Below are 60,948 nucleotides of genomic sequence, written 5' to 3'. Positions count from 1 at the left end.
TCTTTTGTTTTTTTTTTTTTCTGAAGGCCTATTTTGCTTTGAAAACAACATCAAAATACAATATTAGAAGTATTAAAAGTAGCAAAAGTTTAAGTGGCAAGAATGGGAAGAGGAATGTGGGCACGCCAACAACAGCAAACATGTTATGTTATATGTTGTATTATTATTTATTTTTTATTTATAAAAGTTGAGAAGGTACCGGGAGAGAGGATTGGGGTGGATGTTGCAGAGAGTGAAACTGTGAAAAAGAAAATGGGGAGGTATTGTTTTTGTTTATTTATTTATTTTTCAAAGTGGGGGTTGGGCTTGTTTCATTTTAAATTTTTTTTAAAGATAATTGTAGTCTCTATACATTATAATTTTATTCTTTATATAAAAATGATATTCTCTTTTAGATGAGACATTAACAAAAGTTCTTAAAATTATTAAAAAATAAATGATTTATGAAGCTATAATGCAATGTTTTTAAAAGAAAACTTGTTACAATTGAAAGTTTGGACGGAAAGTACTATTTTTATGTTTTTCTAGTGTTATTTTCTTCTAAATTTTTTTTGAAGCTTTTAAATTGTGACCCCTTAGCCCGAGAATCCTGGATCCGCCACTGCATACTTTCTACCTATAATTAGAAAAAAAGGAGCTACATGTGGGTCACAAATTCTACTAATTTGATATGAACTTCATCAATTTGTTCTTCGGTGTATGAGTTAGCTCTGCCTTCTTGCACATTTTCCAAGTTGTTGTTTGCAAGACTTGCAAGATTAACATCAAACTCCACATACACAAATCTTATCCAAATATATTTCATTGATTCTAATCACTATGCCATTAATGTAGATAAAAACAAGTTCTAAATTACCAAATTGTCTAACCTTCTCCAAAGATGTGCATGGTCCAATGAACCCCTGAATTTTGATATCCTTTGAACATTTGATCTCAAGTGTACCACTAACACAATGAATTTTCAATAATGAGATTGACATATATAATTAGGGTTTTAAAGAGAATTCTTCAATGGAATAAGTCTAAGCATAATAAACAAGAGTTGACAAAGGTCCAAGGTTCTATACATGATGCACATGAACAAGGCATTGAATATTATAAATGCCTAACCTAAGTGCTGAGAAGCTAACGAAACAATGAACCTGAATCAAGTTCATGTTCATAAGCCAAATTTAGTCACCAAGGAGGATCTTGACATGTAAGAACAAATTTAGTCATCGAAAATGATCACATATTGCTTAATTAGAAAGTTAAGGAGGGTGAAGATTCAAATGATCCAGAAAAATACCAAGGTCTGAGTATTGCCAGCACTTTTTCCATCCGAAAATAAAAGAGCCAGTTCTCTCGCAGCGACATCCTCCCCTTGCACATAAGGAGTTCCAATTGCTAAAAGTGTTTCATTCTCTTTTGTTGTTGTATTCTGCAATGAAGTACCATATCACTTCTTTTGAAAAACAAAAGACAATGAGATTATGCATACACCAGCGTACCTCCTATGATACATACTTTATTCCATCCAACACACCTCTCTGAGAAAACAGAGAGGTGAGGTGGAACAAAAGGATATAGAAATCAACAAAACAACAAACTTACAAAAAAGTGTAACCACTCGAACAGTTAGAGCATTTTTCAGAAGTTTGCATTGGAATGGTAGCTTTAGTTTGCCAAGGGCCACCAGATTTGTCCAGCTCTATAATCCGAACCTCAAATTCATCAAACAGGTGCGTAAGAGTTTAAACGATCAAATAGGTTAATTAGACTTGAGATTATTTATTCCTGAGTGCATTTTGATTCATCACACAACTCACTAAAGCCACTTAAAGCAGAGAGAGAACATATCACAGCTTTGACACAAGTTTAGCCTCCCAAAATCATGGTTAGGATTTCAAGCCAAACAAGAAACTCATTTAATTGCATAATCTTAAAACCAGGGCCACTTTCCAGGCTCTGCAACTCAACAACAAAACGCTAAAAGGTACAAAGGAACATATGAACTAGAATTTCTGAACAAAATAAAAGCAAAAAGGGTAAAAATGCAACCACGAAACAATATACAGTTTAAATCAAGTCAAATCCAAACACAAAAACATACATCAATAAGCACCCATATAAAAGAACAAACAAATCGTAACCCTAGATCTCAGACAAACAATCGACATAAAAAATAAAAAATAAAAAATGAATTCAAATAAGAAGAACCCTAAGCTAACCCTAGAAAATTAGCTTTGTACCTTTTTGGTCTACAAGTAAGAAGATCTAATCTAAAGCTCGTAAAATGGAAGATGGGAATCCAGTTGGGGGCTTCAAAATGGTTGCTATGAGGAAGGGTAGCTGCCATGTGAAATAAAAATGGTTGCTATGAGGAAGGGTAGCTGCCATGTGAAGGAAGTTGAGGTTCCACCCCAAAACCAATTGGCAATGGGGGGAGTAGCCCAACTCCTTAGAAACCCAGGCTAGGTCCCTTAACATTTCAATGTGGGACAAACACTCTCAACATGCCCCCGCACGTGTGGCAAACTTCAAGCCTAACACGTGGACAACACATATTGGGTGACGTGGGAGTACGTGTGGCCATTGAGCCCAACACGTGAAGCCTTGCTCTGATACCATGAAGGAAGTTGAGGTTCCACCCCAAAACCAATTGGCGATTGGGGGAGTAACCCAACTCCTTATAAGCCCTTGCCAGGTTTCTCAACTTTCCAATGTGGGACTCTTTACCTTCACATTATCACACACCCCCGCACGTGTGGCGAATTTTCAAGCCTAACACGTAAACAACACATATTGGGTGACGTGAAGCACATGTGGCCGTTGGGCTTTCACACGTGGGCTAACCTGCTCTGATACCATGAAGGAAGTTGAGGTTCCACCCCAAAACCAATTGGCAATGAGGGGAGTAGCCCAACTCCTTATAAACCCAGGCTAGGTCCCTTAACATTTCAATGTGGGACAAACACTCTCAACAACATGGGCAGCGCGAGGGAGATGGCGAATGCGGTGAGCTTGGTGGACTGAACCGCGCAATGGAGATGGCGATCTTGGAGAGCTCGGTGACCTGAATGGCGCGACAGAGATGACGATATCGGCGAGTTCGGTGGACGGCGTGAGGGAGATGTGCTTCATAGATGTGAGAGAGTTGAGAGAGAGAGAAGGGGTTTTCTGAAAGGTTGTGAGAGAATTTGAGATAGTACAATGTTTGAGAGAGCAAGGGTTTTCTAAAAACCTCTGTGCTTGCAAACTCAAAGTGAATTTTTGTTTAGCACCTCCTCAAAACACGGCGGTCCTAATAAGGTATTCGTCGTAATTTTAAAAATCAACCCAACACATCGGTGTATTAGGTACCTTACCACGACGGTGTTATAACACTCGTTGTCTTTTAAAACACCACAACAATTTTTATATTTGGCTTTTATGTATTTGATGTTTGTTTGACTTGAACTTACAAATTTACCCTATCAGGAATTCACCACTTGTTTCGTGAGTTGTCCTTATATGATGGTGGGAAGTTTATTTAGCTTTGAGAGTAGTTCCAAAATTCCTATACTCTAATTTGAGGAGACTCACACCACGATGTTCAACCATGTTGACTCAAGAAAATCACAATATGGATAATGAAGTTGATTTTAGCTTTCTAGAATAAGAGATCCAAAATCATTGATATATTTGATATATATAAGGATGACTAAATTGTCTTCATTTTGATTGATTACTTTTTTCCACATAGATGATCTTCAGTTAGTGATATAGAAAAATGGTTCCAATTATGAGATGTGTGAGCCCCTAAAAATTTTTAAAATATTATTACGCTCATAATATTAATTACACCGTCCTAGTTGAGTTAAGTGGAATTTTTTCCACAATTAAATACCACTATTATATTGGAGAATAAATTATTTCCAATATTTGAAGTTAGAATTTTGGTGTTTTGACTTCATAGAAAAATAGTAGACATCTATACAAATTGTGTCGAATTTTTGGGAAGTCGGAAGCATTTTTGGTGAATTTTCAAAGTTGGAAAATAGGAAAATAAAATAGCATTGACACGTGGCTATCTCTAATTGATTGGAACACATCACACCACCACATGTCATCATATGATTAGCTAGTCGTTCCTATTCCGTGAGCCTGTTTAATCTAGACCGTTGATCTATTCTAGGATTCGATCGGGGACCGCAAATCAAAGAGTTCTAATTTGATCTCGGTCATTAGATAGGTAATTGGGCATCACCTTGTTGCTGTTTCCGAACCTGTCAACAACTTGTTCATGCTCCTTGTCCATCTTTGACACGTCATGATTTCGTCTCCTTGGAGCCGAGTGTGCTTGTAGTTCATCATGTCCCTTCTTTGTCTATAAATAAAGGATGGGTTGGCATGTATTTTAATTTCTGGTTTGTAAAATAATTTTTGAGGTTTCTAGCACTGTTCACAACCTCTGGTGTTGGTTTCTCTTTAATAAAGTTTCTTTAATAGTTTTCATTTACCGCTCTTATTAAAGACTCTGATCCAACCCATTTTAATTAAATAAAGGGCTTAACGTATTTTGGGAATCTTGGGATTATAACTCCAGGGATTTGGATGTTATATTTTCAGGATTCTCAAAGTACGTGCCGCTGTCACGTGTCCTGATTTTGGGGTGTGACAACATGTGTATAGTAAAGATTCATTAATCACAATGGGGTGAACAAAGAGGTGGACCCCTAAGATTGTCCATATAGTATTCCTCATTAAAGTTACTATATATGATTGTAACGGAATATATAAATAAAAAAAGTTACTGTAGCCAACAAGGTCTTGTAAGGACTATCGTGCTTTTGTAACCCAAATACTAACTTTGATCCGACATGGGGCTATAAAGAATCTTCTTCTCCTCTTGCGGCTCTCTAAACTCTTTCTCTAGATGGGCTAAGATTTTGCATGAGTGTGTGTTTTAACCGAGAAGGGAAGTGACCTCTATTTATATGCAATCAACCCTAGTGTCTTGCCCATCAAGAAACACTCAAGTAGTCCTTATTGCATTAGGTTAGATTAAGTTAATTTCAATCCATATGAAATGGGGAAGTATCACAACACTTGCTTAACTTGTAATACATGGCTACAAGGATATCTAATAGTTTTAGTTAATTTCCTGATTTATACAAGTCTTGAGATCCCTAAAGTAATTAAGAGACCGTACTTGACGTGCAAGAAAATTAGTTGTCTTACAATCTCCCACTTGGTCGACTAATCACAATGAGAACCTGTATTCATCACTTTAAAACCTTGTGGAACTTAACTAAACCAAAACTCCCTCCAAGCCAGTGTTAATGACGAAGTATGATCAGAAATTATCAAAATTGATTGAATATCCAATACTTTAAGGTCTTTATATTTACACTTACCGCACTCCAAAATCACATAAAGCTTCGATCAAGATTGAAACAACATAATGAGCATGACAAACTAAAAATGTTTAGTAAATTACATGTCTATTCTATGTTCCTCAAGGTGACTGCCAAGGTATTTTCTTTGTTAAACAAAGAAGCTCACTATCATGAATAAAATTTCATCACAGCCTCTTTAATTGCTAGCTATGCTACTGACATGTTGATGAAGGTAAAAAAAATCGCTCCAATTCGGCGCTTCACTCCATGTTCCCTTGAAGCAAAGAAGTGGGTACCAGGTCCTGAAAAAACTTCCCAGACTCTAAGAAGGTGACATACATGGTAGGAGGGTGATAACATCGGTGTCCTTTCTGACGTGTGGCATATCCGAGAAAATACGGCGTAATGAACAAGGATCAAGTTTGGTACGCTGGTTTTTATGGAGATGAACAAATGTCTCACAACCGAAGATTCAAGGAGTGAGTATCAAAATGGAGGGCAAGAGTCTGTGCTAGGAGAGCACTTGTTAAGGTCTGGAAGTCTAAGATATTGAAAGGCATGCGGTTCAACAAGTATACGGTGGTGACAACTGCATAATGCCAATGGCTTCAAGGCACATGGGCTCCAAGAAGAAGAGCTCGTGCTGTTTCTAGAATATGTATGTTGTTGCATTCAGCCACACCATTATGTTCATGTGTATGAGGACATATCTTTTCATGCAGAATTATTCCATGGGTCTGGAAGTAACTTCGAAAGTCAAGATTCACATATTCTCTACCATTGCGAGAGCAAATAATCTGTAGTCTAGCTAAGAATTGGGTCTGAATCATCTTATTGAATGCTTGGAAGATGCTAAACACGTCGTGTTTATTTTTCATCAAATAAAGTCAAGTCATACGGATACATTCATCTACAAAAGTCACAAACCATTGAATGACAGAAGAAGCCGTTATAGGTCAGGGTCCCAGACATCAGATTGAATTAAAGTAAACAGAGCATTACTTTTACTCGAACTAAAAGGATAGGGCACACTGTGACTCTTGGCCAAGATGCAAGTGTCACATTTGAAGTCCAAGTCCTTAAAATCTAAGAATAAATCCGATAACGTATGTTTCATATAACTAAAAGATGAATATCTCAAACGAAGATGCCATAGCCAGATTTGCTTTGTTTGCCATCAGATGGATGCTTCACATTGTTAGCCCTGCATGTACTAAAGTCGTCCACATAATATAGATCCATCTCGTAGTACCACGACCAATGATATCCTTGGTTATAATATCCTAAAGAAAACAAAAACTCGGGTAGATTAGTGCACAACAATTCAATTGTTCAGTAACCTGACCAATTGACATCAACTTATTTGATAGAGATGGAACAAGTAAAGTATTAGACCATGAGGGAGAAGGTGATAAAGTAACTGTACCAACCACTTTCACAAGATAAGTAACTCTATTGGCATTAGCAATACTAGTTCGTATGGGTTCGGTGGTACGTAGAAAATCATCATTGGGATCAAATGTCATATGATCAGTTTTACCCGAATCAATTATCAAGCCCATGGAATCACTATTATCCGAAGTATGGAATGCATATACCAGAGTTACTGAGTGTAGAGTCATCTAGCAAGTGTCGGAGCACTAAATGATCATACCCAAGGAATAACAGATAACTGGGGTTCGACAGTTACAAGGGTGGCATGACCAGAACCATTACTTGCAGCTTCACGTTGTTTTTGGGCTTTGAGTTCATCCCACTATTCTAGATAGCCATTCAATTTGAAACAAGTTTCACGAGTGTGTTTTGGATTGCCACAGTGTGTGCAACCTACTCCATTTGTTTGGGTCTTTGGTTGGGAAGTCGTAATCTATGCAATGGAAAGATTCAGAGGTTATAGTCTGAGTCGAAATCTGGGTACAGATCTAAGTGTGGGTTTGGGTCTGGGTCAAAATCAAGGTATGAATCTGAGTCTTGGTTTGGGTCTTGGTCTGGATCTGGGTCTAATTCAGTAACTAAATTATTCTTCAAGTCCATTCTTCTAAGATCTAGGTTTGAGTCTGGGTCTGATTAAGTAACTGGGTCATTCTTGAACTCAATTCTTCTAAGATCTGGGTATGGGTGGTAGAGGAGTCAACGGTGTTGCCTCCATGGGGGGTGATCTGGTCTTCATCGCTCATGGCGGCGACGACTAGGGTTTGGCTAGGGTTTAATAGCAATCCCAATATCACTACTCTTATACCATGCTAAAATATGGGAGAGTAATTGTAGGAATTTTCTATATATTCTTCTCCTTGTCTGATGTCATATTTATAATACAATCAAGCCTTGAAGGCCAAGTAAAGCTATAACTCCTAATTCTGTTTACAATAAGAAATCAGAAATAGAAAAGGAAATAAATTACAATCAATATAGGAATCAATATGGGTATGGAGCAGTATAATATTGACGGCGATATCGATATGGAGGGGCATGAGGAGCTGGAGAATAAACCACATTTGATGCGGAACTGGTGCCGGAGGATAACCTGGATAAGGATATGGTAGTCCAGGATTAGTTGTACTAACCTGGATAAGTATATGTGAGATATTTACCAAATAGAACCCAAAAAAAAAGAGCACAAATCGTACCCAAGAAACGTTATGTTGCTTAGAAATACCACATTTTGTACTTAGCCAAAACCAACAAAATGCTTGGAGTTTTTGTTTTTGGACATAATTACTTTAATACTATTATTTAAAAGACCTTTCATTAACTTGTTTTAAGAACTTTTGACTTAATTATTTTTCTTGATGCACAATTAATATGTTCATGGTTAGCCCCAATGGGAGAAGCTTTCCAACTCCATCATCAGTATATGGGCATATGTTATGTGTTACCCATTGGTCCATGATATATTAATGGGAGAGATGATTTGGTGGGTTCTTATTATTCGGCTTGGATTACTATTCCACACAATATTATATAAATAAAGTCCCTGCTAGACTGATAGGATTTCTAGTACCTGCGCAAACGGAGTTAAAATCACTGAAAATACTTGCAAGAATACAAGGTAATTGTAGTATAAATGCTCATGCAAAGTCGTTGTCCCCAAGGATTGTTTGACTAATTTTTAATTAAACTAACTCTTAGTTAATAGTTAAAATAGATTTTATCAAAGATCTGAAATTTATGAATTTGAAAAGATTAAATTAACAATAAAAGAAATCGGAAAGTTGGGAAATAATAACAGCAAAGAAGAAAAATGTTTTTAAAAATAACAATTTAGAGAAAACTAGGGTTTAGCCTTCGCCGTCACAATCCTATGCAATTCTATCAATTACTTATGAATTTCCACATATATGCTTTGAAGGTTAGGTTTTCCTAATGAATATTTTCCTTGTGATGTTCAAGCGAAAACATATATCTAACTTGCAATCCGTCCGTGATGTTCAGATCAAATATAAACATGCAAGACTCATTAAGCTTTGTGAAAACCCTTTGAAAAACCATGCAACCCTTAAGAGCATGATATTTGCCTTAAGTGATGAACTTACAACTACTAATCACAAGAAGCCCTCCTCAATTTTAGGGTGATGTTCTAACAGAAATTGCACCAAATTACTTGTCTAAATATCCTAATGGTGATCAGTCATTAAAATAAATAGATAATTTTAACCGCGGTGATTAATAATTCAAAGCAAGCATGCATCCATTCATAAGCAAATTAATATAATTACATAGTCATGCTAAGGTTTATGGCCTCGCCCTAGCAATTTGAATTAGTTACGCATATTCATAATTAAAATCAAAGAAAATATCATTCGAATGAATAAGAAAAAAAACACCTTGAAGTAGAAGCTCTTCAAAAACCCTAGCAAAAGTCTCTGTCTTCCCCAAGATTGCATAAAAGAAAAGTCCTAAACATTGCTGTGAAAAAGAACTTAAATACCTCCTAAAACCCAGCTCCCCAATCCCCACAAGGAAACTAGGTTAAAATAAAATAATACTAGGATATAAAGTCCAAATTGGATTAGGAGAATCTGCCCACAATCTACCCAGCCACGTTTTGGCTTCAAATCTCCTCCAAATCTGGCCCAAGATAACTTGTTTTAAAGATAAAAACGTTATGAACACTTCTCCAGAAGGTCATGAACCCATCTGAGGTCATCTTGGGCTCCAAAAACGCAATAAAGGCCCAAAACGTCACTACTCCAGCACCGCGCACTGCTCCTTTATTTTATTGCCAGAAAATAACAGCTTTGTAGAAAAATCTGAAATTTTGATACGATCAAGCTAAGTGACTCACGAACGTCCTCCAACTGGAATTACTCCAAAATTCGTCCATTTGATCATGTTTTGCTCTAGAGGAAGTCGAAAGTCCTATATTGGAAATATAATTCAAAGTATCAAAATTCTTCCAAAATATTAACAAAATATACTAAGAATGTGGTTAAATATATAATATAAAATATACGCATCAGGGACCAAACCCAAATTTTGGAATATTTGTCCTAAAACCTTCTCCCACCATGTATAGGAATGGGTAATTTGGCACTGCTTTTCTGGGCGGAATATAGGACTAGGGAAGCTTCTATAATGAGGGGGATTTTGGGGAAGGGGTTGAAAAAGGGGTTCAATCCCACCATTCAATCATTTTAAAAAGTTACTCCAATATTTTCTCACTCTTGTTGGATAATGGGATTGACTCCCTCACCTCACAACCCCCTCATTATAGCCTTTCCGTAGGAGCAGAGACAATGCCGGATTCAGGATTGTTACATCAAGGGATCATAGTGTAAAAGTTTTGAAATTTTTTTTAAATGAAAAAAATAGAAATGAGGTTGATGTAAATTGGTTGGACTAACACTGAGTAAGAGTCTTTACATCCGTATTGATTCTCGAAGTCATTTTGGCCACACTTAAAAAACGAAAAGGGAAACCCTTGTAGCTAGCAGTGCAAAGTCCTTCACATAGTTGCCTGGTATGTGGAACTGGAACGACTTCAGGGTACGCTAGTTTCCATAGTACGAAATTCGAAAGGTAGGCATAGTCAGTAGGATATTTGGGATCACAATTCTTGTATTATTTTAATCCAATACTATATTTAGTTTCTATATCCTTATATTTGTATAGTATGTATACTATAGAAAAGAGAAAATGTATAAATATATGTCCGTAGACAGAAAAAGCATATGAAGTTTTAAAAACATACACAACATTTGCACTCTCCTTTTGTCCATTTACACTCCCTTTTGTTTTTTAATAGTTTTTACTATAACAAAAAAGGGAGTGTAAGTGGACAAAAGAGGAGTGGGAACATACAATTTCTAACAAAGGGAGTGTAAGTGTATAAAAGAGGAGTGGGAAAATCAGCTCCAAAAAAAAAAAAAAACACAACATTAAGTATAGTCAACTTGAAACTAGTTATTTTTAAAAAAGTTAATGTAATTTAAATTTTTTTATTAGTTTAACATTATAATTACTTTCAAATACCCGTTCCTTATTTGAAAGACCAAATTTTTTTTAAAAAAAAAATTTAAAACCTGGCTCATTTATTAGCCAACCCAACCTTCTTTTTTTTTTGGTAAATACCAAGATGTGTCCCCACACCCAAAGGGTGGGATTAATCCCCACTCAGTGTTCGGCTTGCCCCTAGCCACAAAGTGCTTTCAACCTTAGAGCAACTACAATCTCCCTTATTTTTAGTTAAGATTTAACTAAAAACAATAGAAAGCTATTTTAGGAGCTCTCTACAAAATTTCAACTCCAACCATACTCCCTAGTTTAGGGAGTCATAAATTCTCTTAATTTTTTTAAAATTCCATTTTTAAATAAAGTGTAGATGCAAAAATAAAAATAAAAAATAGTTAGCACTAAATAAATATGTTAAAATACTATTAAAATGATGCAACATTAAATTATAGAGAGTTACTAGGAGTCATTTCTCTCTTCTCAGATTTACGTGCTCTTAAATCATTTAGATATTTTATAATAAGCTCCCATTAATTTATTAGGATAATATTAATAACACATACATGATAAGGAGGCCTAGCCAAGGAAGGAGCCTCGGATACTGTATCAGCTCTTATTTTAGTACAATATACATATATTTTTATGGCCTTCTTCAATTGCATGCATGCATGCAACGAGAGATTGCCATTAGTTGATCAGAACCTTCTTTTCACGGTTTGCCTGCGCTGGACGCGCCCATCACCGCTGTTGCCGAAGTTGGTAAATCCGTCCATGTTGCCCTTGTTCCCCTTCATGTTAATACTGTCGGCTTCGATGTCAGTGCCGCCCGCTTGGCCCCCATCATAGCTGTTGTTGAAGTTGGAAAATCCCGTCGAGTTGCCTTCGTTGCCGCTCATATCAATTGTCCCTTTAATTCTAATAACGCTGCGGTTGGCTTGACCTTGACTCGACATTCTCTGGCTCTCACTGATTAGTTTTTCGTTGCGACCTGGGATCTGTGTCTTGTTTGCTTTGATGATCAACTTATTGCCTCATGGTTTCCTTTTATAGTTGTTGACATGCGCATTTGGGAGCAGAGGATATTAATACAGATTTTAATAATTATAATTAACATAATGAATTCGACGAAACTAATCCAGAATAAATTCACTAAGGATAATAGGGTTGCTTTTAGAATTTTCAAACGATAGATACTCTCTCTGCCTGTCTTCACTACAACCTGAAATTGACAAGGCAAGTGTTCTCTCAAGGATGCTAGAGTGATTGAAAATGTGTGTCTATTCCACTAAATTTATTCAAAGTATAAAGTATTCGCTCTATTAATTCAGGTAACATCACACTTCCAACTTTTTTTAAATGATTCCATTTTCAACATAGATGATTGCATTATCACAATGAATGCCTTGCATCATGCATATATACATGGTGTATAGGATTCGAAATTTATCAAGTTCAAGCTTGGTTTTGTTTGTTTCTTTTACAAACCAATCCCAAACGACCTGAAAATAGTCGAGCTTTGTGTCAAGTCAATTTACAGTCTAAGATGGTCCATTTTTACAACTAATCTTTGAGGTAATCATAAATAGAGATTTAAAATTATAAGTGTGAAAAATAACAATTAAGAATTAAAAAGATAGATCTTTAACATTTAAAAAGTACTGCAATATATAACTTCAAATATAAAGAGAAGCATGATACTTAGCCAAAACCAACAAAATGCTTGGAGTTTTTGTTTTTGGACATAATTACTTTGAAACTATTATTTAAAAGACCTTTCATTTACTTATTTTAAGAACTTTTGACTTAATTATTTTTCTTATGCACAATTAATATGTTCATGGTTAGCCCCAATGGGAGAAGCTTTCCAACTCCCTCATCACTATATGGGCATATGTTATTATGTGCTACCCATTGGTCCATGATATATTAATGGGAGAGATGATGTGGTGGGTTCTTATTATTGGGTTTGGATTACTATTCCTACTTGTGTTGGGATTAGGTTTTTTCTTGATGGTTGAAAGACCTAATTGACACAATATATAAATAAAGTCCCATCAGTAGCTGGGGGACCAAACCCAAATTTTGGAATATTTGTCCTAAAACCTTCTCCAACCATGTATAGGAATGGATAATTTGGCACTGCTTTCACTACAAGAAAAACGTTTATTAGTGGCAAGCAAGCTGGTCACAAAAAGTACCAATTTTGGTCATTGAACACAATTAGTGTCCAAATATTGGTGGTCACTGGGTGGTCACTAGAAGCTCGTCACAAATTCTATTTAGTGGCCATAATTATTGGCCACTACAACCCAAAGAATTAGTGACTTCATGTGTGTGGTCACTAATAAAATCACTCTCAGTGACCACAACTTTGGTCATTAAAGGGCGACAATTTGGTCACCAAAACATGCATTTTAGTCACTAAAACAAGGTCACGTGCCCATATTGCTGACCAAACTGGTTGGTCACTAAATGTCTATAGAACAATTGCTGACTAATTAGATTCATTTACTTTGTTCTTTATTAAAACTATAAAATCACATCATATAATCTACTAAAGATAAAATTTTGATACCTAAAAAAAAGTAAAAAATAACAAAATGGACATCATATATCATTTATAAAAAAAACTATATATGTATCAACATTCCTCCAACAAATTCACAACACACGTATCTCTCAAAAACAAAATCTAAAAATAAATTGATAAATGTATTCCGCATCCTGAATTTGTAGGAAGTTTCTCCATTATTGAGATGGCCCCTCTTGATGCTTTTGCTGTGTAATGCTTATGAGCCCATTCCTACAAACACAACCAAATACAATGAACCTACTGCTCGAAAAACCCTCTCGATTGTCTACCACACACATATTTCAGCTAAACAAGCAACAAGGAGAAACAAAAAGGAAAAAACAAAACATCAACAAGACAAACTAATAAGACTGGATCATCATCTTAACAAATAGAAAGAGAGACCCATTAAACTAAAAGAAAAATTCATGAGTGAGACACAGAGAGAGAGAGAGAGCAACTAAAAGATAATATTGAAGATAAAGTCAGCCAAAAGAAAAACCTGGAAACTTGAACCATAGAAAACAATTGTAGTAAGATAATATTGAAGATAAACTTTGCTGATATACTAGAAACTTAAAAATGAAGCTAGCCAAATTAAATCTGATGGGTTTATATTACCATAGAAAACAATTGTAGTAAGACGAGAGTTGTAAGCTAACCTCATTGACGATGAAGTCGAGGATAACTGATCCAGGATGACCAAGCCTGCATACCCAAATAAAACATTGTTTTACTTCCTTGAACTAATAATATATATGCAAAACTATAACTAATTATGTCCAAATGACATACCCATTGTAGGCTATGAATGCCATGTTCTGATAGCCAGTTGAACTCAAAGTCTGCAAAGATTTCTCACCAAACTTAAGGAACCACATCATAACCTGTAATAAATCATATCAATAAATATCTTCAACAGACAAACATGTATAGGTTAGGTTATAAATTTCACAGCAGAACCTTCTAAAATTTCACACCCATAAAATTTTATGGGTGGACTATAGGACTAGGGAAGCTTCTATAATGAGGGGGATTTTGGTGAGGGGATTGAACAAGGGGTTCAATCCCACCATTCATTCATTTTAAAGGGTTACTCCAATATTTTCTCACTCTTGTTGGATAATGGGATTGACTCCCTCACCTCACAACCCCCTCATTATAGCCTTTCCGTAAGAGCAGAGACAATGCCGGATTCAGGATTGTTACATCAAGGGATCATAGTGTAAAAGTTCTGAAATTTTTTTAAAATGAAAAAAGATAGAAATGAGATTGATGTAAATTGGTTGGACTAACACTGAGTAAGAGTCTTTACATCCGTATTGATTCGCAAGGTCCTTCACATAGTTACCTGGTATGTGGAACTCGAACAACTTCGGGGTACGCTAGTTTCCTAAACCCTTCAAGCTTTTTGTCGAACGCCTTGTGGTGTGCGCCTTGGGGTCACCTAAGCACCTCCAGAGCCAACTTTACGGCCGTCATGAAGACCCTTTTTGTCCCTTTGTGCGTCCGCCCTTAAGCAGAGAGCAGTTCAAGCATAAATGTGGTGGAGCTCAAACCCTACACCTGATGCCCCCCAAGTGAAGGAAAGAACGGTGTGGGCCAGACTTTGTCAGCAACTTTTGCTTTAAAGAAGGGAAGTTCAATTTTCCTGTCACCCTTTTTCATGTGCCTCCCTATTACCCTTCTAATTTATTGACACATGTCCCTACACTTAACTTCTAACATAACAATGTTAACTCTTTTAATAAACATAAAACAAAATCAAAGGTAATTATTAAAAAGTGAAAAAAACAACAGCCACCACCACAACCCCACCCACCCACCGGCCCGCCACCCAATTTGGACAGCCAACCTACCCATAACCTGGTCAGCCACCCCACCTCGCCGGCAGCAACCCCTCTCTCCTAGCCGTCGCCAGCAACAACCCTCCTCTTTGTCCTCCCTTTTTATCAAGCAACATCAAACTCATGAATATGATATCTTTTTCTCTGTCCTTAACCTAACAACACTAGAGGGAAAAAAAAAAAACAAAACAAAAAAAAGGGGTGGGGGTGGGGGTGGTGGGGGAACATGGCAACACCATGAATAGTTGTATTTTAGAGAGTTAAAATTTAAGTTTAACCCTAATATTATTGGAGATAGTCTCAGTTGTGTTACGTAAGTTGGAATCATTTTAATTAAGATGATGAATTGAACAAAAGTAATGGGGTTGCTTTTAGCTTTTTCAAAAGAGAGATATTTCCAGAATAAATTACGTAAGTCTGTTACTGTTGTAGAGCCATAGACTATTCATTCATAGCCATAGACTCTTCATTTATGTCAAGCTCCCATTAATTTATTAGAATAATATTATTAACACATAAAAAGGAGGCCAGGCCAAAGAAGGAGCCTGCATGTGCATCAGTTCTTATTTTAGTGTAGATATTTTAATACACACATATGATTTTGGCCTTCTTCAATTGCATGCATGCATTCGACGAGAGATTGCCATTACTTCCCTGGCGTACATTCTTTAATTTAGTACCCTTCTTCTTCTCCCTGATGTCATGAGTAATCCCTCTGATGTCATGAGTATTTGCCTGCCTCCCCCTGATGTCATGAGTAGTTGCCCGTCTTTCATGAGTATTTGCCTGCCCGTTTTGCCCACATCACCGGTGTTGGCGAAGTCGGTAAAGTCGGTAAATCCTTTGAGCTTGCCTTTGTTTCCCTTCATGTTAATATTCTCAGCTTCGATTTCACAACTGCCCGAGTCGCCCCTATTACGAGTGTTGGCGAAGTTGGCAAATTCCATCGTGATGCCGCTATTATCAGCCCCTTTAATTTTAATAAATTTGCGGTTTGGGGGATTTCCAGCATACCCTTGCCTTGAGTTGGATTCATCTTGACTCGTCATTGTCTCACTGACTAGTTTTTAGGTTTGATCTGTGTTTGCTTTGATGATCAACTTATAGTATCATGGTCTCCTTTAGTAGGTGGCGGCATGCGCAAATGCAGAGGATATTTTATGATGGCCACCCTGATCATAATGCAGAATATATTCTATATTATTGATCATAAGATTCTTCGCATATATAGTATACATTTATCTTCTTCTTTTTTTTGTGGTCAAAATATATTTATCTTCTTGGAATAATATACTACACTACTCTCGTAGTGGCCTTTCTTTTTTCTTTTTAGCTAGCTAGGTTTGATGCTCAATTGCATACGTAAGCTGGAATAATTCAACACAACTATGTGAACAACAGGGCAGCACCAAATGTGAGATATAGTAGATCCAAATATGGATCTCAAGATCTCTCTTATAATTACATAGGCTTGGTTGCATCAGAGGTTTGAAGGTGAAGAATACTAAGAATATGTGTGTTCCTTGTTTTCTTGACTTGAGATGCAGTGAAGATGAAGGGGTTGTGAAATTGGTACTTAGGTGACGAGGGGTAAATTTAACGACACAAACAAAACACAACAACACAACAATCTACACACACTTTAGATCTTGACCATATACACATATGACTAGTCAACTGCTAGTCATGAACAACCACAATCAAGAGAACACACAGAGCATGCCACAAAGTACCTGCAACCCTAGAAGATTACTAGTGACAACCTAAGCACTCAGAAGGACCCGTCAATATAGGCATCCCCTGTGCTAGCAACAACTATGGTGAAAGTGTGTGAAATCATCATTATCAAGTAAACAGCAAACAGCAGATAAAGATGACTAGTCAACCACCAAGAACACAAACCCAGAAAAATTTACAGATATGCAAAACAGAATTTGTTTACCCATAAACCCACCATTAGGAAAAACTGGGAGTCATCAACCGACCAGGCAATCCACTAAGTAGAAAAAGATTCTTACAAAGGAAACACAACCAAGTTCAAGAAACACCTAGATCTATTTAGGAAGATGAGCTATACCTCCTTCGTGCAATCTTCTTCTTCAACTTAGCAAAACTTGAAGCTCAGTTCTTCATGGCAATGGCAGCTCCTTCTCCGGCTCGTTCATCCCATGGCACTAGCTTGCAAGTTCCAACTCAGACCGAAACCAAAATTTGGATTCAAAGGAGAATGACCAATTTATTCAAGAAACCATACTCTTGAAGAAATCAATCTTGAATCTGACCTAAATATAAATGAGAGAATGATTTAAGTAGCTAGATGAAAATTCGTGTTTCAAATGCAGTTTTTCAAAATGAAATCAATTGGAACAACTCATAGATGAAGTATACGGTTCTCTCTTGAGGAAGAAGAAGAGAAAGATGTCAAACCAATCTTTCCAAAACTTCCGCCCAAAAGAGACCCCTGCCAAAAGAGGAATTCACACTAGCCTTTACAAACAAAAGAATCCCTTAGGTCAGAATGACACATGGCAACAGAGAGAGAAAAGAGAATAGGACAAAACAGTTGGTTAACCAGCTGGAAATCCTATAGAGCAAGGATGACTAGTCATCATTTATGAAAACAGTTTAATGCATGATATGCAATGCATGATTTACCTTTGTCAATTTGCTTGAACCTCCATAGAATAGATGATAGTTAAGAACACCTAGAGATGCTATTCTTAATCTAAACTTTGAGCTTGATAAATACAATAAAAATCATATTACAAAATTGTCAAGGGAAGCCAAAAGAATTAATCAAAATTCATACATTAACAGGCTGTTGAGGCCACAACACAATATGGTTCATTGCACAAAACATAGTACAATTTGAAGCCCTTTAATGTCATTCTTGTTTGAGGCTTTAACATATGAGATTGACTATGTTGTTGGGGTTTTGAGTTTGGGGAAGAAAATGGTAAAGTTGGAAAAAAGAGAGAGAAAAGGATATTGAGATAATGAGGTGTTTCCAGTGGCAAGGAGGATAGGGGTTGTTGCTGGCGGGATGGGGTGGCTGACCAGGTTGGATGGGTGGGGGAGTTGGTTGAGGTTGTGTGGGTGGATGGGCCTGTAGGCTGTTGGTTTTTGTTTTTAACTTAATAATTAGCTTTGTTTTTGTTTTATTTTTATTAAAAAAAATTAGCAGCATTATGTTAGAAGTAAAGGCCCCGTTTGGTGGGCTGGCTTGGACTGGTTAGGATGGGCTTCGAAGCATTGGATTGGTTTGGCTTGGACTGGCTAGGCTTCGAGTCCAATCCTGTTCATTTTTGCACCAAACAACATACTCGAATTAACTTCTTCTTTTTTTAATAAATCAGATTTTTATTTTATTTTTTATTAACAATTCAAAATACAATTTTTTTGCCTCAGATTGAAGAAAAGCCCTAGAACCATACGCAAAATCCTAAACAAATCAAGAAGAGAACTCATAACATCAATAATCAAACCCAAAATCAAACTCATATCAAGATTTTATAAATAAAAAATCAGAAAAAATCAAACTCATATCAAGATTTAAGAGAACAGAAAAAAATAATAAATCAAACTCATATCAAGTTTAGAAAAATAGAAAAGAAAAAAAAAAAAAATCTATTGCTAGTTGTTTTCCTTCTTTGTCTCTGTTTTCTTTGATTCCTGTAGCTATTGGGCTTTGTTTGATTTTGTTTTCGAAGTGGATTTAATCATAGGAACCAGGTTAGTCAACATGATAGACGACTGAGATTTCTTCAATCTTTAGATTGCTCCGGTGATGCCTCGCACAGGAGAGAGCATACCGCGGAGGCGATGGGTCAAAGGTGGTGGGGAGAGAGAGAGAGAGAGAGAGAGAGAGAGAGAGAGAGAGAATATAAAAGAGGAGAATACAGAAGAAGGCAACGAGATGGATGGGAAGGAGAGAGACAGCGACTGAGGTTTCATTGTAAACCCACATATGGGGTTGGGTTTCATAACCCTAGTTATTTAGGACATGGATCTGAAGGTCCATATCCAGCCTGAGATACATTTAAGTCCACCAAACAATGGTTAGGATCCATGTCCATTTTAATTGGAAATATCCCATCCAGTCCAGCCCACCAAAACAAGGCCTAAGTGTCATGAAAATTGGACTCAAAAAAGGGACCCATGTTGCATCCTGGGAAATGGCCATTGCAATACCGATTCAAATTCAAGTTGCCTTTGTTTTGAATTTTTTTTTAGCATGACTTGGCTCATTAAAATTGAGGAGTTGCTCCTTAAAATTAATGGGTTTTTGATACTTGTAAAATTCCATAAATATTGACAAAGTTTCAACAAAAAATAAAAAAGAATATTAAAATAATTTGACACGTGTCAAAATCACATTGGTTGTAAGGAGGAGCTCCTCCTCAATCTTAAGGAGACAAGTTTTTTCATTAAAACCCAACAACTAATAGATCAACGGTTGTTATTAGAAATAGGCAATTTCAACGGGAATTTTTTTTATCCAACTCCTAAAACAAATATTTTTCATTTCTCACTTTGTTAATTGCTTTTCGTTTTAAGTGAAATTATATTATGCTTTACACTTTGATTTTTTTTAGGTCAAAATATTTAGAAAATCAAATCATGAAAACAAAAATCATTGTCAAGAAAAATTAACAACAAAGGTTAACCATTATTAAACAATTTCTTAAAGCGCTAGACTCTTAGAGTCCGTAGGGTTGGAGGACAGAAGTGTTTAAATCCGGATAATACATGAATAGTTGTATTTTAGAGAGTTAAAATTTAAGTTTAACCCTAACATTATTGGAGATAGTCTCAGCTGTGTTACGTAAGTTGGAATCATTTTAATTAAGATGATGAATTGAACAAAACTAATCGAGAATAAATTCACTTAATGATAATGGGGCTGCTTTTAGCTTTTTCAAAAGAGAGATATTTCCAGAATAAATTACGTAAGTCTGTTGCTGTTGTAGAGCCATATATAGACTCTTCATTTAGCTATAGACTCTTCATTAATGTCAAGCTCCCATTAATTTATTAGAATAATATTAATAACACATAAAAAGGAGGCCAGGTCAAAGAAGGAGCCTGCATCAGTTCTTATTTTAGTGTAGATATTTTAGTACACACATATGATTATGGCCTTCTTCAATCGCATGCATGCATGCGACGAGAGATTGCCATTACTTCCCTGGCGTACATTCTTTAATTTAGCACCCTTCTTCTTCTCCCCGATGTCATGAGTACTTGCCTGCCCGTTTTGCCCACATCACCGGTGTTGGCGAAGTCGGTAAATCCTTTGAGGTTGCCTTTGTTTCCCTTCATGCTAATATTCTCAGCTTCGATTTCACAACTGCCCGAGTCGGCCCCATTACGAGTGTTGGCGAAGTTGGTAAATCCCATCGTGTTGCCGCTGTTGTCGCTCATATCAACCCCTTTAATTTTAATAACTTTGCGGTTGGGGGGATTTCCAGCATACCCTTGCCTTGAGTTGGTTTCATCTTGACTCGTCATTGTCTCACTGACTAGTTTTTAGGTTTGATCTGTGTTTGCTTTGATGATCAACTTTTTGTATCATGGTCTCCTTTAATAGTTGGTGGCATGCGCAAATGCAGAGGATATTTTATGATGGCCACCCTTATCATAATACAGAATATATTCTATATTATTGATCATAAGATTCTTCGCATGTATAGTATACATTTATCTTCTTCTTTTTTTTTTTTTTCTGGGTCAAAATAAATTTATCTTCTTGGAATAATATACTACACTACTCTCGTAGTGGCCTTTCTTTTTTCTTTTTAGCTAGCTAGGTTTGATGCTCAATTGCATACGTAAGCTGGAATAATTCAACACAACTAATCCAGAACAAAATTCACTAAGGATAATGAAGGATATTTTTGCTTTTTTCAAAAGAAGAGAGAGACATCCATCATCCATGTGCAATATTCCTCACTCAATTTATTAGTGCGCATCGATTCTCAATCCTAATCAATAATGGGTCGGTTCACGTTTAACAAAGAAATCAGGGGCTTGTTTCTTAAGTTGCTTTTGTTTTCTTTCTTTCCATCAAGGGAGGAGGATGTTAAAGTATCAACACCAAGCCAATAATTCAACAGCCCAAGGAAGATAAACAACCCATGCCCAGCCCAATGTTAAAGAGAAAATATCTACACAATTCTAAAGTTGCATGTCGGTTAGTATAGTCTAGCAAAGTTAGATATCCTATATTATTGTAGTAAAAATAAGAAAGAAGAGAAGTAGAAGTGAGAAGTCAAGAAGAAGAGTGACCAATAAGCTATAGAGCTAAGTAGTTCTTGTGAGGAGTGTGAGTGTTAGAGTTTGTCTCTAGAAAGTTAGAAAGAGTGCTTGTAAGAGTTGGTTTCTTCTTTGAGAGTTGTCTTATTGTAGTATTTTGTGAGTCTAATACAAGTAATTTGTTTACTTGTTTTGTCTCCAACCATTCTATATTAGAGTTCTGTACTCTAATTTTAATTCTCAATAATTGGTATCAGAGCGGGACAATTAGAGACTGATTCTGCTAGAGCTTCCTTGAGTCGTGAGGAGTTTATCTCTACAAGTTTGTATATTTAGATCAAACTTGTTCGGTACTGCCGAAATTCTACCAACACGATAGTTGATCTTCACGTAGTTAGAGGAATCAAGAAGCTCAACAACAAAAATTACAACACGTGGGCGACATGTATGGAGTCTTATTTACAAGGTTAAGATCTTTGGGATGTTGTTGGGAGTAACAAAGTTACATAGTCGCCAGAAGACAACAGTGAGACTTTTCGTAAGTGGAAGATCAAAACAGGTAAAGCCACGTTTGCCCTAATGACAACAATTGTAGAAGAAATATTGGAGCATATAAGAAAAGCCAAAACACCGAAAGAAGCATGATACACCTTTACAACACTCTTTTCAAGGAAGAATGACACAAGATTGCAGCTTCTTGAGAACGAGTTGTTATCAGTTGCGCAACGTGACATGACGATTGCTCAGTACTTCCACAAGGTAAAGTCAATATGCCGTACAATTTTTGAATTAGATCTTACTGCTGCTATTGTGGAATCTAGGATAAAAAGTGACAGGACCCGCCCCAAATTTCCTCGGAAATCGGGACAGATCCCGTCTAATATCCGACATCCTACAGATGTCGGGCCCACTTACTAAGAACCGAGACTTCTACCAAAAATTTTGGCAGAGTCTCCCCTGTAAACAAGACATATCCCAACAATTTCAACCTGTCAAAAACACAGATATTTACAACCCAACAACCAGCATGCATTACACAAGGTATAGTGTTACAAACCATGGCCTCCGGCCTCAGAAATCACATCCTAACAGGGCGATAACAGAGCAAGTCTAACAGAATTCAACAAACCAGCAAAAATGAAGTTTTACGATTTTACAGAGTATAGAACTCTACGAAGGCTCAGTGTACTGAAGCTCGCGATTCGGGAGCACACGACACAGCTCGGCTGCTCGTTCCAGTCAACTACTGGCTGTGGGGCGCAAAACAGAAAATTGTGAGTGGACAAAACAAAGTTTAGTTCCAATTAAATCAAAATAATATAACCCCACCGTTAGAAAATCATGCATAAAACCAATGTATTAAAAACCATCATATTCATATATATATATATATAGTTTGCTCAAACCCGAGCTAAATACGAAATCCAGTGAAACTTACAAATCAACCCATCCAAACCTTTCCTTATAAATCTCAAATCAAACTCTCGAAACACGTGCCCACTGGCACGAAGAGCAGGGGAAGTATCCTCACTCAGAAACAAGAACAAATGAATAGCTATATAATATAAGAGATATTCTATATATATATATATATATATATATATATATATATATATATATATATATATATATATATGTGTAAATATGACACACCTAATTGTACCGGGGAAACAATCCAATAGGGGATTGGTGACTAGCTCACAATTATCAGCCCTCAAACGGACTATGGGGCTAGGGACGAGCCGTCCAACTGGGGGACTAACTCTCAGCCAGCACGTACGGACGAAGAATCAAGACCCGTACGCCTGTAAACAGTCCTATGCGCGCAGACTACCCAATTAAGGGTCTACAGCGACACTCCGTTAAGGTATGCCCCGGGTTCCGACATTTCCAAGTATCTCACAATTCCATATCCACAATCCAAATCAGGGGAGGTACACAGGGTAGTGCTTATAGCACTCCAAATTGACTTTCTACTCTTGCATCTTTCCATGCCTTACAACCAATCCCAAGTACCCCCACATAAACTCAACATAAAGTACTTTCCCAAATAGTTTGCATATATAATTCAAGATACTTGAATATGTCTAAAACCCAAACATAACACCCATACTTTATAAAAATATTAGCTTCGAATAATAAGTATAAAGTAAATTTCCATAAACCCTTAAATTCTTATGCATAGAAATTTCATCATAAAATTCATGCAATTTATTTGAAAACAAAGTCCACTCACAAGTAGTCCCAAGCTGCGTGACCCTGAGAGGGTCCTGCTTGCTGTGAAGGAGGTGTCGGATTACTTATTTCAGAATACGAGCATGATATTAAAATCCAATGCTTCAAAAGAAGACTTTAAATTAAAATCCTAATTTCCCGGGTTTCCCTTAAACACGAGGAACGAGACGTCCCTAAGGTCCAACTAAAGGTTTCAAGCGCTGGAAAAGTCTCGGAAGACACTCGGTCAACCGGACGGTCAAAACTTTAAGTTGATGAACCGGAACATCCGGGGCTCCGATTCACGATCTGCGAATTCCTATACAATCCTAGGAATACCAGGAACAACATACGTGAAATTGGGTTTGATCCAACGGTCCAAACACATCAAACCCGAAAATCACAGAATATGTCAAATTCGTTCGAGGCCCAAACGATATCCAAATTGAGATCCGTAAACTCCTACGCGCTCGTGACAACACAAGGATCATTTTAGGATAAAATGTGACCTCTGCCAGACTGCCCACGCGCCGCCCCACGCGCTGCCGCGCGTGGGTGGCTTGATCACTGTTCAGGTGACCGGAAAAACTTAGAATCTTGGCTCCAAACTCCTACCCTAGGTAAAAACCCCTAATTTAGAGTCACTTTTGTTCTTGGGTAATGGCCAAAAAGTGGCCGAAAGTGACCGGAAATTCAAATTGAAAACCGGCAGATTCTAGGGTTCAAAATTGAGTTGCTAAACTTAGAAATCAGCCAAAACCTACCCAACAGCCAGTTAGAGCACGAAGAGTAGATGAGAAACCATACCTCACTCATCGGAAACGGTGGCCAGACGGCGGAGATCGAAGGCCGTGAAGTGTCGCGATTTTTCGGCGAGTTTTCTGCGTTTTCCGGCGAGTCTCAACAGTTCCAGGAGCTGTGCTGGCCGGGGAAGAGAGAGGATGAGGTGGCGGTTCGATCTTGACTGGTCTCGCGGCCGGTGGTGCAGCGTGGCGGCGACCGTGGCTGCTGGAAGTGGCGGCTGAAGCAAAAGTCGGGGAGGGGGGTGTCGCACGCGAGAGAGGGAGAGAGAGAGAGAGAAATAGAAAATGAAAAATGAAATTATGATTTTATCCAAATTAATTTCTGAAAATTTTCAATTAGGCCCTTAATGATTTTTCGATCGTATCTTCTTCGTTTCAAGTCCGAATCGAGCCTACCGCGTGTCTACGGACTCAGCTCAATACAACCTTCCTAAAAGTATCACCCGTTGCTCCAAACTCTCTCCGGATAAAAATTGACCTTTTTGCCCCCACTTCAAGGGCAAAATTGGAAATTCCATTTTTTAATTTAATTCATTAGTGAATAGTCTTATTTTTGGGTCGGGATGTTACAAAAAGAATAATTATTCATGATCTAAGACTTAAATACTGAGGCTTCATTGCCGCTATACAAAGATGGCCGACTCAACCATCACTTGTTGAGTTTGAAAATTTTCTTATCGATCAAGAAGCTATGGCTAAGCAAATGGGAGGGGTCTCGTCAAAGGTGAGGAGGAAGCGTTCTACACCAACATAAGTAAAGGAAACTTCAAGTAGCGCATCGGTGGTGGATCTAAAAGAGAAGGTGATAAGGAGAAAGGTCATCAAGGAGAAGGAAGTTCTCGGCCAGGGGGAGTTTCAAAGTTTCACGGCAACTGTGGTCAATTCAAGAATAATAAATATTCAAAAGTAAATGCTACAATTGTGGAAAGAAGGGCCACATGGCAAAAGATTATTAGTCCAACAAAAGAATCGCTGAGTCTAATACTGCTACTTCCAACTTAAAGGAGAAAAGTGAAGACGATTAGGACGTGGAAGCATCTCTCGCTATAGAGGAAGATGAGGTAGCTCTCACTATGACAACACTTGAATTGATGGACTACAAGAATAACCGGATCGTCAACTCAGGCAACTCAAACCACATGACAGGTGATAAAGAGAAGTTCAAAAACCTTACTGAGTACAAGTGCAATTGTGTGGTGGTGACAGCCAACAACTCAAGGTTACTAATAACCCACATCAGTGAGACAATAGTCGTACCCTGATACAATCCTAACTAGGTGGCGCTTCAAGACGTCTACCATGTTCTAGGCATGAAGAAGAATTTGCTTTCAGTGTCGTAACTCACATCATTAGGCCACACTATGTCTTGTTCGGTCTAAGAGATGTGAAGGTGTATCGAGACCTTAAGATCTTAGGGATGCCAACAATGGAGGGACGACAACTGGAGTTAGTCTACTTAATGTCCGCAAAGTTTGCATATGTGGACCAGACAAGAAAGAACGAGACAACAGATTTATGGCACATGAGATTAGGTCATGATAGTTATCACAAGTTAAGTATGATGATGAAGAAATCAATGATTAAGGGCCTTCCTCAGCTTGATGTGAGAACAAATACGGTCTGTGCAGGATGCCAATATGATAAAGCACATCAACTACCATACGAAGATTCGAATTTCAAAGTAAAAGAATCATTAAAGTTAACTCAATCTGATGTGTTTGGATCCGTCAAGCAACCGCCGATTAGTAGGATGAGATACATGGTGGCATTCATTGATGACTTCTCCAGGTATACGTGAGTGAAAGAAAAATCCGACACATTTTCAAAGTTTAAAGAGTTTAGAGAGACAGTTGAAGGAGAAGTGGGAAAAAGATTATCTGTCTATGCATAGATAATCGAGGAGAATATACCTTAAATGAGTTCTGCCTGTATCCACTAGAATCTCAAATACCTGATTAGTTAACATGTGCAATACACCATAACAGAATGGTGTAGCAAAGAGAAAGAACCGGCATCTTGTAGAGATATATCGAAGCATGCTGCATGCCAAGAATGTGCCTGGAAGGTTTCGAGCTGAAGTTATGAGAATTGCAGCCCATGTGATCAACAAACTTCCTCAACAAAGGTTAAAATTTGTTTCACCCTATGGGATATGAAACCTGTATTTAGTTACTTTCGAGTATTTAGTTGCGTCTGCTACTTATTTCTTCGAAGTAATTTACGTAGCAAGTTTGACAAAAAGGCAGTTAGATGTATCTTTGTGGGATACGATAGCTAAAGAAAATGGTGGAAATATCGTGATCCTACGAATGGAAGGTGTTACACATCACTAGATGTGGTGTTTGATGAAGCATCATCTTGGTGAGCATGAAGATTGTGGTGATGATGATGTGCAAGGAGTAACTCAGAATCCTTGGCAAACTGGTGTACATCAACAACCATTAGAAGAAGTTAGACCTGGTGAAATGGGAGTATTAACTCCACAATCACAACTCAGAAGGTCAATGAGAATATGAAAGCCAAATCCTAAATACGCCAACGCAACCACAGCAGAAGAAGCAGTTGAACCTGAGACATTTAAAGAAGCATCACATAGTTTGAATGGGTTACAACTATGAGAGAATAGATCAATGCACTAGAGCAAAATCAGACTTGGGATTTGGTGCCAAATATGGGTGTACAAGATAAAGCGTCGTCCTAATGGATTGGTCGAGAGGTACAACGCTCGTTTGGTGGCTCGAGGTTTCCCTCAATAATACGGACTAAATTATGATGAAAGATTTTAGTCTAGTAGCAAAGCTTATGACCGTACAAGTCCTACTTGCACTTGCGGCAAACAAAGATAAGAACTTGTACCAGATGGATGTGAAGAATGCATTTATGTATGGGGAGTTGGATCGAGAAATCTACATGATTCAACCAATGGGCTTTGAGAACAAAGTTTATATTGAGTATGTGTACAAGCTGAAAAATGCACTTTACGGATTGAAGTAAGAGCCAAGAGCATGGTACAATAAGATTGCTGAATTTCTCTCTCGAAGTGGTTATTCAGAGGCACTTGCAAATTCCATCTTATACGTGGATAATCTAATCATCATTGGTGATGACGAGGAAGAAATTCACCAAACGAAGGAGAATTTGTCAGTTTGTTTTCATATGAAAGAACCGGGACAACTCAAACACTTTCTTGGGCTAGAGGTCGATCGCACATAAGAAGGAATGTTTCTGTTACACCGAAATATGCAAAATATTTGTTACAAAAGTTTGGAATGCTTGAATGCAAGCCAATCTTAACGCCGATGGAACCTAATGTCAAGATGTGCACATATGAAGGCAACGACTTGGAAGATGCAACGATGTATTTATAATTGGTGGGTAGTCTAATCTACTTGACATTTACTCGACCTAACATTTCATATGCAGTTGTTGTGATGAGTCGATACATACAAAATCCAAAGAAGTTTCATTTGGACGCAATTCATCGAATACTGAGGTATGTGAAGAGCACAATTGACTATGGTCTCTTGTACAAGAAAAGTGAAGATTGCAAGAAAGTTGGTTATTACGATGCTGACTATGCTGCAGATCATGACACTTGTCAATCAACTACCGGGTACGTGTTTAAGCTTGGTTCAGGAACAATTTCTTAGTGGAGCAAGAAACAGCCGACAGTATCTTTGTCAACCACAGAAGCAGAGTAAAGGGCAACATCAATGACAACTCAAGAGATTACGTGGTTGACACAACTGATGAATGATCTACATCAATTGGCAAATTATTTAGTGGCGTTATACTGTGACAATCAATCGAGAGTTCGTTTGGCGGAAAATCTAGTTCTTCACACAAGAACTAAGCATGTGGAGATACACTATTATTTTATCAAAGAAAAAGTTTTGCAAGAAGAGATTCAGATGAGACATATCAATATAGATGATCAAGTTATAGATTTGTTCACAAAAGGTTTGAGTACCGGCAATTTCAAAAAAAATTGTCAACTTAATGTGGTGCAAAGAATGTGAGCTAGTATTGAGGGGGAATCTGAATGTGAGCCTAACCCAATGTTAAATAGAAAATATCTACACAATTCTAGAGTTGCATGTCGGTTAGTATAGTCTAGAAAAGTTAGATATCCTATATTTTATGAAAGAATAGAAGTAGAAGTGAGAAGTCAAGAATAAGGGTGACCAATAAGCTATAAAGCTAAGTAGTCCTTGTGAGGAGTGTGAGTATTCTAGAGTTTGTCGCTAGAAAGTGAGAAAGAGTGCTTGTAAGAGTTGGTCTCTCCTTTGAGAGTTGTCTTGTTGTAATATTTTGTGAGTCTAATACAAGTAATTTGTTTACTTGTTTTGTCTCCAACCATTCTATATTAGAGTTGTGTACTCTAATTTTCTCAACAATTGGAATCAGAGTGGGACTGTCAGGGATTGATTATGCTAGAGTTTCCTTGAGTCGTGAGGAGTTTATCTCTACAAATTTGCATCTTTAGATCAAGCTTGTTCGATACTACCAAAATTCTACCAACACGATAGGTGATCTTCACGTAGTTGGAGGAATCAAGAAGCTCAAAAAAAAAAAAATTACAATTCGATATATATAATTTTAAATAAGTTGAGTTTAAGCAAATCTATATTAAAATTTCAATTCGATATATATATTTATAAACATGGAGCTTCAGTTGCTAGATCCCTCAAATATGGTTTAGGAAAAGTGTCATAACCCGATTCGAAAATAAAGAATACTCCCGAATCAGGGTGCGTGAATTGAAAGGAATAAATAAAAGGACTGAAAAATTGATTAAAATACATTACCATTATATATATATTTTTTAAAATTAATAATCTTACAAGGTTACAAGATATAAATAAAAGTTTAACACTCTAAACTAGTCCAACTTCTCTGGTTTCGGCTTTGCCTTGCCCACTAATTGATCTGGAAAACAAAGTAGGTGAGGGGATGAGCAAACCACCGCTCAGTGAGTAGATTATGTAATATGCCAGTCAAGCAATGTCATTTTACACACTCTAGAAAATATAATATAAATATACACAATCCAAATCATATCACATCATTCCTTCAAATCTTGGTTATCCTGCACAAATTGTACCCAGTACATGACCCCTATTGGCCTCACTGCCATATGTCCCCGTCTGGTACACATTTATCCTTCAGATACCCTATCACTGAAGTTCTCATGTTCCATGAATAACACATACTTCACAAAAACTCCAAATAATATATAATATTGCACAAATTAGACATGCTTGACTTGAAAATAGAGAGAGACTTGTAAATAGAATAAATCCATGATTTATCACAAAATAAGAACTTTTAGAACACATTACATAACCCACTCACCAAGATAAGTATGAAATATTGCAAGACAAACACACATGCTCTTCATCTTGTTTCTTTTTCTTCCTTCTCTCTCTCTCTCTCTCTCTCTCTCTCTCTCTCTCTCTCTCACTACTTCATGGTAGAAATCTATAATAAAGGATTGGAATGAAGGATTGAAGTAAGGAAGCATGATATTTATAGAAGAGGTTATGCATGCACCCAAATAATATTTATATAAACAATATTTTAAACCACCACCAAAAGATAAGATATAAAATTAAGGGAATAATGTGACTCATCCCCTTTGGCCAATGATATCACAACACCACCACCAAAAGATAAGATAAGAGGAAGGGAATAATGTGAGTCATCGAGTTAGAAGAGAGGAATGATACAATGAATGGGGAGGAAGAGAATAAGAAACAATCTTAGGCTAGGTGACTCACCAACTTTAGACTAGATGACTCACCTCCAATAGATGAACAACTCATCCCAATTTAGGATAAAAATAATATTTTTTGAAGAGAAAGTAAGAGGGAAAGGGGGAAGAATGGGAGGATGATGGTTTGATTAAAACAAATTCTAAGTCTCTACACATGGATAACAAGAATGGTGTCATCTTTCAACTAAAAGGATAATCTCATACTAGACTCAAGATTTAATAACATATAAATCTTCACAATAAATATTTAAATAAGAAAATTCATATTAATAAATAATTATTATATATATTTTTTTATAGGTTCTCACAAAAAGATAGATCCATGGATTCCTTGTCCAATATATATTCCTCATTGAAGTTACTACTGTAGGTCCCTAATAACAATAAGAATCTCTGAATTCACAACTTGCAGTTGTATGGATGGTGGAAAGTTTAGTTAGCTTTGCGAGTAGTTCCAAAATTCCTATACCCTAATTTCAGAAAATTCACACCACGATGGTCAAACGGGTTGAGTCAAGAAAATTTAGAATAAATTTAAGGATTTTCTGTGCTTTTGCAATTAGGGTATAGGAATTTTGGACACAGAACTGTAAATTTGTCTTTCTCTGCCTAGACCCAAACCAGCCAGCATCTGGAGAAAGGTAGGATGAATCAACACCTCCTACTAATGGGGATCTACTAACCAATGCAACCGGGAAACCTTCTATCAAAAGTTCTGAACTAGCATGGGTGAGTTTGATGAAATTTTTGTTACTTTTAGTTGTTTATTTTCTAATATGAACAATCATGCACAAAAGTGGTGGGTGTGATTTGTTAGAGTGGGTGGACTCAAAAATGTGTGAACATTCAAAGCAAATCATTCCTGGGCTCTTGCGAAACATGAGAAGCATGGAAGAGGAAGTGAAGTCACAAAAAGCTAGAAAGAAAAAGCTTCAGTTTTTGGTTGGGATATGTTTAAGTGTAATGTTATGTGTGTTTGTTTATGGGTTTTGGAAATGGAAAAATAGGGTGGGGAAAAATCTAAAATTGGAATTAATGTAATGAAAATGCTTTGATGTACTTGGCTTTTGAGTGTGTAAGGTCTGTTAATGTATATGAAAAACTATGTTCTTGGCTTTTGAGTGTGTAAGGTGAGTGTGTAAGGTCTGTTAATGTATATGAAAAACTATGTTCTTGGCTTTTGAGTGTGTAAGGTCTGTTTGTGTATGTGAACAACAATGTTATTGGCTTTTGAGTCTATAAGGTTTGTTTGTATCTGCTAGTGTATGTACTTGGATTTTTATTGAAATGTAGTTGAAATTAAAGTATGTTTGTGTTTGCACATTAATATCCAATTTGCACACGTGAACAACTATGTCAAATGTGAAGCATAATGAAATTGGTGTAACAAAAAATCCGTAGGAATTGAATGTAAAGTTTCACAATTCCTTTATCCAAACACAAAGGTAAACACGAGATGTAACAAAATTCAGATGATTCATGCAAGGAGTGGTGTACAAACTTGCATACCAAAATAAGAGTTATAACAAAGTTTAAATATGCATCAGATTTGTGCAAACTTGCACACCAAAACAAGAGCTATAACAAGAGCTCTAACCAAATAGGTCCATAAACATTCCCTTACATTACCCAATACATAATCATTCCCAAAATAAGTCTAATCCTAACCAACCAAATGTTCTATTATATCAAAATAAGCCATCCACAAACTCAAAAGTCATCCATCAATTAAAGGTAAAGCCTTCCACACTTGCAAAAGTTTATGGAAACTACTTGTGATGAGTTTTTACCTTCTTTATTGGAGATTTATACCTTATAGATGTAGTTGTTATAATTGACTCATCTTGTGAACCCCTAGTATAGACAAACACAGTAGGAGTTCCTCTCCCTTGACCAGTTTGAGCAATTCCTATCCTCCCCATAGCATTGTGAGGATTGCCTTTCCATCCATCAACATTTGGAGGAGTTCCAAGCCCTCCCCCAAAATTGAAAGCAATACCTCTCCCCCTAATAGTATTTTGAGGATTGCCTCCCCTTCCACTAGTATTTGGAGGAGTTACAAGCCCTCCCCCAACATTGAAAGCAATTCCTCTCCCTCCAGCACCATTATTAGTTGTGCCTCTGCCTCTAGATTGACTTATTCCTCTTTCTCCCATTCCTCTTTGAGCAGTTTGAGTAGTGGTGCCTCTGCCCCTAGATTGACTTGTGCATTGACCTCTCAATCCTCCTCTAATAGCATGCATTAAATTATCACAAATAATCAATTTCCATGAAATCACCAGTCAAGTTCAAATATCATGCATTTCACATTGTTTTAAAATCACAATCTTTACTTGTAGCTTTGCACTTCTTAGTGGCCTAGTTGTAGCATCAGAGCTTGGAGATTGGCTTGTTTCACCTTGAGTTATTTTAGGTTGGCTATTTGCAGGTTGTGACCTTCTTCTGCCACGTTTTACCCTTAGTGCATTCCTTGGTGCATTGTTACTAGTACTTTCCCCCATCAGCTTGGCAATTAATAGCATTGTGACTTGTTGGCCACATCTTCTGCAATGTATGATCATGTCATACCTCCTCAATCTAGTTGTACTTCTTGGGATCTTGTATGGCTCTCTCACTCTACATTTCTTTGGCTTCCCAGCTTGTTTGTGGTACACAGGAGGTTTGGTTGGCCTATGATGAGTTTTGATCCACAAATCTTCACTTGACATAGGGGAAATAAAATTCTCATAATCTCTCTCATATGCTTTTCTCTTGTATGTAGGGTACACATATTGCATTGGGCTCCTTTGTTGCCTTGAAATGGCAGCAAGACCATAGATACAAGGTGGTCCACACAAATCCCATTTGCGACAAGAGCATGTGTGTGTGTTCAAATCCACTGCAAATTGTGCTCCATACATATGTAACATGAAACTTTCCCTCATTGGCACTTTAAGCAATGCATTGCCCTCTGCAACTAGATTTTTTTTTCCATAGTGGTAAAAATTATTGGTCCAACATTCTGTGTGTTCTCAACATCAAATGACATCACTAGTAAAAAAAAAACCCTTGCGCGACCAACTTTTGCGCGACGAAACAAAATTCGTCGCTCAAAGTCACTTTGAGCGACGAAAGACAAAATGTCATCACTAAAGGTCTTATGTGACTAAATTTTGTGCAACGAAATACACATCGTCGCACAAAGTCACTTTGCGCGACGACAACACATCGTCGCTCAAAGTTGCTTTGGGCGATGAAAATAAACATCGTTGCACAAAATTTCGTCGTGCAAAGTCTTTAAAAAATAAAAATAAATAAATAAATTATTTTTTAAAATCTTTGCATGACTTTGCGCAACCAATCACTTCACTTCGTTGCACACAGTATTGCGCTACCAAGCGTTGTTCGTCGTGCAAAGTCTTTACAAAAATAAATAAAATAAAAAAATTATTTTTTAAAATCTTTGAATTACTTTGCGAGACCAATTACTAAATTCATTGCACAAAGTATTGCGCTACCAAGCGTTGTTCGTCACGCAAAGTCTTTAAAAAACTAAATAAAAAAAAATTATTCTTTAAAATCTTTGCATGACTTTGTGTGACTAATCACTTAACTTCGTTGCACAAAGTATTGTGCTACCAAACGTAGTTCGTCGCGCAAAGTCTTTACAAAAATTAAAAAATTAAAAAAATTATTTTTAAAAATTTTCGCATGACTTTGCGCGACCAATCAATAGACTTCGTTGCACAAAGTATTGCGCTACCAAGTCTGATTCGTCGCGCAAAGTCTTTACAAAAATAAATAAAATAAAAAAATTATGTTTTAAAATCTTTGCATGACGTAATCCAAATATTTCGTCACCTAAACCAATTTATTTTTGTTTTTTTATTTTGTATGCATAACACTTAAGAAATTAAACGGTATATTAAGTAGCTTTAAATTTATTATTTTAGTTCGGATCGGATTTTTGTTAGAAAAATATATTATTGTAGTTCAGATTAGGTTTTTGTTAGAAAATATATATTTTAGATTGATGATCAAATTAGTTCATTGTATTCATATAGGGTCAAGGAGTGTAGCTGTAAAATCGAAATTGAAATAACCGTTAAATCGTGATTTTTCATTTATAACCGTCGAAATGTTTTGTCTCATTACTTGATCTCTGAATGTTTATTTTTTCCGATTTTTGGCGTATATGATCTCGAAGTATAAACGAACAAGTTTGACGGTTGGATCGTTGAAACTAGTTTCGCAGAATGCGTATGCCATCAAAACAATATATTCACTAACAATTAAGAGTTTATTTATACTTTTCTTAAATATAACATAAGATTTTGTGGTATCCACTAGTGTAAATATTTTAAATTGAAGATAAAATTCAAACATTGTATTCATATAGGGAATTTTAAAAAAAATAAAATTTAAGACTTTGCGCGACCAATATAATTTTTTGTCGCGCAAAGTGATACGGTTTTTAAAACCAAAATAACTCCTCCACCATTTTCTCAATGTCTTCTACTCTTACATCTTCTCTCTCTTTCCCTCTCCCCAAATCCGACCCTTTCTCTCAAACCCACTCCTCTCACTTAATCTCTCATCTCTCTCCACTATCTCTCACTCTCTCATCTCTTTTTTCTCCATCTCTCACTCTCACTCACTCTTTCATCTCTCTCTCACTATCTTCTCTAATTCTCTCACACTTACTTCTCCCTCTCATTCTCACTCACTCAAAATCTTGCCCAAAGCTATATTCTCTCCAAATTTTAAATTTTTTTCATTAATATATGTTTTTGGAGTTAGTTTTGAGTTTGTGCCGGGTTTGGGGTTGAGTATAGGGTTAGAATTGGAGTTTGGGTTGGATTTGGGGTAAAACAATTTTAGGGGAGATTATGCCAATTTTTTGTTATTATTTTATGTTTTTTTTTTTGGTTATTTGACCATATTTGTTTTTTTGTTGGGAATCGTCAAGACTTTGACGGCTAAAGTTGAGGATTAGGACGCTATCGAAACATATTCTCCACCACTACCACCACAATAGGCTTGTATTAGGATTTTATTATTGTACTTTGTTAATTTATGTGTACATTTTGAATATTATATATATTGGATAATTTGGCCACTATTTTTCATATGTAATTTTATTTTGAATATGTCAATTTAAATTAAAGTAATTAAAAAAAATAAAATCATACAATTAAATTAAATTTAAAAAGTAAAAATTCGAAAAAAATTAATATAATTAAATTAATATATTGCTTGAATTTTGGAGCTCTTCTTCTAATCTTGCCTCTCACTTCAAGAACTTCATCACTGTCTTCTCCATGTACACTTCTAAGGTCATCTATATCATACTCATCAGTTATCTCTTCCCATAGTTCTTTATGCTGGTCTTCATCAAGATCTTTAGTTACAACAAATCTGTGAAACTTGTTGTCATCTTCTTCACTTTGCTCAAAGTCAGTTTCTCTGAACTCTTCATCTTCCACATCATCACCACTGACTTCCTCAGCCACATCTTCATCATCCTCTAATTCATATTCAAATTCATCACCACTAGAAACATATGTAGTGTTTTGCACTTCAACGTCAAACTCCTCACCATTATCCCCTTCGTAACCCTCATCAACTGCATCAACATCCACAAACGTGTCAAAATTGCTATCACCAATCAGATCTACATGTACTTCTCCAAAATCCCCAAACAAATCAGCATCTATATGCCCATAATCCCCAAACAGATTAGCTTTTCTCTCACCTTCTTGTTCCTCAGTAATCTCAGATTGCAAATGCTCATTTGCAGATGCTTCACTGCCTAAACCCTCTGGTTGTTGTGCTGTATCAGTTATCAACTACAATTGGAACCCAACCCTTTCTTTTTCGCCTTAAAAAAGAACTTAGTGGTCTCTTTTTCGTAGCCAAGTTCCACTGCCAAGTCATATAAGGCCAACATTGACACATAATCCCTAGCAAAGTTGTCAATTCACTGCACAATAACCCCCATGTATAACACATCCGTAAAATAACCTCCATGGTGAATTTCCAGTGTAAATAGGTCAGGATCCGCTGCATATCATTAATTAATGAGAGTTACTTCCTATCTACCACATTTATCCTTCCTATCTGCCACATTTATAACATATACTAGTTAACTAAAGTACAAACACAACCAATCTCTGTCAATACAATATACAACATAACTAAACATAAACAATTGCACACAAAAATCACATAGGAGACCATAGAAGACAAGTATAGTGAAGGAATCTAAGTCAGACCAAAATCGACAATTTAGGGACCACTGAAGATATATTTTTAGTGGATTAATAGTACAATATTCGTCAAACCCAACTCCAATGAGAGAAAGTGAGACAAAGTTAGAGAAAGTGAGGGAACAAGTGATAGAAAGTTAGAGAAAGTGGACACTTACAACAAATGGGATGCTCTCCACCATCTCTGAGCGCAAAACCCATTTCATTGATCAATCACACCTCAATCTCGGAAATATTCGTTCTCGATGCCACCCAAATTTGCCAGCACCCTTAACTCTGCCCAACCCAGTTCGAATCATAGATAACTTCCCAATTTGAAATGTAAAACACGATCTCTCCTAACCCAATGTAAGGAAAATGGGTCACGTGCACGTGCAAAAATTGACGGCAAAGTGGATGGGAGTCTTAAGAATATACGGTAGGCCCTCAATTGGCATTTTAAAAAAAATTTGAGTCCTAATTTACCGAAAAAATTGTTAAGGGACTAAATTGACAATATGCGAATAGTTTAACTAGGAGGCAAACCCGTAGAAAACCCTAAATTTAATATGGATAATGAAGTTGATTTTAGTTATTTTGGAATGAAGAAATCCAAAATCATTGGTATATTTGGTATATTTGATATATAAGGATGACTAAATGATCTTCAATCTTTACTTTTATTTTTTTTTCATTTTGATTGAATTTTTTTTTGGCATAGATATCTTTAGATGGTGATTGTTTGTTTGGGCCTAAACTTAAAGCCATTGAATAAATGACTACATTTGGGCTGACGCGAGTATTTGGACGCAATTTTTTTGGGGTCAAATTTGGACACAGTTTACAAGTAGTAAACATGCAAGTCAAGTACAATTTATTATTATTATTATTCTTTTTTTGGTAATTCGCTAGGGAGGGGGAGTATTATATAATATATTGAATTGCATAAAGATTGTCGCCTACGTGTATCAAACATGGGTGCACTTGGATGGGGAGGGAGAGAGGGAGGGGAGAAGGGAGAGATTGACCCACTTTTCCATTGTGGTGGCACCCCATGTGCCAAATGCAAATTCGTTAAGAAGAGCTAATACGGATTGCTTGGCAATAAAGGGAAATTGCTAAGGGATTGATATGAATTTTGTCACCATTAATTTGAGTCCTAATTGAATTAGATCAGAAATATTATACAAGGAACATTATACGATCAGTTGAAGGGCCTTCAATCTTTTCACTATAGAAGGGCTGGCCTTGGGGTTGAGCTAGAAGGGCGATGGCCATGGGACTCAAATTAAGGGGGCCCCAAAACTTTTTTATATTATATATATATCAAGCGTCTAATCTAAAAAAAAGAAGAAAAAAGAAAAACATGCTGAAATTAAATGAGAAAAACATGATTCCTCACTAGTAAAAAAAACCCCTTTCGCGACCAAATTTTGCGTGACGAAACACAATTCGTCGCTCCAAGTGACTTTGCGCGACGAAAATTAAACTTCGTCGCTCAAAGTCTTACGCGACTAAATTTTGCGCAACGAACCACAAATCGTCGCACAAAGTCACTTTGCGCGACGAAGTGTGGTTCGTCTCGTAAAGTCTTTACAAAAATAAACAAAATAAAAAATTATTTTTAAAAATCTTTGGATGACTTTGCGCGACGAAACAATAAAATTCGGTGCACAAAGTCTTGCGCGACGAACGGTGGTTCGTCTCGCAAAGTCTTTACAAAAATAAATAAAATAATTTTTTTTATAAAAATCTTTGCATGACTTTGCGCGACGGATTTCTAAACTTCGTCTCGCAAAGTCTTTACAAAAATAAAAATAAATAAAATAAAAAAATTATTTTGTTAGAAAAATATAATATTTTAAATGTATTATATTTTAAATTGACGATCAAATTGGTTCATTGTATTCATATAGGGTCAAGGAGTGTAGCTGTAAAAAATCATCAAAATCGAAATTGAAATAACCGTTAAATCATGATTTTTCGTTTATAACCGTCGAAAAGTTTTGTCCTATTACTTGATCTCTGAATGTTTATTTTTTCCGATTTTTGGCCTATATGATCTCGAAGTATAAACAAACAAGTTTGATGGTTGGATCTTTGAAACTAGTTTCGTAGAATGCGTATGCCATCAAAACAATATATTCACTAACAATTAAGAGTTTATTTATACTTTCATTAAATACAACATAAGATTTTGTGGTATCCACTAGTGTAAATATTTTAAATTGACGATCAAATGGAGTCATTGTATTCATATATGGTCAAGGAGTGTAGCTGTAAAAAATCATCAAAATCAGAGTTGAAATAACCGTTAAATCGTGATTTTTCATTTATAACCGTCGAAAAGTTTTGTCATATTACTTAATCTTTGAATGTTTATTTTTTCCGATTTTTGGCGTATATGATCTCGAAGTGTAAACAAACAAGTTTGACGGTTGGATCATTGAAACTAGTTTCGTAGAATGCATATGCCATCAAAACAATATATTCACTAACAATTAAGAGTTTATTTATACTTTTATTAAATATAACATAAGATTTTGTGGTATCCACTAGTGTAAATATTTTAAATTGACGATCGAATGCAGTCATTGTATTCATATAGGGTCAAGGAGTGTAGCTGTAAAAAAATCATCAAAATCAGAGTTGAAATAATCGTTAAATCTTGATTTTTCGTTTATAACCGTCAAAATGTTTTGTCCCATTACTTGATCTCTGAAATTTTTTTTTTCCTGATTTTTGGCGTATATGATCTCGATGTGTAAACAAACAAGTTTGATGGTTGGATCGTTGAAACTAGTTTCGTAGAATGTGTATGCCATCAAAACAATATATTCACTAACAATTAAGAGTTTATTTATACTTTCATTAAATATAACATAAGATTTTGTGGTATCCACTAGTGTAAATATTTTCAATTGATGATCGAATGCAGTCATTGTATTCATATAGGGTCAAGGAGTGTAGCTGTAAAAAATCATCAAAATCAGAGTTGAAATAACCATTACTTGATCTCTTAATGTTTATTTTTTCTGAATTTTGGCGTATATGATCTCGAATTATAAACAAACAAGTTTGACGGTTGGATCGTTGAGTAGCTTTAAAATTGTTTATTTTGTACGTATAACACTTAAGAAATTGAATAGTATATATATTTATTAGTAGCTTTAAATTTTTTTAAGACTTTGCGCGACCAATATAATAATTCGTCGCGCAAAGTATACTCTAAAAATTTCGGCGGGTACCAAAAATGGGAATTTTTTTTAAAAAAAATTACGACTTTGCGGGATGAATATATAGTTCTTCGCGCAAAGTTTTGTGGGACAAATATATAGTCGTTCGTTGCGCAAAGTTTTGCGGGATCAATATAAAGTTCGTCGCGCAAAGTTTGCGGGACCAATATATAGTCGTTCGTCGCGCAAAGTATACCCAAAAAATTTAGGCGGGTACCAAAATGCGAATTTTTTAATTTTTTTTTTTCCAACTTTGCGCGACCAATATATAGTAGTTCGTCGCGCAAAGTATACTCTAAAAATTTGGCGGGTACCAAAAATGGGAATTTAAAAAAAAAAATTACGACTTTGCGGGACCAATATATAGTTCGTCGCGCAAAGTATACCCGAAAAATTTGGGCGGGTACCAAAAATGGGAAGCGGGAATATTGTGGTCGCGCAAAACTTTGAGCGACCAAAATTTCGTCGCGCAAAACCCTAAAAATTTGGGCGCGCACCAAAAATTGGAATTTTTTTTAAAAAAAAATTTCGAGACTTTGCGCGACCAATATATTGTTTCGTCGCACAAAGTGATACGGTTTTTAAAATCAAAATAACACCTCCACCATTTTCTCAATGTCTTCTACTCTTACCTCTCCTCTCTCTTTCCTTCTCCCCAAATCCTACCCTTTCTCTCACACTCACTCCTCTCACTTAATCTCTCATCTCTCTCTTCACTATCTATCACTCTCACTCACTCTCTTATCTCTCTTTTCATCATCTCTCACTCTCACTCACTCTTTCATCTCTCTCTCACTATCTTCTCTATTCTCTCACACTCACTTCTCCCTCTCATTCTCACTCACTCAAAATCTTGCCAAAAGGTATATTCTCTCCAAACTTTAATTTTTTTTTTCTTCATTAATATGTGTTTTTGGAGTTAGTTTTGAGTTTATTCTAATTTTTTGTTATTTTGTTGTTATTTGACAATATTTGTTTTTTTTTTGGTAGGGAATCGTCGAGACTTTGACGGCTAAAGTTGAGGATTTGGACGCTATCGAAACATATCCTCCGCCACTATCACCACAATAGGCTTGTAGATTTTATTATTGTACTTTGTTAATTTATGTGTACATTTTGAATATTATATATATTGGATAATTTGACCACTATTTTTCATATGTAATTTTATTTTGAATATTTCAATTTAAATTAAAGTAATTTTAAAAAATAAAATCATACAATTAAATTAAATTTAAAAAGTAAAAATTTGAAAAATTAATATAATGAAATTGATATAAGAGAAATAATAAAAAAAAATGTCAAAAACCTTGGGTGACAAAATATTTCGTCGAGCAAACTATTAAACTAGTTTATTTTAATTAAAAATTTTTAAAAAACAAAAATTTTAAAAAATTGAATATTTCGTCGCGCAAAGATTTGCGCGACATTAGGATTCGTCGCGCAAAGATTTGCGCGACATTAACTTTCGTCGCGCAAAATAATATTATTCGTCGCGCAAAGTTGATAGTATTCGTCGCGCAAAGTAGTTATAATTCGTCGCGCAAAGTTGTTATCATTCGTCGCGCAAAGTATCTTTGCGAGAGAAAAAAAAAATTTCGTCGCGCAAAACCTTTCTTTACGATCTTTGCGCGACAGAACTTGCGCGACCAAAATTTCTACTTTGCGCAACAAAATTATTTCGTCGCGCAAAGTGTTTTTTGTAGTAGTGCCTCTTCCCCATGCTTTCCTCTTTCGAGAAGACTTTGGTTCTCGTACTCCTAGTTTCTCCATGGAACATGCTCTCAATTTAATCCACCGTATTATTATCTGTTATCCCAATTAATCTATCTTCAATCTATTATTTTAAGTTTCTCTCATCCCTCTTTTCTCATATTGAAACCCTAAAAGAATTGATCTCTCACTGAAAAGTTCGCAATTTTTCTTCTTTGATCTTTGTCTTTAAGATTGATGGTGGTGGCCAAGAGGAGAGGAGCATGAAAATTTGAAAAGGTAATCAGATTTATGAACTTTTTTTTTTTTTCCTATCTAGCAAACTATTTTTTCTCACCCTAAACTCTATATGTTGGTCTCTGTTGAGTTTTACTCTTGCTTTTCCTTCCACAAATTGTTGTTGGGGCTTGGCCTCTATCTTTTGTTAGGTGGTTTGTTGATTCTCTTTATTGGTTTAATGAACACCTTTCGACCAAAAAAAAAAAGGGTTACTTGAGAACTTATTGTCAAAGAATAGGTTGTTTTGTTGAATGTTAGAAGTTATGATTTTTATTTTTTATGATTCATGTACTTTTGCTTTGTTGAAATGAAATTATTATATTTAAACCAAAAAGAGAATGAGCAATTTTTTAATTTCCTTGTGTATTATTGTATACTAAGAAAGGGGCCTCATTTAATTTATTGCCTAGGGCCACCCAAAAGTCAGGGCCGACACTTATTCACATTAGATTCATATGCCTTGCATCATGCTTATTTCAGTGGTATCCTTGTAAGGCCCATTGACTTGTATTTCAATAACCCGAATCGTCTATATTTTAGGTATTCATTCAAATATATCATGATTATCTATGCAAAAAATCACTTGAATTTGAAACTTTTTGACCACCCAATTAATGATTGTCATTTTAGTGCTTTTTTGAAGTATCGTGTTCGTCTATTTTGTTGGTTACAATTAAGTACCTTAATGATGCTCAATTTGTCTAAGTTTCTATAAGGCGGATCTATGAATGGAGATGAGAAAAATATATGGTTTGGATCGTTAAAAATAATAATAATTCATAGTAGAGCCTAGAAGGTGTCCTTCAAATAAAATTATTTGAGAGATCTGTCAATATATAGGAGGGGACATATATATATATATATATATATATATATATATATATAGAGAGAGAGAGAGAGAGAGAGAGAGAGAGAGAGAGAGAGAGAGAGAGAGAGAGAGCGAGCTTCAGTTGAGGGATCCCTCAAATAATTATTTGAGGGACACCCTTGTAAACCTACTCTGCATTGTATATCACTAATCTAAACCGTCTATTTTATAGAAATTCATTCAAAGATTATCTCTGCAAAAAATTACTTGAATCCTATACAATGGTGAAACCAGGAATTTTTGTAGGGGTGGGCTAAATTTTTTTTTTGGTCATGGCGGCAGATCTTCCTCGCCATCACTCATCTTGGCTTGATCGTAAAACCTCAATACCCACAATCCAGACCAAGATGAAATTGACCCCAAAAGAATGCATTTCCCCCTTCTTTTTTTTTGTCAACACCTACGAATTCATGACAACTTAAACAGAGGGAGAAACTGAAAGAGAAGGAAATAATCAAAGAAAGGGAAGAGGAGATGAAGAAAAATTAATAGAGAAAAGGAGAAACATTAATATATATAGGGTGAAAGAAAAGAGGAAAGTGTTAGAGTTTCTTTTTAATTATAAATATTTTATATAAGCTTGATAGGTGTTAGAGTTTTTTAAATTATAATTTGGTTTCTTTTGTGCTGGAAACGTCGGCACAAATCACAAAATGCTTTCCCATTAAATCATGAACCAACACGTGTAGAGTTTGTTTGAAGAGGTGTGTCTGTGGTGTAGAGATTGGTTGCATTGATGGGCTTATTTCTACCTAAAGCGGTGGGCAAACATTTGATTTCCCTAATTTGGCTTGTAAAACTAAGCTTATATGCAGAAAATAAAAAAACAGCACTGGGCTGGAGCCCAGTAGAGCCTACACGTAGTTCCGCCCTTGATCCTATATCATTTGACCACTTAATTAAATAATTGAAATTTTAGTACTTTCTTCGTCGATTTTGTTGGGCACAACTAGATGTCAAAACGTTTTTTAATTGGGCTAATTCTTTTGCAAGGATGGTCTATGAATGTAGACTTGAATAATGGATAGTTTAGATCATTAAAATGAAATTTATAGTGGATCCCCGAAGTGTCCCTCAAATATATTTATTTAAGGAATCCCTCCATAAAGAAGAGGACTGTATAACTTTCTGCAAACGAGAAACACAGAATCTGTAAATCCTTTTAAGCAATTTGTGATACAGTTGGCATGCAATCAATGAACAAACAACCACACAAAATCACGTTCATCATAAACATCAGATTTTGGTGACTCGGAAACCACCACTTGGAAAAAATCGGGGGACCGTCTAGGCAAGAGCTTCATTACTCAAAAGGAAAAATCTCAATACAAAAGTATCTTCTTAGCTCGAATCACTTAATCCTAACTAAGTGGCAGCTATACCTCTTGTGCAACTTTCCAAATCATTGATTACTTCATGTTCTTCGGACTTCTTGTTGCTGGCAGCTTGCTCTTGAAGCTCTTCATCTTCAACCTCGAAATCCATAGGAAAGCAGATTTTTCAGTTGGATGCTAAGGTCACATCTCATCAAGCTATATACTTGAGCTTGATGAAATTTGTTGAAATATGCAAATCATATCACAGATTATGTGGAGACAATTGTGATTTAGTTACCTTGTATAGGTCTTGATTATAGGATCTTGATTCTTTGTAATTACAGCACTTGCCTTGTATAGCCTAGCCCAGCCCTATATTACTATGTAATGTATTCATCTTTGATATATGAAAATACAGGAGTCTTCTCCTTCATTAAACGTTGCCTAGCCTCTGTTTCTTTTCATGGTATCAGAGCACCATTCCTGGTGACTCACACACCTTTAACACCTTCCGCAAACATTGAGACATGGCTGGCAACGATGAAACACCAAAACCTTCAGGCGTTAAGCCTAACACACAAGATACAGAGACCATTGATGCCTCTGATCCCTTTTACATACACCATGCGGATCAAACAGGTCTGACCCTTGTCACGCAACTTCTAGATGGTGACAATTATGCAACTTGGAGTCGGGCGATGTTGATCAACTTGGAAGCAAAAAACAAACTCGGTTTCGTTGACAGCACAATCAAGGCACCGCCAACAACCAGCGCCAAATACCTCTTTTGGAGGAGATGCAATCAGTTGATTAAATCTTGGATTCTCAATTCCATTAGCCCTTCATTGGCTAACACTGTGATTTATGCCAACACCGCCGCTGAGGTTTGGTCAGATCTCAAAGAGCGTTTTTCTCAAGGGAATGTGTCTCGTATTTTTCATATCAAGCGAGAAATTGCTGAAATGCGATAGCACCAGCAGTCTATTTCAACATATTACAACATGCTTAAAGGTCTTTGGGATGAGTTGGGATCATATCTTCCCATGCCATCATGCCAATGTAATCCAGCGTGCAAGTGTGGAGTCATGAAGGAGCTTGCTGACAGAGAGCAACAAGAACAGGTACTTCAATTTCTTATGGGCCTAAATGATACTTATTCGGTTGTTCGTACGCAGATGCTTCTGATGTCTCCTTTACCCACGGTGCGCAAGGCATATGCCATGCTCATGCAAGAAGAAAGACAGCGACAAATAACTGAGAATAGCACAATCAGTTCCGTTCATGCCATGAACACATCAAAGAGTACCAACAAACGGCCTCGCAAAGTGCACGACGATGACAACAAGAATTTACATTGCACACACTGTAATGGTGACACCCATACAGTTGATCGCTGCTACTACCTTAATGGTTTCCCAACATGGCACAAACTACATGGAAAGGCAGTCAAGCCACCCAACAAGAACAAGCGTGTGGGCACCAACAACACCACCCAGGAACCACAAAAGGGAACTGTTACTCAGACTTTGGATGATCTGAAATTCACCCCTCAAGAAGTTAATCAGATCAAGTCCTTTTTACGAGGTGATGGTAAAATTCAAGCCTTTGCAAATGCTACAGGTATATCACATGACTCTTGGATAATTGATAGCGGTGCAACAGACCACATTTCTTCTTCACCCAAATTGATTCCTAAGAAAACCACTTTGTCTAATTCTTCAGTCAACATGCCCAATGGTTCACAGGCACATATCTCTTGTCTTGGTTATGTTCAAATCACTCCTCATCTAAAATTGGAAGACATGCTTTGTGTTCCTGGTTTCCGAGTCAATTTAATGTCCGTCAGTAAATTAACTCGTCATCTCCATTGTCTTATCTCATTCTTCCCTACTTTTTGTATCATGCAGGATTTAACAACGAAGAAGGTGATTGGGTTGGGGAAGGAGCATGATGGTTTGTACTATTTAGTACCGGTCACCGAAGATTTTCTTTGTGAGCGTGGTCCCAGAATAGCTGCTGCTGCGTTGTCCTCCACTTCTGTTCTTTGGCATAAACGCTTGGGTCACTTGTCTACTGGTCCAATGCGTGTTTTATCTCAAACAGTCCCTTCCATTTCATTTAATTTTCATTCTCAATGTGATGTCTGTCCCCTTGCCAAATAGACCAGATTACCATTTTCTCTAAGTTCAATTTCAACCAAAAAACCTTTTGAGTTAATTCATTGCGATATATGGGGTCATCGATTACCCACTAGCTCAGGTGCTCGATATTTTTTGACTATCGTAGATGACTACTCACGTTTCACATGGTTGTTCCTCATGAATCTTAAATCTGAAATGCAAGAAAAGATCAAACTTTTTTTTGCCTATGTTAAAACTCAATTTCATTGCGACATTCAACAGGTGCGTAGTGACAATGGTGCAGAATTCCTATCCATGCGTTCTTTTTTTGCTCCAATGGGCACCCTATGGCAACATTCTTTCTCACACACCCCCCAACAAAATGGGGTTGTGGAACGCAAACATCGCCATCATCTCACTGTTGCCCATGCTTTATGTTTTCAAGCACAAGTTCCCCTCAAGTTTTGGGGAGAGAGTATCCTTACTGCAGCCTATATCATTAACCATTTGCCCACATTAGTGCTCTCCAAAAGATCACCCCATGAGGTTCTCTATCACACCCCACCTTCCTATCGTCATTTTCGTGTCTTCGGTTGCCTTTGCTACGCCACTCAAACAAATTCCCTCCACAAATTTGACGCGCGGGCTCGACGTTGCATCTTTGTTGGATATCCCGCAGGGCAAAAAGCTTATCGTTTATATGACCTCGCCTCTCACCAATTTCCACGAACACATATTCCCCTTTTCCACAATTTCTCAGCACACCCAAACAGCACTCTCACACGGCCCAGTTTTGCCATCCCACCCACATGACCCATTTCCTCCTGATGCCACTTTCGAGCAGCCCATCATCACCTCGGAAACAAATAAACCCTCCTCAAAAACAGTTTCCTTCTCCTCAGATACACATCACCACCCTTCCGATACACATCCCAACGCCGACCTCAACACTAATCTCAACATCATCTCTGAGTCTATCACTGATCCACCAGCAACCCTAGCTCCTTTAACATCCTCCGATAATCCCATCTCAACTTCTTCCTCTCCAGCACTTCGACGCAGCACTCGTTCTCGGCAACCCAACGTACGCCTCCTCGACTATGCATGCTCACTGGTGACTGCTCCTACTCCCACTCCATCATCTTCTTCGGTGTCAGGTACTCGCTATCCTCTCTCCAAATATCTCTCTTCTTCTCATTAATCTTCCTCATATCGCTCTTTTCTGCATAATATTACTACCTATGTCGAACCCACTTCTTTTGCACAGGCTAACCTTGATCCCAAGTGGCGTGAAGCCATGGCAACTGAATTGCAGGCTCTTGAACAAAATCATACATGGACTCTCACCTCACTACCTCCTGGCAAACGTGCTATTGGGAGCCGTTGGGTTTACAAAATCAAGCATAAATCAGATGGCTCTGTTGAGCGCTATAAGGCGCGGCTGGTAGCCAAAGGCTACACCCAAACTGAAGGCTTGGATTATTACGAGACTTTTGCCCCGGTGGCCAAATTGGTCACTGTTCGATGTTTATTAGCAGTGGCTGCTCATCACACTTGGCCTCTTAATCAACTAGACGTCCAGAATGCTTTTCTCCATGGTGATTTGGAGGAAGAGGTTTACATGTTACCCCCACCTGGCCTTCGTCGACAGGGGGAGCACTTGGTTTGTCGACTCCGGAAATCTTTATATGGCTTAAAGCAAGCTTCACGGCAGTGGTTTTCCAAATTTTCCACAGCTATTCAACATGCTGGTTTTCGACAATCAAGGGCTGATTACTCTATGTTCACTCGTGTAAAAGGTAAATCCATCACTGTGGTATTAGTCTATGTTGATGATATGATCATAACCAGAAATGATCCTACTGCCATACAACAATTAAAGGACTTTCTCCATCATCAATTTCGAATCAAAGATCTTGGTTTGCTAAAATATTTCCTCGGAATTGAAGTAGCTCGCTCCAAGGAAGGCATCTCCATTTCACAGAGAAAGTATATTTTAGACATATTGGATGATGTTGGTTTGTTAGGGGCTTGTCCTGTGGATTTTCCCATGGAACAAGACTTAAAATTACAGTCGACATAAGGAGAATTGTTGAAAGACCCCACTCGTTATAGAAGAATTGTGGGGCGTCTCATCTATCTCACAATAACAAGGCCTGACATTTCATATCCTGTACAAGTCCTCAGTCAGTTCATGAGCCAACCACGCAAACCACACCTTGATATCTTGGAAGACCAAGAAGCAGCATACAATATCACGATCTTCTGCGGAGGCAGAGTATAGATCAATGGCAGCAATTACCTGTGAACTCACATGGCTACGTTTTTTGCTACAAGATCTTCGAGTCCTTCATACCGCACCTGCTCGAGTTCACTGTGATAATCAGGCCGCTCTACACATTGCGGCTAATCCTGTCTTTCATGAACGTACCAAACACATAGAGCTAGACTGTCATCTGATTCGAGAAAAAATTCAAGCTGGGCTTATCACAACTCATTTCACACCATCTAAACATCAGGTTGCAGACTTGTTTACCAAAGCACTTGGTAAACTCATGTTTCAAGCTCATTGCCGCAAGTTGGGCATGCACAATATCCATGCTCCAACTTGAGGGGGAGTGTTGAAATATGCAAATCATATCACAGATTATGTGGATACAATTGTGATTTAGTTACCTCGTATAGGTCTTGATTATAGGATCTTGATTCTTTGTAATTACAGCACTTGCCTTGTATAGCCTAGCCCAGCCCTATATTACTATGTAATGTATTCATCTTTGATATATGAAAATACAGGAGTCTTCTCCTTCATTAAACGTTGCCTAGCCTCTGTTTCTTTTCTAAATTAATGGAGATAAAATATATAACTAAGCGTAAGATGGTCAAGGATAGATGAGAGATTTGATTTAGATCATCTGGCAAGAGTTTTCGAAAATAAAACAATTTTTCTAATGTAAAAAATCAGTTTTCCATTGAAAATATGAACTTTTCCCAAAATGAGCCACAACACCAGAATGAAAAGTTACCCTAAATTATTGATGTACAAATGGTTTTAAGAGGAAGCTCTTCAATCTACTTCAACTTTGTAGCAAATGCCTAAATTCTAATTTCTAAAGTTGAACTAAGAGGAATTGCATGAAATTATACATTTAGCAAGGAAAGCCAATTCAAACCTAACAGTTTTTTTTTCTTTCTTTTACAGGTTAAGCTCAAATGAGCTAAAAAATATAGTCAAGCTCGAGTTGTATCAAGTCAATTTACAGTAACAAGCTGATCCACTCACTACTACAAAATTGTAAAACCACGACACAAAATAGACGAAGGTGTAGTTTAAAACCGTCGTTGTGTTTTAAAAGATGATGGTTTTACAAAAGCGTCGTGATATACCATTTTATACACCACTAAAATAGAGTTGTGTTTTAAAAGACGACGTTTGTAAATTACAAAGGTCGTCTTTTAAAACACGCTAGGCTCCTTAAGTGAGTTCGCTCTCGACGTAATTTTTAGATTTCCTCCCAACTCGAAAACATTCCCTCCTCTAATTCTCACAGCGCTCTCTGAACTCTCTTAAACAGTCCCTCTGAATTTTCCTCATCCCTCTTCCTCCCTCGTCATCACAGATCTCTCTCTTCATTTGTCTTTCTCTTTTTGTTATGCATCTCTCTCTTGACCATTCGCTTCTTTTGCTTTGCAGGTCGTGATCGATAATGTCATCTACTCCACTGCGACTTTACTGATCAAGGTTTCTGAGCTCGCCATCTCGTCGCGCCGTCGTGGTAAGTGAGAGTTTCAATAAGAGATTTGGGGCTTTTGCTAATTCAAAGCCCTAGTATCCTTTTACTTAGACTCTCTCATCGATCTCCAACTCTTTCAGATCAAACCCACCGAAACCCTAAGCTTGCTCCTTCTGCAACAAAACCTCCAAAGCAGCGAAGGCCTCTGCAACAGTTGGTCTGAAATTTCTTTTCTTTTTTATGTTCTTTATGATTTACCTATTATATTGTTTCAATTTGATTATGAGATGTTGCTTTGTTTGGATTATGCTGGTTGTCTATTCATATAGATTTTTATTTTCGGGAGTGCATTTCTTTCATAAGAACTCTAGTTAGTCCCCTTTCTCAGTCTCAAGCTTTAATTTCTCAAACAGAGATGAGAGATGGTCTGTGGTTCACGAATTTGAAGGTGGGGTTCAGATAATCTTAGTTGAGTCTTGCTAATATTACAGCTATGTCAGCTATATCATGTATATGCTAAGGGTTGCATTTGTTTGCCAAATATGTACAGGTATTGCGTGCTAAGAATCATTTATTTTATTTTTTATTTTTTCTTAATTTGTGCGGCTGTATTTTACCTGAAACTAGAGTTCCTCTTTCTCTTTGACGTGTTGTGATAAGTTTAATGGATGATTTGCGTTGCATAAATATAAAAAGAAGGTCTTGGGATAATTTGTTCATGATCCAATTCTATCAATATATGTTTTGCAATTTTTTGCCTAGTGTACCAAATCTTAAGTGAAGGCACTTAACTGTTATCCTGACATGGTATTCTTCAGAATCGCAGTGTTGTTTTAAGATGTTCACTAGGGCTGCTGCAAGAAAGCTTTTCACTAACATCCGTTTGAATAGGTAATTCAACTTTAGATTGTATAGATAGCATTCTGTTTGAACAAGTAACTGCACTTCAAATAGCAATTTGCAATAGTTTATGCTTACCTCTGTTGCTTTGTAACTAGAATATATGCATCTTTTTACTGCTTCTCTGTTATCCTTTTGTTGTTGAGAATCTGATATGTATGTCAATTTGATGTTTAGGAGCAAATAATTTTTGTGTTGGCAAAGCGGCTTGGAATGATGACAAAAATGAAATTATGTTTTTCTATGCTTTCCTGATATTATAGATTCTTTTACGGGAAGAATGACCAGATGTTGATTTTCTGTAGGTGGTGTTTTGATGTTGAGGTAGTTTACCTATGCAAATGGTTCAGAATTCGAATGATTGAGATATCTGTAAACTGGTGGATCAAAGGAGAACCTGTTAAGCATGCCAAATATGCTTTAGGAGCTTGTGCTCATGTCTGTTGGATATAGAAATGCTATGTAATTACTATTGAATTTTTGAAAGAAACGATTTGAGCATATGTAAATTATGAAATTACTATTGAATCTTCAAGTTTTAAGAAAAAAACAATTTGAGTACATATGTATGGAGTGGGTAATAGCATATTTGGACATGAATTTATTGTTCACAAAGCATTATTGTTTTTTAGTTAAAATCGTTGTAGAGAACCATTGGAAGCGAAAAAAAAAAAGAAGCTAAATTGTAAAATCACTACGTCAGTTTTGCAATTAATACATGACGATAGTTTCAACGAAACCGTCATCTTTATAGTTGATAGACGACCGTATTTTAACAAACAATCATCTTTAGGGATAATTTCATTGATACACGACGGTTTTCAACAAAACCGTCGTCTATAGATATCATAAACGACGGTTTTTTAAAAAAAATCGTCGTCTTTATTTCAAAATGACAACGGTTTTCATAAAAACCGTCAGCTTTATAGGCCAACAACGACGGTGAAAAACCGTCATGGTTTGACACTCCAAAAAGATGGCGGTCGATATAACAACGGTTTTCAAACCATCACAACAACGGTGGATCCCCGTCGTCTATTTCATTTTTTGTAGCAGTGACTTTTACAACCAATCTTTGAGCAGCATAGTTCAATCCTAAATATTGATTAGAAATTACACATATAAAAAATAATAATTAAGAATTAACAGGCAAATACATTAAGACACATGGCTATGATTGCTTACTGAGCCTCTACTATGTTTAAATTACTATTTAATATCTTCTGATTGAGGGTTAAGGTGATCATCCATTGGAATAACAAAAACAAGAGCAAGCTGATGTTGATAAATAAAAAAAAGTGTGAAATAATTAAAGAACATCACCTAAACGGAATTAGAGTTTAACGTTGATAATCTAAAGGTTATACGCAAAGAATTTAGATATTTAATATTAGGCTCCCATTAATATATTTGAATAATATTAAGAACACACGGTGACGAGGCCAAGGAGCCTCAGATATTGCATCAGCTCTTATTTTAGTGTACATATTTTAGTACAATACATATTCAACTGCATGTGCAAGGTGAGATTGACATTGGTCCACTTCCTGCTCAGTAGTACTGGTTGCCAAAGTCGTTAAAGCCTTTCACCTTACCCTGGTTCCCACTGATTTTATTATCCTCAAATCCGAAAATAGCGTTGTCTTCATCGTCATCATCGTCGTGGTTCTGACCATTGTAGCCCCCGTTATTCCGGTTGCCGGAGTTGTTAAATCCCTGCCCGTTGTCGTGGTAGTTATGACCGTTGTGGCCCCTGTTATACTGGTTGGCGAAGTTGTTAAATGCCTGAGCGTCGGCTTTGTTGTCGCTAATTTGATTCCCTTTGACAGTGACAAGTTTGCGGTTGGGATTAATACCCAGAGGATATCCGCCCCCATTTCTGCCGTTTCCGCCTCCGTAACCGCCGCCATGTCCACTGCCATAGCCACCGCCATAGCCGCCACCGTTGGGAAGACACTTTTGCTTGGAGTTGGATCTATCTTCAGGATGGGTATCTGTGAGCCAGTTGAGGACCCCTCGGGCTGTGCCATGGATGGCACCGTCCAGAGGGGCCAGAGGGAAAGTCACGACATCAGCAACCCTGTGCAGGCTGTCGAAGCCTTGCTCAAAACTGTCTCTCACCTGATTTTTCACTTGATGACTCGTCATTGTCTGGCTGATTAGTATTTAGTTGGGATCTCTGTCTTGTTTGCTTTGATGATCAACTTATTGCCTCATGGTCTCCTTTTATAGTAGTTGGCATGTGCATGCAGAGAATATTTTATGAAGGCCGATATCCTTATCATATTACCATATTGATCATAAGATTCCACACACATAAATAAATTACATTTATCTTCTTGCTACTACAGGGCATGCCCTTTCTTGTTGCGGGAAATTTTGACAAATTTTGACAAGATAAGAACCTTGTTCTTTCCAAATGTTGACAAATTCACAGCCAACGAAATTCACAGCCAACGAAATTCACAGCTTGTTGCATATTGATTCCAATTTGCGAGAGGATAGAGCATTTCAGCTTTTGGGTGTGTTTGACCATATTCCTAATTATCCTTTTCAAATGTTACTTAGAAATGGATCTGGATCCTTTGATTGGTTTTTTTTTTTGTTGCCATTATTTGCTTGTCTTATCTTCTCCACACGCCACTTGATTTGAATTTGATCTAAAGGCTAAAAATTTAACACTCTGAAAAAGAATTAACCTAACTTGTATTGTTGCAGCCGTTCTGTCTCTTCCCAATCAACAATCTCTCCTCTTCTCCTGTGAAAATTAGTTCTTTCCAATCTCCCGTATATCCAATCTTCATCTTGCAACTATAGTATCAATTGCAAAGCCTAAAACCTAAAATCAATGCAAAGAAGACAAATGCTTGACTGTAGGTGTGTTTTTTCTTCTGGAAATAACAGATTGTTTTGCTCTCTATTTTTTTTTTTTGGTATGAACCATGAGGTGATCCTGAATGGGCCCCAACTATGGATGGCACCTTTAAGCCTTAACCACAACCCAGACTAATCCCCACTCACACCGGGTCGGCCCGTAAGGGGTAAAGTGTTGGCCAAAGTGGTGACTCCATACGAGAGCAGGGATCGAACCCCTGATCTCTCTTAAGGAATGAGAGTGCCGAACCACTCACACCAACCACCTTGGTTTGTTTTGCTCTCTATTTAACCTATTATGATATTCCAATTTTTTTTATTCTCTGAAATTTTTTTGAATTCAGTGCAAATTCATAAATACACAGATTTTTTTTTTCTTCAAGTTACTCTAGATCAAAAGAATAAAAGATAAAAGGAGGTACTACTCATCAATATTACTCAAAACAACATTATAGTCACCAACTAATTAGTTTTCGACAAGAAAGATTGAATTTTGGATTGAGGGGGCGAGGGTGAGAATTTTGGGGCAGACGTTGCATAGAAAGGAAAAAGGAGAAAGACCAAGCAGTTGCAGAAGGTTAATTTCACGTTAGGCCAATTATGGTTTTGTTTTTTGTTTTTTAATTATTAAGAAATTAATTAGGTTTTTGTTTTAAGGATGATGAGTCAACTTTGAATTCTTTGGATTAAATTTTAATAAGGTGGCTATATGATGTAACCATCTCAGGGTGATTTTAGCTTAGGCATGATATGGTGGTTTCGGCTTTTGTGTTAGAGGAGATGAAGAGAGTGGAGAGAGAAAGTATGATTTCGGGGGAGAGCAATTTATTTTCCAGAAAAAAGTCGAACAATTTTCAGACAAAAAAAAATTAATTATTATTTTTAAGTCGATAATCTAAATCGTTGATAGTAGATGAATTTAATGGTGTTAAAAGTGTGTTTTATTGTGCTTGAAAATGTGTGTCCTCCTAAGTCTTTAGAAGTAATTTTAATTTATCTTTAAAATTTTAAAGATAAAATGGGTGAAAAAATAAGACAAAGATGTGGAAATAGCAGCACTCTTAATTTATTATATAAGTTAACATTTTACACATAAAAAAGAGGCATAGTTACAAGCCTCAGATATTTGATCAGCTCTTATTCCATTACATGCATGCTTAGAGCCTGTTCCTATTCAGTACTCGTTGCCAAAGTCGTTAAATCCCCTAGTGGGGCCCTTGTTCCCGTTCATTTTATTGTTTTCAAAGCCGAATTCAGAATCGCCACTGTAGGGGCCGCCGCCACGCCTGTTGCCAAAGTTGTTAAATCCATTAACTGGGCCCTCGTTGTTGCTAATCTCATTCCCTTTAAAGTTGAAAGCTCTGCGGTTGGGATTTCCACCATATCCACCTCCATAGCCGCCACCATAGCCTCCCCCGTTTCCGCCGTCATAGCCTCCCCCGTTTCCGCAGCCATAGCCTCCCCCGTTTCCGTAGCCACCCCCATTTCCGTAGCCGCCCCCATGTCCGCCACCATAGCCACCGCCATTAGGAAGACATTTTTCCTTGGACTTGGATCTATCAGGATGGGTATCTGTGAGCCAGTTGAGGACCCCTCGGGCCGTGCCATGAATGGCACCGTCCAGAGGGGCCAAAGGAAAAGTCACGACATCTGCAACCCTGTGAAGGGTGTCGAAGCCTCCCTCAACTGTGTCTCTCACCTGATTTTTCACTTGTTTACTCGTCATTGTCTTGCTGATTAGTTTTAAGTTGGAATCTGTGTGTTTGCTTGGATGATCGACTTATTGCCTCATAGTCTCCTTTTATAGATGTTGGCATGCGCGCTGAGGATATTTTATGGCGGCCGATACCCTGATCATAATACAAAATCTATATTATTGATCATAAGATTCTTCACATATATATAATTTACATTTATCTTCTTGGAATAATATACTACAGTACGGGCCTAATGGCTTTTTTTTTTTGGGTAAATATCTTTCTAACTTCTCTGCTACATACGACCAATTAATTGCTCAGCTATGTGTGATGCTCCGTTGCATACGTAAGCTGTGTTACGTAATTGAGTTGGAATAATTCTAAGATGATGAATTCAACAAAACTAATCAAGAATAAATTCACTAAGGATAATGGAGTTGCTTTTAGCTGTTTTCAAAAGAGAGAGGTGCGCAGATTCTCAATCCTCAATAATGCGTCCGTTGATGTTATATATATATATATATTTGAGAAATTCTAGAATTACATTTATAATTTAGCGAAAAAAGTCATTAGTCACAAAAGACCCATACAAACTAACCACAAATGGCCATTATAATAACAGAGCAACCAACAAATATAAATAAGACATTACCATAAGAATATTGTTCTTATAAGTATTCATGGCTTGTTTCGTAAGTCTTTTTTTTCTTTTTTCTTTTTTCAGTCAATGGAGGAGGGATGGGAGCGCTTTCTAACAGGCTTGGTTGAGAGCTAGTTTGTGACTTGTTGTGTAAGTTGGGTCCTTGAAAGATGGAAGGTGGGAAGTTTAGTTAGTATTTCGAGAAATTCCTATAACTTTTGAGTTGTATTCTTATGATATTGTATGTTTAATTTCAAACAAGTTGAGTTCAAGCAGATTCATGCAGTGATGATTTTTAAATTGCGAAAATTTGTCAATAACGAGTGAACAAGCATATTTTCCGTATAGTATCTCTCAATATTAAACTTACCATAAAATATTATAAACGGAAAAAAAAAAGTCTCTATATATCACATTCAAATGGGATAAGAACCTTGTTTCACTACCAACAAATAAGTAGTGCTTTACGGAATTTTCCTTGAGATAAGAACCTTTCTTTCCAAAGCCTTTGGACCAAAGGTTGATAAATTCACAGCGAATGGAATTCACAGGTTCCCATTTGAGAGGATAGAGCATTTCAGCTTTTGCATGTGTTTGACCAGATTCCTATTAATTATATTGGATGTTGATTGTATACAACTCCTATCATATCATGTGGGATTAAATTGTAGTAAAAACGCAAAGGGGACCTAACAACCACTTCATCTATTTACTGTATATCATGAAGCTTTGCTCGATCACTTTGTTAACAACTCATAAGTTTGATAAACTAGTTCTGATTGTTCATGGAAAGGAGAATGTTAGGGAAACCAACTTATGTACTATCGATCTCTCTAATAGAGGGTGGGACCCTCTAGCAGACCTAAGAATTTTTTAGCGGATATGCAATTTTGAAAGGCTAAAAACTCTTTGTGGATTGAACATGTAAGGCTTTTTACCTAGATTGACCTTAGGTCCCTTCATGCATTCATATCATACATGAAAAATTGTTTAGTAAATCTGGGTTTTCCCCTTTAAATTCATTTTTCCTTACCTACAACCCATCTTTTTATTTTTCTATAAATTAAACCCAATTTTTATAAGTAAAACCCAATGTGTAGGATTCACCTAAGCAAATTACCTAATTAAGCTTAACATATTAAATATTATATTTTTTCAATTCCTAAATTACCCTAATTTAGGAATTGAAAAAATAATTAAAACTTGGTGTGTAGTTAGTGTCGTATGTTTTTGAAATTGATTGGTTCTTTATGTGTTTTTTTTTACTATGATTGGTTATATTTTGTAAACAAAATATATAATTAAAACTTGGTCTGTTTTTCCAAATCCGACAACCAGATCATATTTTGTTTCAATTTCATATTAATTGGTTAGTTATTTCCTTTTATTTATATCAAAATTTCAAATTTAATAATTGTTATGGATTTGAAATTAATTTGTTTTAGGAACATTAATTTACCTACAAATATTTTGTATACCTATTTTTTCAAATTTAATAATTGCTTGTCTTATCTTCTCCACACGCCACTTCATTTGAATTTGATCTAAAGGCTAAAAATTTAACACTCTGAAAAAGAATTAACCTAACTTGTATTGTTGCAGCCGTTCTGTCTCTTCCCAATCAACAATCTCTCCTCTTCTCCTGTGAAAATTAGTTCTTTCCAATCTCCCGTATATCCAATCTTCATCTTGCTACTATAGTATCAATTGCAAAGCCTAAAACCTAAAATCAATGCAAAGAAGACAACTGCTTGACTGTAGTTGAGTTTTTTCTTCTGGAAATAACAGATTGTTTTGCTCTCTATTTAACCTATTATATGATATTCCAATTTTTTTTATTCTCTGAAAATTTATTGAATTCAGTGCAAGGCCATAAATACACAGATTTTTTTTTTTTTTTCAAGTTACACTAGATCAAAAGAATAAAAGATAAAAGGAGGTACTACTCATCAATATTACTCAAAACAACACTATAGTCACCAACTAATTTGTTTTCGACAAGAAATATTGAATTTTGGATTGAGGGGGCAAGGATGAGAATTTTGGGTCAGACGTTGCATAGAAAGGAAAAAGGAAAAAGACCAAGCAGTTGCAGAAGGTTAACTTCACGTTAGGTCAATTATTTTTTTTGTTTTTTCTTTTTTAATTATGAAGAAATTAGGTTTTTGTTTTAATGATGATGTGCAAGTTTAAATTCTTTTGATTAAATTTTAATAAGGTTTCGTGTGGAGGAAAGAAGTCAAACAGATTGTTTACACCATAATCAACCGAGCATATCTAGCACCAAAGCAACTAGCACCAAGGCAGACACGCCTTCTTCCCTGCCGAAGGAAGACGCTCTTCCAAGGCGACCAACACCTACCGAAGCTCCCGACTGTCGAACCTAGTCTCCAAGGACATGTGTCACCACCACAACGACTGGCACAAAGTCCCACATCGGAACTTTGTACAAGCCTCCCATTTTCACCTCCCTATAAATAGGGAACAGTATCCAAGACGAAAGGGGTAACTATTTTCTCACATTTACTGTTACTCTGCCAAATTTATCACTCTTATCTGACTTAAGCATCGAAGAGCTTTCGGCCGGCACCACACCGGTGTCCCAAGCTTAACGACTGCTTCTCCCACTTTGTCGTCTGCAGGCTCTTTCCTTGACGAAGGTTCTCACCTTCTCCCCTACTGAAGACGATCCACTTCTCTCTAAGTTGACCTCCCAAAAGGAGCTTCAACAGTTTTGCGCCGTCTGTGGGAAGCGACTTTTGAATCCCAACTCCCTCTACCAACTCCGATAGCTCCTTCTTTTATCAAGCCTCGTCGCCTCTTCTTCACCCCACATTCTGGTATGCCGAGCGAGGCAAGTATCGATACCCAACGCCACACCCCCCGCGGGGAATCCTCCGAAGGAAACCTTCGGCAGAGGGGGATCTCCAGGCGGAGGTTGAGCGCCTCTGTGCCAGTGTCGCGAAGATGTCCGAGAACTACGAACAAATTCGCACAAAAAATGTGGAACTGGAGAACTACTGTCGAGCCCTGAAACGCAATTTGGAAGGCAAAGGCCACCAATTCACCCAGCAAGACCACACTCAGGACATTGGGCACACCCAACTGAACCAACCACTTACCTCTCGTCATAGCGCTCCGATACAAATTAGGCCTGACAAAGGCAAAGGCCACAGCACCACCACGAGATCCACGCCCCAAGACCAGCTCCAGGCCCATGCACTGAAGGTCAAGACCCAGACTACCCCGACCCAAACCCAGCTCCGGGTTGTACCACGGGGAATCTTGTTTAAACCTTGCTGAAGCCTTGGCGAACGGGAAGAATCCTTTAGATGGGATTCGAGTCACCCTTGCCGAACGGCAAGGGCCATGCTTAAGGAAAGGAGGGCTTCAAAAATAGCTTACCACGCGACCTTGTCGACGACGCCACAACACTCGAAAGCCTAAATCCCTTTGACGTCAGCCCCTTGCCGACATTTTATGACGTGACCTAGGCACCTTCCGTGCGCTTCTTGGAGAATCACGCCAGCCCCAAGCCGTCGCAAGCACCCTGACCAAACGACAAGCAGCGTGGTGACGCTCCAGGCCGCCGCCTAAATCGCACCTCAATAAAATACTTCTCTAATCCTCCTTGCCGATCGGCAGTGGTCTCGCGCCCCTCTTTCACCTTGTCAACTATGCAGCCTCTTTGCCAACCAGCACTTTTCACTTTTCGCTTTTATGCTTAGTCAAACCCTAGCCAAAGTACACCCTTACAGAAGCCTTATAGGCCAAGCCCATGCCTTTTTTTTTTTCTCTTCACCGAACCCCAATCACCCTTGCCGAAGGCCCAAGTGGTTCATGAGCTTGGCCTTTTGCCGCAGCCCTCTTCTCCATTTCGAAGCCCAAGTGTTCCTTGCCGAAGCACAATATCAAATATTTCCATGGCTCGGCTCCAAGTTTTCTCAGACTTAACCAAGGCCCGACTCCAACTCTGAATGGCAGGACCCGGGATGAAGATTTATTTCCTTGCCGAATCTTCCCATGGCCTGGCCCTCGAGGCCCAGGTTGACACTCCAGCCAACCCAAACCACAACCAAGGCTTCACAAAAGTATTCGAGCCGGCCTTGCTGTTCGGTACCCAACACAAACCTGTGCTTGCCAACAACAAAAAAACCAAAAAAAAAAAAATTGCCTAGCGGCAAGGAGCATGCAGAAGCTGAGGAGGGACTGCCCACTTGCTGACCAAGCTCTTTAAAAATAAATAAATAAATAAAATTTGATGAACCTGCCTTGCCGAACGACAAGCATTGTGCAGAAGCTAGGAGGAGGCTTCACAAAAAAAATAAAAAAATAAAAAAATAAAAAAATAAATTTTTTTTTGCTAAACCTGCCTTGCCAAACGGCAGGCATCGTGCAGAAGCTAGGAGGAGGCTTCACACAAAAACAAAAAAAACAAAATTTTTTTTTTTTTGCTGAACCTGCCTTGCCGAGCGGCAGGCATCATGCAGAAGCTAGGAGGAGGCTTCACAAAAAAAAAAAAAAAAATTGCGAAGCTCAGGGCCAGCTCCACAAACCTGCTGAAGGTCAAGCCAAGACCCACCTAGACGGCTCTTGCCAAAAGACACGACACTTGCCTAGCCTAGCACCTAGGCCATACTCTTGAAGCTTGACGCAACTTCTAGCTTGCCAATTTGGGGGACTAGGGCCTGCGCCACGATTCCTACTGAATTGGGAATGCTCGGTCACGATTATGCAAAATCTTACAAGTTCCCAACCCAAAAGTTACTTCTTGATTGCGAACTTGGAGGACTGCTGTTTACACCATAATCAACCGAGCATATCTAGCACCAAGGCAGACACGCCTTCTTCCCTGCCGAAGGAAGACACTCTTCCAAGGCAACCAACACCTGCCGAAGCTCCCGACTGCCGAACCTAGTCTCCAAGGACACGTGTCACCACCACAACGACTGGCACAAAGTCCCACATTGGAACTTTGTACAAGCCTCCCATTTTTACCTCCCTATAAATAGGGAACAGTACCCAAGACAAAAGGGGTAATTATTTTCTCACATTTACTGTTACTT

General features: G+C 37.2%; 1 protein-coding gene, 3 long non-coding RNA genes and 1 pseudogene across 4 annotated transcripts; 3 read left to right on the top strand and 2 right to left on the bottom strand.

Moving 5' to 3' along the window:
* Nucleotides 1-13,265: 13,265 nt before the first annotated feature.
* LOC148297271 (uncharacterized) lies at nt 13,266-15,165 on the bottom strand. Its single transcript, XR_015836127.1, has 4 exons — nt 14,735-15,165; nt 14,179-14,270; nt 14,046-14,091; nt 13,266-13,614 (listed from the first exon to the last, which is right to left on the bottom strand). It is a non-coding gene; the product is annotated as an uncharacterized LOC148297271 (long non-coding RNA).
* A 534-nt stretch (nt 15,166-15,699) lies between these two features.
* On the bottom strand, nt 15,700-17,666 carry LOC148297270 (uncharacterized). The gene is made up of 2 exons (XR_015836129.1): nt 17,308-17,666; nt 15,700-16,402 (listed from the first exon to the last, which is right to left on the bottom strand). It is a non-coding gene; the product is annotated as an uncharacterized LOC148297270 (long non-coding RNA).
* Nucleotides 17,667-21,417: 3,751 nt separating this feature from the next.
* On the top strand, nt 21,418-28,152 carry LOC148297269 (uncharacterized; annotated as a pseudogene).
* A 16,364-nt stretch (nt 28,153-44,516) lies between these two features.
* On the top strand, nt 44,517-45,868 carry LOC148297268 (uncharacterized). The gene is made up of 2 exons (XM_088243886.1): nt 44,517-45,537; nt 45,825-45,868. The coding sequence occupies exons 1-2, from the start codon at nt 44,919-44,921 to the stop codon at nt 45,866-45,868; spliced, it is 663 nt and encodes a 220-aa protein (XP_088100012.1). The 5' UTR covers nt 44,517-44,918.
* A 3,619-nt stretch (nt 45,869-49,487) lies between these two features.
* On the top strand, nt 49,488-51,236 carry LOC148297267 (uncharacterized). Its single transcript, XR_015833081.1, has 2 exons — nt 49,488-49,813; nt 49,912-51,236. It is a non-coding gene; the product is annotated as an uncharacterized LOC148297267 (long non-coding RNA).
* The last annotated feature ends 9,712 nt before the right edge of the window (nt 51,237-60,948 follow it).

This window comes from Prunus avium, chromosome 1 (genome assembly GCF_965620075.1).
Source record: "Prunus avium chromosome 1, drPruAviu1.hap1.1, whole genome shotgun sequence".
Classification (NCBI taxonomy): Eukaryota; Viridiplantae; Streptophyta; class Magnoliopsida; order Rosales; family Rosaceae; genus Prunus; species Prunus avium.
The sequence above is the reverse complement of the archived record's forward strand: the minus strand, read 5'-3'. Positions and strand labels throughout refer to the sequence as shown.

Coding starts and splice junctions, on each gene's coding strand:
- LOC148297268 (XM_088243886.1), top strand. CDS start 44,919: ATGCTTAAAGGTCTTTGGGATGAGTTGGGATCATATCTTCCCATGCCA. Junction 45,538..45,824: donor AGCCTTTGCAAATGCTACAG/GTATATCACATG, acceptor TGTATCATGCAG/GATTTAACAACGAAGAAGGT.